At 42.5% G+C, this 72,089-nt stretch overlaps 3 protein-coding genes across 4 annotated transcripts; 1 reads left to right on the top strand and 2 right to left on the bottom strand.

Annotated features, from left to right (window-relative positions):
• Positions 1-6,679: 6,679 nt before the first annotated feature.
• On the bottom strand, positions 6,680-9,462 carry LOC140713757 (chemokine XC receptor 1-like). The gene is made up of 2 exons (XM_073024244.1): positions 9,218-9,462; positions 6,680-8,799 (listed from the first exon to the last, which is right to left on the bottom strand). The coding sequence occupies exon 2, from the start codon at positions 8,794-8,796 to the stop codon at positions 7,636-7,638; it is 1,161 nt and encodes a 386-aa protein (XP_072880345.1). The 5' UTR covers positions 8,797-8,799; positions 9,218-9,462; the 3' UTR covers positions 6,680-7,635.
• Positions 9,463-13,133: 3,671 nt separating this feature from the next.
• Positions 13,134-16,654, bottom strand: LOC140713974 (chemokine XC receptor 1-like). Its single transcript, XM_073024659.1, has 2 exons — positions 16,551-16,654; positions 13,134-14,774 (listed from the first exon to the last, which is right to left on the bottom strand). Exon 2 carries the CDS (start codon positions 14,735-14,737, stop codon positions 13,664-13,666), a length of 1,074 nt encoding a protein of 357 aa, XP_072880760.1. The 5' UTR covers positions 14,738-14,774; positions 16,551-16,654; the 3' UTR covers positions 13,134-13,663.
• An 18,179-nt stretch (positions 16,655-34,833) lies between these two features.
• LOC140713973 (C-C chemokine receptor type 4-like) lies at positions 34,834-69,691 on the top strand. Of its 2 annotated transcripts, XM_073024658.1 has the most exons (3): positions 34,834-35,572; positions 68,065-68,119; positions 68,355-69,691. In XM_073024658.1, exon 3 carries the CDS (start codon positions 68,378-68,380, stop codon positions 69,437-69,439), a length of 1,062 nt encoding a protein of 353 aa, XP_072880759.1. In that variant the 5' UTR covers positions 34,834-35,572; positions 68,065-68,119; positions 68,355-68,377; the 3' UTR covers positions 69,440-69,691. The 2 variants fall into 2 exon arrangements, with proteins under 2 accessions (XP_072880759.1, XP_072880758.1); XM_073024657.1 differs by lacking the exon at positions 34,834-35,572 and having other exon boundaries at positions 67,621-68,119.
• Positions 69,692-72,089: the final 2,398 nt, after the last annotated feature.

The following is a 72,089-nucleotide window of genomic DNA, read 5'->3' as shown; positions in this document are numbered from 1 at the left end:
GTCACCGGAGTTGGTGTGCGAAGGCGGTGTACAGTGAAACCGTGTGTGACACTCGGACAGTTCTCTAGCAATTGCAAAACCCTGTTGGACATTGACTGCGACAGGCCTGTTCCCCTTGTTTGGTGGTGAGATAGATGGCAAGGCAGCAGCGTAGCCTCGGTTGTAGTGAAGAACAGGCCTCAAGCCATGATCTGCCTGCTGCTATAACCCAGGTGAGGAGACACTGCCTTCCCGTCTCTCCCATCGGTCCTGCCCTCTAATGTCCGATCGGTGGAATGACAGACTGGATTGCCAGGAACCAGCAATTTGAAGACAATAGACAATAGACAATAGGTGCAGGAGTAGGCCATTCAGCCCTTCTAGCCAGCACCACCATTCAATGTGATCATGGCTGATCATACACAATCAGTACCCCGTTCCTGCCCTCTCCCCATATCCCTTGACCCCGCTATCTATAAGAGCTCTATCTAACTCTCTCTTGAATGCATCCAGAGACTTGGCCTCCACTGCCTTCTGGGGCAGAGCATTCCACATATCCACCACTCTCTGGGTGAAAAAGTTTTTCCGCATCTCTGTTCTAAACGGCCTACCCCTTATTCTTAAAGACTAAAAATGTTTTTTCTTACATGACTATGCTTTTTCTCTTCTTTCTCACCGTTTTAAATGTGTGTGTACATGTTTGAACCTTAGCCCCAGCGGATCGCTGTATCCATGTATGGTCTGAATGATAATTGAACTTGATTTGATTTTTTGATTTGACAATTATTGTTAGACTGGTTGTTTATTTAATAAGTGTTGCAAGCTATGCCAAGCCCTCTTTGAATTTATTAATCAATCATTTTTATATTCAAAGATAGACATCATTCTGGGAACTTGAAGAGGTCACCAGTTTATGGTGGTTCAAGTCCAAGAATGAAATTTTCCAACCATTTTCATTCCCTTTCTTGTCATCAGACTTCAGCAGATAGTATTTAATCATGCCCAAGTTTCAGGAACTCAAACCGCTTAACTTTCTGTTAATATTTCAGTGCCAAACTTGTTCTACCCATTGAGACTTTCAGCATTCAGATAAATCATAACTGATCTAATTCCACATCCTATTTAAGTCCATAACTTTGAATATTCAAGTTGTGTCAGCTCTATAAATGCATCAGATGTAGTGGCTTACATTATTTACAAGTGCTTGAAGGTGTCCTGTCACAGACTGAACTTTCCTGTTATTAATATATTGATATAAAGCAGGTATCCTATCCAAATCCCCATGTTGCCTGATTGCACCATAGATACACAAAAGTTATATTTTGTTTGTTGAACAAACATTTATCAATTCCAGTCTTAAAGTTTCGATGAACCCACTCAAACTCTAGATCTTTTTTAGAGGAGTTTCAGCCTTTGTCTGAAGAAGTTTCACAATCTCTTTACTTTCCTTACACCAGCTCAAATTTTCTCCAGATTTCCTCACCAAAGAAAAAAAATTCTCTGCCCCCTATCAGATATGTTAACCATTTGCAATGCCACAGTGAGATCATCCATTACTCTTCAATATGAAATGTTTATAACCCTAGTCTATACAATATGATCTCACAATTTAAACTGAAGTCATTCTGGAAACCAACCCTTCTAAGACTACAATCCTGTTTCTCATATGCAGTGCTACCATGGATGTGGAACCTCTGTAAAGTTAACAAAGTTTCTATTCCTGAACATCCCACCTTCCTGAGAAAAAGAATATTCCATTTAAAATTATTTTTTATAATTGGCTTTGTCCAATCTCTATATAAATCACTCTGTTCATCCTAGCTTCTCATCATTAACAATATAGGGTTAAGTTAATCTTATTCAGCTTCCATGACAAAAACCTCATATTCAGTCTATTCAATCCTCTGCAGCTCTTCACATTGATCCAAACTAGAAGTTGGAGCTTTCTGCTCCTGTCCATTCTGTTAACTCTGCTAACTCAATTCATATCATCAATAGATTTAGGTAAGCATCTATCTGTATCTTCGTCAAATTAATTTGTATATGGTGCATATAAATATAAAGGTATCTTTAAGAAGTTAATGTACATTCTTTTCCAGATGGATTCACCAATCGCCATATATCCACCAGACTGATATCCTCAATAAGTTGATGTAAGGCTGCCCTGTCCCTAGGTAAAGATGAAGTCTGAAATTTACTTTTATCAATAACAGGGTCCATTACTTGGTTAAAGTCTCCTGCTAAAATTATTTTTCCTTCCTTGGCACCTAAAATTTTGTTCACCTTGTTAAGAAAGTCTGGGTCTTCCTTATTAGGTGCATGTATGTTACAAAGTACTACCTTCACCCCATTAATGTGCATCTATACAAATTCCCCTGCCTTCCTTGTCCTTAAATTCTCCAAGCAACACAAAATTAGTTTTTTTTTTGTTAACTAAAATCATTGTCCCATTTTGTTTGCTATTAAATGATGAATAGAATACCTGGCCCACCCAATCTCTTCTAAATTTCAATGCTTCAACATCTTTAAAATGTGTTTCCTGGACAACTGCAACATCGAGCAACTCTCTCTCTCCCTTTCTCTTTCATTCTCATTTCCCTCTATCTTTCTTTCCCTCCCACTCCCTGTCCCTCTCTCTCCCTCTCTATCTCCCTTTCTTCCTCCCTCCCTCTCTCCCGTCTCTCTCCTCTCTCTCACCTTCTCTTTCTCCCTATCTCTCCTCTCTCCCTCTCTCTTTCTCCCTCCATCTCTGCCTCCCTCTCTCACCCCCTCTCTGTTATTTATCTCTCTCTTTCTCCCTCCCTCACTCTATCCCTCCCTTTTTCCTTCCCTCTCTCTCCTCCATCTCTCCCTCCTTCTTTCACCCTTTCTCTAACCCTCCCTATCTCCCACCTTCTCTCCTTCCCCGCTCTCACCCACTCTCCCTCACACTCTCCTCTCCCTCCCTCTCTCTCTCTGCCCCCTCACCCACTCTCCCTCCCTCTACCTCTCTCCCTCGATCTCCCTCTCTTTCCTCTCTGTACCTCACTTACCCTCCACATCTCCCTGTCTGTCTCCTTGCACTCTCCCTCTCTCCCACTCCATCCCCTATCAAACCCCTCTCTCTCCCCATCTCTCTCTCCCTCCCTCACTCTCACTCTCTCTCACCCTTTTACTCTCTCTCTCTCTCTCTATTTGTCTCTTTCCCTCACTCTCACTCTCTCTCCTTCTTTCTCTCCCTCTATCTTCCTCTTCATTCCTCTCTCCCTCCCTCTCTCTCCCTCTTTCTGACACTTGCTCCATCTCTCTCCCTCCCTCACCCTCCCTCTCTCTCCTCACTCTCTCTCATTCTCCCTTTCACCTTTTGCTCTCTTCCTCTCTCTGTATCTCTCTCCCTCTCCTCCTCCCTCTATGTCTACCCTCTCACCCACTCTCCCTCTCCTCGCTCTCTCCCTCTCTCTATCACTCCCTCTTTCCCACCCACTTGTGCCTCTATCACTCTTGCTCCATCACCCTCTTCCTCACGCTCTCTCTCCCCCTCTCTTGTTTTCTCCCTCTCTCTCCCTCCCTCCCCCTCTCTCTCCTTCACTCACACTCTCTCTCATTTTCTCTATCCCTCTCTCTACCCCTCCCATTTCTTTCTTCCTCCCTCCCTCCCTCTCTCCCCACTCTCTCTCCCTCTCACTCTCCCTTTTACTTTCTGCTCTCCCTCCCTATCTCCCTCTCCCTCAATCCGTCCCTCTCTCTGCACTTCTCTGCCCCCTCACCCATATCTCTCTCCTGCTCTCTCCCTCCCTCTTTCTCTCACCCTCTCACTCTCCCTGTCTACACCTCTCACCCATCTCTCTCTGTCTCTCTCCCTCTCACCCACCCTCTATCTCTCCCTATCTTTCCTTCCCACCTTCTCTCCCTCTCCCTCTCACTCTCCCCTCTCTCTCCCTCTCTCTCTACCCTCTCTCCCTCCCTCTCTACCTCTCTCTCCCTCACCCTCTCTGCCTCCCCCTCTCTCCCTCTCTCTCGTATTTTTTCTTCCTCCTTCTCTTCTTTTCTCCCTCCCTCTCTTCCTCTCTCTCCCACTCATCTCTCTCTATCTGCACTAATCATGCTCCCTCCCTCTCACTCCCTCTCTCCCCCCGCTCTCCCTCTCACTCTCACTTTCACTGTACCTCACTCTTCCTCCCTCTCTCTCCTCTTTCTCCCTCAGTCTCTCCTTCACTGCCTCTCTCCCTCTCACCTCTCTCTCTACCTCTGCCCCACTCGCCCTATCTCTCTCCCACTCTCTTTCTCCCTCCATCTTCCCCTCTCTCTGGCCCACCTCTTTCACCCTCCATTTATATCTCTCTTTCTCTCCACCTCTCTAGCTTTGTCTCTCTTCTTCCCTCTCTTTCACCCTCTCTCCCCTCTCTCATTTTCTCTCTCCCTCCCACTCTCCCTCTCTCTATCCCTTGCTCTCGGTCCCACTCTCTCCCCTCTCTCCCTCTCTCTCACTTACACTCTCCCTACCTGTTTCTCTCTCTCCACCTGTCTCTCTCTCTCCTTCTCTGTCTCTCTCTATCTTATTCTCTCCATCTTACACTCCTTCCCACTCTCCCCTTCTTACTCTATTTCTTTCCCCTATCACTTTCCCCTCTCTCTCCTCTCTCTATCTCTCTCCCTCTCCTTCCTCTCTCTCTCTCCTTGTCTCCCTGTCTCCTCCTCTCCCTCTCCTCTCTCTATCTCTCTCCCTCCCTCTCTCTGTGCATGTTTCTCTCTCACCCTCTCATTTTCATTTTACTCTCTCTTTCCTCTCTCTCCCTCTCTCCATCTTTCTCAATTTTTTCTTCTCCTCACTCTCCCTCTCTCTCTCCTCTCTCTATCTTGCCACCCCTCTCTCTCCCTACTTCTCTCCCTCCCTCTCCCTCTCTCTCCTCCCTCTCCTTCCCCCTCTGTCTCTCTCTGTCTCCCTTTTCTGTCTCCCTCCCTCTATTTCTCTTTCTCTCCCTCTCCCATCTCTCTCCATCTCGCCTCTCTCTCTCTCTATCTCTCTCCCTCTCTGCTCTCTCTGTCTCCCTCTCACCCTCCCTCTATCCCTACCTTTCTCTCACCCCCTCTCTTCTTCCCTCTCACTCCCTCTCTTTCACCCTTTCTCCCTCCCTCTACCTCTCCCTCTCTCAATCCCTCCTCCCTCTTCTCTATCTCCCTCCCACTCTCTCACATCCTCTATCCCCCTCGGTCCCCTTGTCTCATTTTCTCCCTTTCTCTCTTTCCCTGTCCCTCCCTCTCTCTTTCTCTCTATCTCTCTCCCCCCACCCTTTCTCACCCGCCTCTCCCTCTCTCACATTTTCTCTTTCTCTGTCCCTCTCCCTATCTCTATCCCGCCCACTCTCCCTCCTTCTCTCTTTTACTCCCTCTCTCCCTCCCTCTCTCTCCCACTTGACTCTCTCTCTGCCTCTCTGCCCCACTGGCACTATCTCTCTCCTTCCCTCTTTCTCTCTCCATCTCCCCCTCTCTCTCTCCCTCTCACACCCTCTATCTCTCTCATCCTCTCTCCCTCCCTCCCTCTCTCCCTACCTCTCCTTCTCTCTCCCTCCTTCCTCTCCCTCTCTGCCTCTCCTTGCCCTCCCTCCTTCTCTCCTTCCCACTCTCCCACTCTCCCTCTCTCTCTCACCCTCTCTCCCCCACCTCTTCCCCGCTTTCTCATTTTCACCCTCTCTTTCCCTCTCTCTCTTCCTCCCCTCTCCCTCTCTATTCCTCTCTCTCTCCCTCACTCTCTCTCTCCCCTCCCTGTCTCCCTCACTCTCTCTCTTTCTCTTTCTCTCATACCAGGTTACAATAACTGTTCTCCAAATGAAATAAGACTGATGGTCTGATATGTTTCTCACCTGACTGGCCTCTTGCGACTTGATTGAGTTGTAAATCAATGCCTTCAACGAACATTGGCTAGGGTTATGAATTGATCAGGTGATTGGAATCAGGACATAGAATGCAAGTTGCAATCAATGAGAATTTTACTCAGATTTCATACTTCCGCTGTATTTTTTGCAATCTCTGCATTTCTTTGCATTGTTTTTGCATTGTCTTTAAACTTTGCTTCTTATTACAGTAACCAACTTACTGTAAATCCTCAAATACAACTGTCAGTATAAGTCACTTGCCTGCATAGCCTAGAGGATTTCTTACTGCTCCCATTGTCCTTGCGGGGAGCAAGTCTCCTCTCTCCATTTTCTCTCTCTCCTTTTGTCCCTCCAACAACTACTGCAGCTGCCATCCCCTGCTCCACTTACTAACAAGATTTCACAACGTGTGCCGGCGATACTAAATCTGATTCTGATACTGGTTCCATCTGACCATGACTCACACCCTTTGACCACTAAATCCGCTCTCCCCACTGTTCGCACCCATCCGCTACACCTCTCCTATTTGGACCCATGCTCTACCTTCCTCTCCTGTGAAAGTCCATCATCTGTAGCGCTTTGCCGTTTCCAGCTTTCACTCCACCCTTCATCTCCGCCCTTCTCACTCTGCCTCATCTGGATCTGCAGATCACTTGCAAGATCTTGTTCCACCCCTTTGGACAGCCTGTCTCTGCTTTGGTCTTTCCGTCCAGATGTAGGGTTCCACCCAAAACGTTGGCTAACCATTTCCCACCACAGATGCTGATTTTTTTTCAAGCCTTTTGTCTGTAACTCCTTGAATAAATGTACTTCTCAGCTTCTTTTTGTAAATCTTTATTTCAGTATTATTGTATAACATTGAATTGATATTTGTTGGTGCATTTCACTTTGACAACTGCAGTTTTCTTTAGGAAAACAACTTGCGCAGATAAGGCATTTTACTTTCTGAGTCAGTGGCAGCAGTAAGATATTTCAAAACCAGCACGTAGCAGAAATGTCAGTGTGTTTCTGATTATCAAATATGCATTGTCTATAAGGATGATACTACTGTGACAGAGCTAGAAAGGTTACTGCAACATTTAACAGTTTTTCAAGTATGCTTTTTGTGAAGTAAATTCTAATCTATACCTTTAAATTGAAGTATTTTACACAAGTGTACAGTTTGAAATTTACATCATAATAATCAAAATCACATACTGCATCAAAAATTATAGTCGGGCAGCATTCAGCCTTTGTTAGCAAGAGGCTGCTTTGTGAGGGCCGCATGGTCTCGGAGAAGGGAGATTCTGAATGGTGGGGGGAGTGATTCAACAGTCAGCTTGGTCTTGCCAGAGCAATGCTTGGGATTGCTTCTTGCAACAGGAAAGTGCATTCTGCCTCACAGTCGCAGTGTTTCTGGTTGCAGGCGTGAGATAAAGTCGTTCTGAGATAACCATCAACCTTCATGTTAGAGCCCGAGGCGAGCTGAGCAAGAGGGCAGTCTCCCTCTTGCCTCCCCTATTGTCCAGGATACAGAAAAGGAGATGCCAGCTCCTCAGATGAAAGACGAAAGCCCCCTTTGAAACACACACATATTATTTTCAGACCTTTGTAAGGCCAAGTATTCAATCATGGGATAGATCATAGCAGTTAATGTCCACTTCTGCCATTAATCAAGGAGAATGGACTGGCTTCAGAGATCTCCCTAATCAATGCAGGCACAATGCAGCTCGGTTCTACCATTCAGAGTGTCCAACCTGAATAAATCTGTTAGAGGTAGATAATGAAGTGTCTACCTCTAACATTACATTCACCTACAACAGACTCAGCAAGGATATATAGCTCCCCGTTCCACGCGATCTTGAAGGTGCAGATCAAAATCCGAATAATTGTGAATGCTGTTCAGTTTGGTGCTGGAGGTGTTTGTTTCTTTGCACACATTCAAGTAGGGGAACCTTTTACTTGCCACCCTGTTTAGACGTTCTCTGAACTTTGTACCCACAAAAGCATAAAAGAAAGGATTTAGACAGCAGTGGAAATAAGCAATGTTCCGAGAAACGAAAAATGCATAGGACAAGTTATTCGCTGCAGTGCAGGTTGAAAGGGATGGTACCTGTAGGTCATGCAAAGAATAAAGGAAAATAACTATATTGTAAGGTGCCCAGCACAATAGGAACACCACCACAATGCAAAATATAACTTTCACAGTTTTCTGCTTCTTCTTAGCTCTACACTTAACAACAGTATTGAATATTTTATAATAGGATAACACAATTACCATGAAAGGGATTAAGAAGAACAAGATATTTTGTAGATAATATCCGAAATGTTGCCATATTAGTTCACTCCCCTTTGGATAGGAGCTGCCACAAAGAAAGCCTTGGTCCGCATTAACGAGGACTTCAGAAAAGATCATTTCAGGGACTGCGGCTAAAATGCTAATGCACCAAACTACTGAACAGGCCACCACACCATAGCGGAACCCTCTGATTCTCATGGCAGGCAGGGCATGAACCACAGCAAAGTATCGGTCCACAGTCATCAACGTCAGGAGCAGGATCCCACTGTAGTAGCCGACAAAGAATATCGCGGACATTATCTTGCACATGACCCTGCCGAAAATCCATCCACGTTCATGATCCACAGCCCAGAATGGAAGTGAGCAGGTAAAAAGCAGATCAGAGGTGACTAAGTTCAAAATAAAGATGTCTGTTAAACTTCTTAGCTTCTCGTATTTCATCAGGATCCACAAAACTAAAATATTTCCAATTAGGCTGAAAATAAAGATAAGGCTGTACCAGACTTGTGTAAATATTGATCCAAATGAATTAACATAATCATTCTCACACAACTGAACATAGCCTGGGTAATCACCCGATGAATCATTATAATAATCATAATAATCATAAAGAGTGTTGTTGTTCCCTATACTTCCTTGGTCCAAAAGTGTTGAGTTTTCCAATGGTAATATTCTTGTCTCCATCATGAACTGCAGAAGAGGATAAATAATAAGATTTATTGTGAATTTGATCAAAGAGTACAAGTAAATATTTAGGTTCAGAAATACTGTACCTTCTTATATTCCTAGACCTTCAAGAAAAATTTGAGAAAAGGCTGAGGGTGCACTTGTGCAGATCCAGAGGTACTTTACAGTACAGTAACAGACACACAGCTTCTCCTTAATACCTTCAATTAACTCTTCCTCTGTGTAAATATAATCCCACTCCTCCTCCCAATTCAACTGCTCCCTGCTACCTCTCACCCAGATGTTTTGACCTGACCGACCCATGGGAAGAGAGTGTGCCTTAAAACATTTTGGCAAACAACATGAAAATAGCTGATCTAGTGGTACAGAGAGTAGATAAATGTTTTCTATTCAACCCAATGAAAATAACTTCAGGACTTACCTTAAGTAATTATTCTTCAAGCAATAATGTGTAAATCCTGCATGTTTTAAAACCATCCAGTAGCCATCCTCATCTGCAAGAATTTTTTATAACTGATTTGAAGCTCAGTGATGCATGGCACAGATGAATCTGTCAGCTAGTTTGAAATCACACTGTATATCACTGTGGTTTACTTTAGAAACTCAAAAGGGGAAGTGCATTGAGACTTGCTATATTTCAGAGAGCTTTCTTTTGGAGCCACGGCATTTATGACGTCTAAGGAGCATCTTTTGTACTGTTCTGAATTTGTCCTCCTAATTCCAGACCCAATGCCCTGTGTTAACTCTCAAAAGTTTGGAATATAATCTGAAAGTATCCAACCATCTGGTAACAATTTATAACACCGCTATCACTAAAGTGCTCCTTGTCTCCATTGCATAAATACTGCTCCTTTTGAAGGGTATTGCAGAGCATCCCAGTAAATTTCAAATGTTCCCCCTCTTGATCTATACTGTATTTATTACAGAGGGGCATCTTCTTTTTATGTACAACATGAACAATGCTTTTATAGTTTCATTAAATTGGGTGCAGAAGGGAAGTTTTCTGCTAAATCACTATGTCTGTGGTATCGCTTACAACTCATTTTCAGAACCTTCTTTGTCAGGACACAAGAAATTGTGCAGATGCCAAAAATCTTGAGCAACATTGAAAATTCTGGAGGAGCTCAGCAAGTCAGGCAGCATATATGCGTTGGGGGTGGGGGGGAAACAGATGGAATAAACAGACGATATTCTGGCTGAGACGCTTCACCGGGACTCATTTATACATTATAACATTACATTCTGTAATGAACAGTTTCATTACCTTTATATCAATTAATGAACAATGATGATAGTAATAAGAAGCACTTCTATGTACCGTGATATAATGAAGTATTACCAAGTGCTTTACGGAAGTGTGATTAAATAAGCATAGAAACAATAAAGAAGAGATCAGTTGGATGTCTAATCTTGGTCAAAGTGAAGGGTTTGAGAAGGGAGAAAAGCCGATATCCCTGCACTAAAGATTATAAAAGGTACACCTATCAATTGACAGGCAGACAAAGTTCAAAATTCTAAGTAAGTTTATTATCAAAGCAGTTATATATCACCATATACAACCTAAGAGATTCATTTTCTTGTAGGTAAGAACACAGTAAATCCAAAAAACACAAAATTCAAAGCTCAAAGTTTAAAGTCAACCTATTATCAAAATACATACAGTATATATCACCATATATAACTCTGATTCATTTTATGTGAGCATACTCAATAAGTCCAATAATCATAATAGAATCAATGAAAGACCACACCAACAAGGTGGACAACCGGTGGGCAAAAACAACAAACTATACAAATACAAAAAGAAACAGAAGCTGGACATTCAACCCAACCTACACCTATTTTCTTTCATCTTCTACTCAAGCCTCTCTCAGTCTTTCTTCACATGCATCTATCAGCAATATCCTCTGCACACTCCTCTTTCAAGCACACTTGTTCATCTTCTATTCATTTCAACCACTCCCTGTTGTGGCAATTTCCACAGTCCTTCCACTCCCAGGGTAAAGAGGCCTCTTCTGACTTATGGATTTCTTTGTATTTAACTGATTTTGAGGGCCTCTAGTTTTGCTCTTCCCCTCAAGTGGAAACATTTTCTCAACACTTCCTCTATCAAAATTCTTCATAATTACAATATATTACTGTGCACAAGTTTCTGGACAACTTACTGTAAAGATCAATAAAACTCCATGACAAACTAGTATAAATAACTTCTATTTATACTGCTATACAAGAATTGGCTTTGGGTCTAATTAAACTGATATAGTCAGGTTTGGTCTCCGGAATGCTGGATATGGCAAAAAAAACCCACGAAATACGAGGGGTGATTGATAAGTTTGTGGCCTAAGGTAGAAGGAGATGAGTTATTAACTTCAAACTTTCTGCATAATCACTCAAAGTGTTGAACTACACGTGCATGTAACGAGAGCTGTATAACTCATCTCCTTCTACCTTAGGCCACAAACTTATCAATCACCACTTCTCTAGGTCCAAGACACCGACTTCTACAAAGAAGGGATCCGTATGCCCCACGACCCCACGACTAAGTGTGTAAATGTATGTTGAAAAATAAATGTGCTATGTTTTCTAAAATTGACTTCTTCTACCTTAGGCCATGAACTTATCAGTCATCCCTCCTATGTTGAAAGTGAGCCCATAAAATAAACGTTAGCTTTAAAATGGTTGCAGCATTGGGGAATCAAAGAGTAATTAACCAGGATTTTTCCCCTCTATTGGACTAATATTTTCATAATTTAATGTTTGTCTTTCTTTGAAAGTTGCATGTTTGGTAGGTGAAAATTACCAGAGTACATCATGATGATTGCTACATGATAGCTTGGGATCAGTTTGTCTTTGGATTTTTTTTAATGTTACTGCAGAGACTAATATCAAAACATTAATCTGTTCATTGCTTCTTTTTTCCCTCTCTTTGGATTGAATTATCTATATTCTTCTCTCTGCATTCTTTATATTCTTCTCAGTCTGGCTGTTTTGTCTATTTCTTCCTGTCATTGCTTATCTTTCATTCCTTTCACTGAAATTACTGAGTTTAAAAGATACTGGTCAGACATCAGCTGGAGGATTCCATGTAGTACTGGTCAACAGACTATAGAAAGAGTATGATGGAGTTACAGAGGAGATTTACTGGGACATTGCCGATATGAAGTCGTTCAGTTACAAAGACAGACGAGAGAGGTGAGGACTGTTTTCCCTTAACCAGAAGATGTTAAAAGGGGGACTTAGCAGTGGTACAATTTTCTCTCTAATTTTTTTTTACAGCTGCGCAGATCAACCTTTACTCTGGGCAGAAAATTCTTTCAAGGCCTGAAAACTGTATGGCAATTTAAATGTTTTTATTTCTAATATGCACATCAAGAGACACAAATCACAACTCACAACACAAGTGGACGATGCCAGGCAGACAAAACAACTGACCGGCAGTGTGGCAAAAATAAAATGTTTTGGCCAGATGGCATCGGTGTCCAGCAGGCTGGCTACTAACGTCCATTCTGTGTTTATTGGTACAATTTGTAACTGTGTTGTAACTTGAAATACTGACATTGTAAATAGGTTGAAGTTCCAAAATGTATCAAAGTAAAGGTTGTGATACTTTTATTATTTAGAAAGTTTATGTATTGCATTGATTAATACATAATTAATTAATTACAGGGTTTTTTCACAATTATATTAACATAGATTTCAAAATTATATTAACATTATATAAAAGAAAATTCCAGCTGCCCAGCAACAAAAGTTACATATATGGGAGCATTTCAGCTACTGCTCAGCTTAGAGGGAGCAGTGCTAGGGTATATAAACTTAAGAGGGCTATTATTAAAATATTCCCCTTATCAGAGATAGATAAAACTAGTGGACATAGATTTAGGCTTAAGCATAAGGGGTTCAGAGGGGATCTGAGGGGGATACTTTTACTCAGAGGGAGTGCGAGAAACAGAATTGCTGACAGCATTTAAGAAGGATCTGGACCAACACTTGAGTAGCTCCAGCATAGAAGGCAATGGCCAGATTCTGGAAATTTGGATTAATACAGATGAGTGCCCCAGTCAGCAAGGTATTGTTGGTCCAAATGACCCATTTTCATGCTGACTGACTCTGAGTCAACAACGTTGATACTCCATAGGACATACATTTATATTGCACCCTTCGGAAACGAGGGTTTTGCACAGTGCTGTTGTACAGCATGCCAGTAAAATTACCTTAGCAAGTTCTCGCAAGCCGCAATAAGGCAAATGCATAAACAATTAGCTTTAATTAGGTTTGCAAGATAGGCATTGGACTGCCGCTTGCTTTGGCCATCTGAGATGATATATGGACCTGGATTGGCATCTCATGGAAAGAATGACATCTCTGATAGAGCAGGACAACTCTGTACTGCACGACCCGAGAGCATTGTACTGAGAATCAACATAGATTGCGTGCTCATGTCTGGAGTGAAACTAGAACTTTTGGCTAACTTACTCAGAAAGAAATACGCTGTTGCAAAGCCAAGGCTGATGCATCCAAGTAAGCTCTGTACTCAACCTATATACATAACAGTTGCTGTGAATATATTTCACAGTGTAAAGAAATGGATGCTTATTGAAATGCAATGGATTTGACCCTATATATAGCCAGAGTGAATGTAACTCACAGAATGAATGGCTGAATTCAATCTGTCTTACTTCTGATTAGTTAGATTAATTCTGTATCATTATATACATCTAAATTTATCTTACTATAAGTGGAAAGCTTAGATATAAGTGGTTAGACTGGTAAGTAGTAAATGGATCTATTTCACTGTAAGTGACCATTTAAAATATTCTGTAAATAACCAATTATATCTTGCACTGGCTTCTTAACAAGTTTGGAATTAGATAGTGTTAAAAGCAGAAGAATTAGAATGCTCATATGAACTGCTCAAATAACGACTTCTGAAACTGTGCTTGGATTGCCTATGGAAATTCTGGAAAGGAAAATAGGTGCATATTACTTTCTTTAAATGTTTCCTGAACTTTGTTCCCACCAAAGCATAAAAGAAAGGATTTAGACAGCAGTGGAAATAAGCAATGTCCCGACAAATGTAAAATGCAAAAATCAGGTGGTTCCTGATGTCACACGAAACAACTGTTAGAATATTGAGATCAGCCAAAGATAGCAAGAAGACAACCAAATTGTATGGTGCCCAACAAACAAAAAACACTGTCACAATGCAGAAGATAACCTTCACTGTTTTGAATTTCTTGCGGGCTCTGCATTTAACAACAGTGTTAAGAATCCTGGAGTAGCAGTACACAATAACAACAAAGGGGATCAAAAAGAACAAAAGGTTTTGTTGAAAACATTGCATGCCTAGCCATATTTGCTCACTCTCCATTGGATATACACTTTCACATGCTAAGCTTTCATCCCAATTAACTGAGACATCAGAAAAGATCATTTCTGGGATTGTGGCTAAGAAGCTAACACACCAAACTACCAAGCAGGCCACCACACCGTAGGGGACCCGCCTGCTTCTTACAGCAAGCAGAGGGTAAACCACCACAAGGTATCTGTCTATAGTCATTAATATCAGCAGTAGGATCCCACTGTAGTAGCTGATGAAGAAAATTGAACTCATTATCTTGCACGTGGCCTTGCCGAAGATCCATCCATGTGTGTGATCCACAGTCCAGAATGGAAGTGAGCAGCCAAAAATCAGATCAGAGGCAACCAGATTCAAAATAAAGATGTCCGTTATAGTTTTTGTCTTCTCGTACCTCATCAGGATCCACAAAACCAAGATATTCCCAATCAAGGTGAAAATAAAGATAAGGCTGTACAAGACTTGTGTAAAAATTGCTCCAAAGTAGTTGGCTTCATTAATTTCACATAAGGGAGCATAATCATAATTATCATCATAATAATCATAGCTATTGTTATCAAGGTAATGTACTGTAAGTGACATCTTTGGTTTCTTCAGTCGTAATACTGTGAGACCCTTCCTAAATGAAAATGGAAAACACATTTCTTAATAATATCTTAGAAACAAGCACTAAGTGAGCAATAGAAATTCAAAATGTACTTCTAACATGTAACATATATTAGTGACAAATATAGCAATTCTTCCTGTAGATATTTGCATAAAAGTTACAAGAATAAATAGCACTTATTTTTGCTTCTAAGCAATTCAAAAAGTAAAGTATAAGCAGTTACTGTAATCCTCCTGCATTCTGAAGATCAGGAATAAACCATTAAGTTTTTCCCAATAAAATATAAGCACAACTTGTGCATTGAACCTTCTCTTTTATAGCTTACTGACAAATCTGAACTGCCATTCTAAATCTCTCTACTAATGTCTATCTCCTTTTCCAAAATTTTAGCCTCCACAAATACAAGCACAAGAGATTCTGCAAATGTTGGAAATGCAGAGTTGCACACGCAGACCTGTCCTGATGAAGGGTCTTGCCTTAAACATCAACCTTCAGAAGTACTCGCTCAGACTTTGCCAAGCAGTTCTTCATTCAAGTGCCTTCTCAAGCAATTCTAATCTATTTGCCAATTACCATGCCTTCTCAAGCTCTTCCCTTTCTGAAATACATATGAAACTCTTTTGAATTGCCTCACCATCCAATGTTTTTTCTTAAAGAATTCACAAAATATTTACCATTTTTAACTTACTGCCCAAAATTTGTGACTTCATGCCAGAAAAAGAATGTTACATCAGGTAATTTTGAAGTGAAAGATCTTAATAATATTAATACACTTATTTTGGAAAGATGGAAATTAAAATACATGCATGCCTCATTTCTATGGTTGCAAAATATTTATGTGTACCAATTCAGTCAAATATAATTATATCAAAAACACATGGCAACCTGGATAGGGGACTTTCTTTCTAAAAACTTCCCATTTTTCTAAAATTACCATGTATACGTTCCCTTTTAAAGTACTTAAGGAACCAATTTTTTTTTCTTTAAACATTCCCTTGACGGGGGATAGAGTAAATGCAATCTAATTTGTTCGCATCCTGCCTGCAATGCTCAATCCCTTTTGCCAATGAGGTCCAAAGTATAGCTGCACATTAACAAATATCTTAACTTCTAAGATGCATATACAATAATATCCAATATTTGCCATTCTTGAGTGCACCGTTAAACTCTGTCAAATTTCTGTACGACATTCACCAGCTTTGACAGTAATATTTCCTGCTAATGGATTCTGCAAATCCCTCAAGCAACTCCAAGGACAAAAAAGACATACAAATAGCCATCCCTTCTAAGCAACCCATACAAAATATTCACAGTTCTTCTCATTTACGTGTAAGATATTTAAAGTTCCTTAGATGATGATGTGTGTCATCTTTATTAAATACACTATACATGAATAAAATATATAACACTCTTAATCATTCTTATAAACCTTGACTTCCATCCACTGTAACTATACGTAGGTCTGCAATAGTCTGCACTACTATAACAAAATCAGGTTTATTATCACCGGCATGTGACATGAAATTTGTTAACATACATCTATACATTTATAATCTTTCTTTCTAGGGTGTACATGTAAACATCATTAACACAGTTTCATGCAAAATAAATAGCACAGAAAGTATCAGTAACAATTTTTAAAGTGCACATGTTAATCTTGCTAAGTTCCCTTCAAAAAGAAATTAATAGAACCTTCCTATTCCAAATTAAATACATACCAATAACTTAGCATCTTCCCCTCCGAACTACACATACAACTCTTAAAAGATAGCTTTTCATTCAACTTACACATATAAATCTTCATGTTCATGTTATGTAGTATGAAATCTAAAGTGGACAGTCAAATTCAGACAATTCTTTGCTCCTCAGAGACAAATCTTCCTTTCTTTAAAAGTTGAATTGTGTACTTTCATTGTGAATAGTTAAAGCCTTTCTATTTTCATTAGCTCACCAGAGCAAGATCAACCATTTAGAAACCAGGAAATGACTGACCTTCTTTTTCCAGGGAAATAACATTACAAGATAAACTAACTGCCATCGCCGGAACACTGAAGGAATCAGAAACTTTAAGGCAACATCTCGAAAAGAACCAATAAAAGGTCATTAACCTGAGCCATTAATTCTGTTTCCTTCTCCATAGATGCTAATTGGTTTGTTGAATACTTTCAGATTTTGGCATTTGATTTAATACTTTGAAAAATTTCAAGTAAGAATTTCAGGTGGCATACTGTATACATTCTCTGATATTAAATGGAACCAATGATCCATTTAACCATTAAAAAGATAGTTGGTAATCAAAAAAAATAAAACATAGCAAAACAAAAAGAAAAATTTATCTTTAGACATAAAACACCAAACATATAACAGTCCTTCAGCCCATGATGTTTGTACTGAAGATAATGCCAATTTGAACTGCACATGTGCCAACACATCGTCTAGATTTCTGTTTATGTGCCTTTCTAACTGCCTTGTAAACAATATTGTCATATCTACTTCTACCATCTAAATACAGCTAGACAAGAGCAAAACATATAGTGGGCTGTTGTTTATTAATTACACCATCATCTGCTCTCAGTACTTACAGAACCTATAAAAAGCACTCACTCTACCCCCAGCCCCGGAAGTTTTCATGTTTTATTATATCACACTGAATCACAGTGGATTTAATGTTTTTTTTAATTGATCAACAGAAAAAGACTCTTTCATGTCAATGAAAACGGATCTCTACAAAATGATCTAAATCATAGGTGTCAAACACAAGGCCCGCGGGCCATATCCGGCCTGGCGTACAATTATATCTGGCCCGCGAGATCATTTTAGATAGATCTATTATTTTAATTATTAATGGCCCGGCGATATGAAGCGCTGATAACACACAAACTACAGATCCCATAATGCAGCGCAACAGCTGCCGATAGGCTACCCGGGAACATTCCCGCGTCAAGCGTCTGTTGCTGCATACAACGCTATTCTGAAGTCAAAGCTAACCCCTAACAATGGCGAAGAGAAAAGTTGATTCTGAAAAAAGAGTCTTTCAAAACAGATGGGTTGCTGAGTATATGTTTACTGACATTGCCGGTAAACCCGTATGTCTTATCTGTGTGAGAAGCTTTTCTCAGTGATGAAGATTAACAAAACATCACACAGGAGTCGTCTCACTGATGAACACCTGCAGTCCATCCTGAGAATCTCCACAACACAGAACCTTACACCAAACCTAAACAAACTTATTGCCAAGAAAAGATGCCAAGCATCCAGCTCTGACAAAACGGCATAAGAGCAAAGAAAACTGAGTGTTTTGATTTGTTGTTGTTTTAACTTTTGCTGAAAAGCACAAATTTTATTTATATTTTCAGGGTTTTTTTGCAGCATGCTCATATTTCTAACTTGTATAATACTGACAGGAGATATTTTTATGGAGAGCAAAATATTTAAGTTACTTAAAGTTTTAGTTTATTTTTTCTGGAATAATATTCCTGTCTGTTTTTATTCATATTTATGTTCAAAAAATGTTTAGTTTTAGTGTGTTCAATAAATGTTTATCCTGTTTGGCCCGCGACCTAAAGTATGCTTTGAGTTTTGGCCCCATGTGCAATTGAGTTCGACACCTCTGATCTAAATTAATTACAAGTATAAAACACAAAATAATTGATTAAATAAGTATTCACCCTCTTTAATATGATACACCAAATCATCACTGGTGCAGCCAATTGGTTTTAGAAGTCACATATTTAATTAAATGGAGATAATCTGTGTGCAGTCAAGGTGTTTCATCGATTGCAGTAAAAATACAAAGGTATCTAGAACTGCTGTAGTTAGTCTCCTGACAAAAACTACACCATGAAGACAAAAGAACACTCCAAGCAACTCTACAAAAATGTTATTGAAAAGCACAAGTCAGGAGATGGATACAAGAAAATGGATACAAGAAAACCCCTCTGAATATCCCGTGGAGTACAGTTAAGTCAATCATCATGAAATGGAAAGAATATGGCACAGCCGTAAACCTATCTAGAACAGGCCATCTTCAAAAACTGAATGTCCATGCAAGAAGGGGATTAGTGAGGGAGACCACCAAGAGACTTAAGACAACTCTGGAAGTGTTACAAGCTTCAGTGGCTGAGATGGGAGAGACTGCACATACAATAACTGTTGCCCGAGTGTTTCACCAGTCACAGCTTTATGAGAGAGTGGCAAAGAGAAAGCTACTATTGAGAAAAGCTCAGATGAAATCTTGGCTAGAGTTTGTCAGAAGGTATGTGGGAGACTCTGAAGTCAGCTAGAAGAAGGTTCTATAATCTGATGAAACCAAAATTGAGCTTTTTGGCCATCAGGCTAAAAACTATGTTTGGCGTAAACACCGCACATCATCAAAAACACATCATCCCTACCGTGAAGCGTGGTGGTAGCTGCATCATGCTGTTGGGATGCTTCACTGCAATGGGTCCTGGAAGGCTTGTGAATGTAGAGGGTAGAATGAAGGCAACAAAACACAGGGAAAACCTGATGCAGTCTGCAAGAGAACTGCAACTTGGGAGAAGATTTGTTTTCCAGCCAAACAAGGACCCCAAGCACAAAGCCAAAGCTACACAAGAATGGCTTAAAAACAACAAAGTTAATGTCCTGGAGTGGCCAAGTCAGAGTCCAGGCCTCAATCCAATTGAGAATTTGTGACTGGACTTAAAAAGGGCTGCTCACTCATAGTCCCCATGCAATCTGACAGAGCTGGAGCAGTTTTGCAAAGTAGAATGGGGAAAACTTGCAGTGTCCAGATATGCAAAGCTGATATAGACCTATCCACACAGACTCAAGCTATAATTGCTGCCAAAGATGCATCTACTAAATGCTGACTTGAAGGGGGTGAGTAATCACACAATCAATTATTTTGCGTTTAATAATTGTAATAAAGACCAATTTGTAGAAATTTGTTTTCGCTTTGACAAGGAAGTCTTTTCTGCTCATCAGTGTGTCAAAAAAGCTAAATGAAATCCACTGTGATTCAATGTTGTAAAACAATAAAGCATGAAAACTTCCAAGGGGGTGGGGTGAATACTTCTTATTGGCACTGTACCTACCAGCTTCAAACCTGGTCCTCTGTATCACTCTTTGCAATTGGATCCTTGTTTTCCTTATTGGGAGACTACAAACTCACCGACAACCTCAAAGATAAGACCATAAGTCCATAAGACATAGGAGCAGAATTAGGCCATTCAGCCCATCGAGTCTGATCTCCTTTTCCATCTTGGCTGATCCTGGATTCCACTCAACCCCATATACCTGCCTTCTCACCATTACCTTTGATGTCCTGACCAATCAGGTTACTATCAATTTTCGCTTTAAATATACCCACAGTCTTGGCCTCCACAGCTGTGTGTGGAAGAACATTCCACAAATTTGCTACTCTCTGGCTAAAACAATTCCTCTTTAACTCTATTCTAAAGGGTCGCCCTTCAATTTTGACACTGTACCCTCTGAAAACCTCCACCATAGGAAACATCCTCTCCACATCCACCTCATTCAGTCCTTTCAACATTCGGAAGGTTTCAATGAGATCCCCCTGCATTCTTCTAGATTCCAGTAAGTACAGGCCCAAAGCTGCCAAATGCTCCTCATATGTTAATCCCTTCATTCCCGGAATATCCTCGTGGACCTCATCTGTACTATCCCCAACGACAACACATCTTTCTGAGCAATGGAGCCCAAAGCTATTTGCAATACTCCACGTGCAGCCTGACTCAGCGTTATCTCCTTGTTGTTATATTCTATTCCCCTTGAAATGAATGCCAACATTGCCTTCCTTCTTTACCACAGCCTTAGCCTGTACATTAACCTTCTGTGAGTCTTGCACAAGGACTCCTAAGTCCTTTACTTAAGTCTTCTACTGTGTCTATGCCACTGTCTAACCAAAGATATGTCCTTTCAAAGCAGGTACAGGAACCTCAGAACTCACACTGCCAGGTTCAGGAACAGTTATTACCCCTTAACCCCTCTTGAACCAAAGGGGATAACTTCACTAAACTTCATTTGCCCCATCATTGAAATGTTCCCAATATCTATGGACTCTTCATCTCATATTCTCAATATTTATTGCTTATTTATTTAGTATTATTTTTATTCTTTTTGCATTTGCACTGTTTGTTGTCTTTTGCACACTGATTGAACATTCAAGTTGGTGTACTTTATAGATTCTGTTTATTATTCTATTATGGATTTATTGAGTCTGCCCACAAGAAAATAAATCTCAGAGCTGTATGTGGTGACATATAGGTACTCAAATAATAAACTTACTTTGAACTTAGCCCACTGCTCTACTTTCTCTCTATTCATAACTATGTGGCTAAGCAAGCTCAAATGCCATATATAAATTATTGATGACACCATTGTTGTTGGAAGAATCTCAAATAGCAATGAGAAGGTGTAAGATAGATCAACTTGTTGGGTGGTGTTGCAACATCAATCTCACACTCAAAGTCCAAGAAATTGATTGTGGATTTCAGGAAGGGGGAGTTAGGACAATACAAACAAGTCCTCATTAAGGATCAGCAGTGGAAAATGTGACTATAACCATATAACAATTCCAGCATGGAAACAGGCCATCTCAGCCCTTCTAGTCCGTGCCAAAAGCTTACTTTCACCTAGTCCCACCAACCTGCACTCAGCCCATAACCCTCCATTCTTTTTCCTGTCCATATACCTATCCATTTTTTTAAATGACAAAATCAAACCTGCCTCTACCACTTCTACTGGAAGCTCATTCCACACAGCTACCACTCTCTGAGTAAAGTTCCCCCTCGTGTTACCCCTAAACTTTTGCCCCCTAACTCTCAACTCATGTTCTCTTGTTTGAATCTCCCTTACTCTCAATGGAAAAAGCCTATCCATATCAACTCTAACTATCCCCCTCATAATTTTAAATACCTCTATCAAGTCCCCCCTCAACCTTCTACGCTCCAAAGAATAAAGACCTAACTTGTTCAACCTTTCTCTGTAACTTAGGTGCTGAAACCCAGGTAACATTCTAATAAATCTCCTCTGTACTCTCTCTATTTTGTTGACATCTTTCCTATAATTCAGTGACCAGAACTGTACACAATACTCCAAATTTGGCCTCACCAATGCCTTGTACAATTTTAACATTACATCCCAACTCCTATACTCAACGCTCTGATTTATAAAGGCCAGCATACCAAAAGTTTTCTTCACCACCCTGAGATTCCACCTTTGGGGAACTATGCACCATTATTCCTAGATCACTCTGTTCTACTGCATTCCTCAAAGCCCTACCATTTACCATGTATGTCCTATTTTGATTAGTCCTACCAAAATGTAGCACCTCACACTTATCAGCATTAAACTCCATCTGCCATCTTTTAGCCCACTCTTCTAACTGGCCTAAATCTCTCTGCAAGCTTTGAAAACCTACTTCATTATCCACAACGCCACCTACTTTAGTATCATCTGCATACTTACTAATCCAATTTACCACCCCATCATCCAGATCATTAATGTATATGACAAACAACATTGGACCCAGTAAAGATCCCTGAGGCACACCACTTGTCACTGACCTCCAACCTGACAAACAATTATCCACCACTACTCTCTGGCATCTCCCATCCAACCACTGTTGAATCCATTTTACTACTTCAATATTAATACCTAACTACTGAACCTTCCTAACTAACCTTCCATGTGGAACCTTGTCAAATGCCTTACTGAAGTCCATATAGACAACATCCACTACTTTACCCTCAGCAACTTTCCTCGTAACCTCTTCAAAAAATTCAATAAGATTTGTCAAACATGACCTTCCACGCACAAATCCATGTTGACTGTTCCTAATCAGACCCTGTCTATCCAGATAATTATATATACCATTTCTAAGAATACTTTCCATTAATTTACCCACCACTGACGTTAAACTTACATGCCAATAATTGCTAGGCTTACTCTTAGAACCCTTTTTAAACAATGGAACCACGTGAGCAATACGCCAATCCTCCGGCACCATCCCCCTCTCTAATGACATTTGAAATATTTCTGTCAGAGCCCCTGCTATTTCTACACTAACTTCCCTCAATGTCCTAAGGAATATTCTGTCAGGATCTGGAGATTTATCCACTTTTATATTCTTTAAAAGTGCCAGTACTTCCTCTTCTTTAATCATCATAGTTTCCATAACTACCCTACTTTTTTCCCTTACCTTACACAATTCAATATCCTTCTCCTTAGTGAATACTGAAGAAAAGAAATTGTTCAAAATTTCCCCCATCTCTTTTGGCTCCGCACATAACTGTCCACTCTGATTCTCTGAGGGACCAATTATATCCCTCACTATCCTTTTGCTATTAATATAACTGCAGAAACCCTTTGGATTTATTTGCACCTTACTTGCCAAAGCAACCTCATACCTTCTTTTAGCTTTTCTAATTTCTTTCTTAAGATTCTTTTTACATTCTTTATATTCCTTGAGCACCTCATTTACTCCATGCTGCCTATATTTATTGTAGATCTCTCTCTTTTTCTGAACCAAGTTTCCAATATCCCTTGAAGACCATGGCTCTCTCAAACTTTTAACCTTTCCTTTCAACCTAACGGGAACATAAAGATTCTGTACCCTCAAAATTTCACATTTAAATGACCTCAATTTCTCTATTACATCCTTCCCATAAAGCAAATTGTCCCAATCCACTCCTTCTAAGTCCTTTCGCATCTCCTCAAAGTTAGCTTTTCTCCAATCAAAAATCTCTACCCTGGGTCTAGTCCTACCCTTCTCCATAATTATATTGAAACTAATGGCATTGTGATCACTGGACCCGACGTGCTCCCCAACACATACCTCTATCACCTGACTTCTCTCATTCCCTAACAGGAGATCCAACACTGCCCCTTCTCTAGATATAAGTTCTTGGGACCAACATCTCAGAGGATCTATATTGGACCCAAAATATTGATACGGTCATGAAGAAGGAGAACCGGTTGAATTTATTTCATTAGGATTTTGAAGACATTTGGGATGTCATCAAAAACTTGCAAATTTCTACAAATGTGCGGTATCAGGGGAGAGTATTCTGACTGGTCGCATCACAGTACAGCATCACAAGAGACTGCAAAGGGATATAGACTCAGTCAACTCCCTCAAGTGCACAACCTTCCCCTCTATTGAGAAAATCTTAAAGTGGTGGTGCCTCAAGGAGGCAGTATCCATCATTTCTACACTATATGAATGACTGCATTGGTGTTGTTTCCTGAGCCCATGCTCAGCTCATCAGTTTCATCAACTTTGCATCCAGCTTCCACCCTGCCTGCAGATGGTGGTGGACTTTAGGAGATCTAGGCCTCATATGGAGCCAGTGATCATTAATGGAGAATGTGTGGAGCAGGTTAAGACCTACAAGTATCTGGGAGTACAGTTAGACGAGAAGCTAGACTGGACTGCCAACACAGATGCCTTGTGCAGGAAGGCACAGAGTCGACTGTACTTCCTTAGAAGGTTGGTGTCATTCAATGTCTGTAGTGAGATGCTGAAGATGTTCTATAGGTCAGTTGTGGAGAGCGCCCTCTTCTTTGTGGTGGCGTGTTGGGGAGGAAGCATTAAGAAGAGGGACGCCTCACGTCTTAATAAGCTGGTAAGGAAGGCGGGCTCTGTCGTGGGCAAAGTACTGGAGAGTTTAACATCGGTAGCTGAGCGAAGGGCGCTGAGTAGGCTACGGTCAATTATGGAAAACTCTGAACATCCTCTACATAGCACCATCCAGAGACAGAGAAGCAGTTTCAGCGACAGGTTACTATCGATGCAATGCTCCTCAGACAGGATGAAGAGGTCAATACTCCCCAATGCCATTAGGCTTTACAATTCAACCGCCAGGACTTAAGAACTTTTTAAAAGCTATTTTTAATGCTTTTTGAGATAGTGATTTAGATGCATATCATATTTTTCACTGAGTATGTTATTAGTTTTGCTACAACAAGTGTATGGGACATTGGAAAAAAAGTTGAATTTCCCCATGGGGATGAATAAAGTATCTATCATCATCAAATTTACTTGCTTAATTACTGACACCTCCCTCCCTTTTCTCAATCCCTCTGTCTCCATCTCTGGTGACAGACTGTCTACTGATATCTTTTATATACCTACTGACTGTCTCAGCTATCTTGACCATTTTTTGTCCCCCTATCATTTGTAAAAATGCTATTCCCCTTTCTCTGTTCCTCTGTCTCCACCACATCTGTTCCCAGGATGAGGCATTTCATTACAGAACATTTTGAGATCTCCTTATTCTACAGCAAACAGGTTTCACTTCCTCTGCCATCAATACTGCCCTCACCCGCATCTCCTCCATTTCACGGACTTCCGTCCTTACCCTAGCTTCCTGCTACCATAACTGTGATAGAGTTCCATTCTATCCCCTTGGTTCAGTCACTTCCTATCTACATCCGCGACCCTCCTCATGCTCTTGATCTCCTCACTAACTTCCAGTTCCTGATCATGGATGTTTTCATCATGGATGTCCTATCCTTATACACTTCTATCCACCATCAAGAAGACCTTAAAACTCTCCACTTCTTTATCAAAAAAAGAACCAACCAGTTCCACTCCACAACCATTCTCGTCCATCTGGCAGAAATGATCCTCACCATCAACAAGGTTTCCTCCAGCTCCTCCCACTTTCTCCAGACTTTACGGGTAGCCATGGGCACCCACCTGGGCCCCAGCTATTCCTGCCTTTTTGTTGTCTATGTAGAACAGTCTATGTTCCAAGCCTTCCTTCTCTACATTGGTGATGCCTTGGTTCTATTTCATTCACCCATGCTGAGCTTGTCAATTTCATCAACTTTGCTTCCAGTTTCCACCGTGCCCTCAAATTTACTCAGTCAATTTCTGACACATCCTTCCCCCATCTTGATTTCTCTATCTCCTTCTTTGAAGATAAACTGTCGACCAACAATTCTGTGGTTAACTTGACAAGCCTTCTTCCAAACCTGTCTCCTGTAAAAACACTATCCCCTTTTCTCAGTTCCTACATCTCCACTGTATCTGTTCCCAGGATGCAGATTTCTTTTCCAGGATGTCAGGGATGTCCTCCTCCAAAGAACAGGATTTCCCTTCCTCCACCATTGTTGTTGCCCTCACCCACATCTCCTTCTTTTCCCAAATTTCCACACCCTCACCTTCTTCCCACCACCTGAGCATGTGATGGAGTTCCTCTTGTCCTTACCAACCGCCCCATGAGCCTTCGCATCCAACACATCATCCTCTGTAACTTAAGCCATTTCCAAACGGTTCCTACCACTAAACATTGCATCCCTCCATCCCTCTCTCTGCTTTCTGCAGCCATTGGTCCCCGTGTCATTCCCTTGTCCATTTGTCCCTCCTCCTCTCCCTCCCAACACTTATCCCTGCAAGCAGCCTAAGTGCTACATCTGCCCATCCACCTCCTCCCTCACCTCCATTCAGTGCCCCCCCCCCCAAGCAGTACTTCCAGGTGAGGCAATACTTCACCTACAAACCAGCTGGGGTCATCTATTGTGTCCGGTGCTCCCGATGCACCCCTCCTCCTCATTGGTGAGACCCATCATAAATTGTGGGACCACTTTGTCAAGCACCTCCACTTCATCCACCAGACATTTTAATTCCAATTCCCTTTCCCATTCCGGTATGTTGGTCCATGGCATCCTCTTGTGCCCCCGAATGGAGACTAAACATCCACGTTACGCGGTTACGTGCACAATCAGTCATGATACAATAAAGTTAGACAAAAGGTACACTTTGGCACAACTTTTACAAGATATTGCCTGGTAGTTAAATAACAAGAAGACTGGCCTACTTGGCCAGTGAGGAACTTTGCAAGCCAAGCTATCCAGCGTCGAGTTCTTTACTCGTGAAAATCTAAAGCATCCACATGTAAAACATGTCAAATTACTGATATTCTCAAGTTGCTGACAAGCATAAATGAATTCACATGGATATTGTAAATTAATGCTCACCTTTCCTCACCAAGCCTAGCACCTCTGGGGGAACTTGATTCCAACACCCCAACAGCTCCTGCCGCAGAAAACAAAATGGTCTCCCCACTATCCCATGCATGCATAATGACGTCACCATCTCCACTTAAAGGCACAGACAACTATTCGAGCATTACCCAGATGAAAGCCTAAGTACACTTTTAACGATCCTGAATAAGATTCAGTGGTCACCCGGTTACACTCCTCTCCTATCAGACTCCTTCCTCTCCAGTCCTTTACCTTTCCTGCCCATTTGGCTTCATCTATCACTTTCTAACTATCCTCCTTCACCTTCCCCCACCATTTTGTTCTGGTATCTACCCCCTTTCTTTCCAGACTTGAAGAAGGGTCTCACCCCAAAACAACGATTGTTTATTCATTTCCATAGATGCTGCCTGACCTGCTGAACTCCCCCAGCATTTTGTGTGTGTAGCAAGGGATAGAGTTCACCTTGTCCTTACCTACCACCTATAGACCTCTGTATCCAACCATCATTCTCTGTAACTTCTGCCATCTCCAAAGGAATCATTCCATTAAACACATCTTTTCTTCCCTCCTGCTGCACTGTTTGCAGGGGTCACTCTCTACATGACTCCATCGTCCACTTATTTCTCCCTACTGACCCCCCCCCCCCCCCCCCGCTGGCACTATCTCTGCAAGCATGACAAGTGCTGCACCTCCTTCCTCACCATCATTCAGGGCCTCTCATAGTCTTTCCAGTGTGGCAACGCTTCTTCTGTGAGACTGTTGAGGATATCTTCTGTACTTTTAGCTCCCGCTGTGGCCTCCTCTACACCTGTAGATCAGGGGACTGCTTTGTCATCTTCTCTTGTTCACCGTAAAAGGTGGGATTTTCTGGTTGCCACCCATTTCATAAGATAGATAAGATAAGACCATAAGAGATAGGCACAGAAGTAGGCCGTTCAGTCCATCGAGTCTGCTCCACCATTCAGTCATGGGCTGATCCAATTCATCCAGTCATCCCCACTCCCCTGCCTTCACCCTATACCCTTTGATGCCCTGGCTAATCAAGAACCTATCTATCTCTACCTTAAATGCACCCAATGACTTGGCCTCCTCAGGTGTTCATGGCAACAAATTCCACAGATTTACCACCCTCTGACTAAAGTGATTTCTCTATATCTCTGTTCTAAGTGGATGTCCTTCAATCCTGAAGTCGTGCCCTCTTGTCCTAGACTCCCCTACCATGGGAAATAACTTTGCCATATCTAATCTGTTCAGACCTTTTAACATTCTGAATGTTTCTATGAGATTCCCCCCCCCCCCCCGCCCCCATTCTCCCGAACTCCAGGGAATACAGCCAAGAGCTGCCAGACATTCCTCATACGGTAACCCTTTCATTCCTGGAATCATTCTTCTCTGAACCCTCTCCAATGTCAGAATATCCTTCCTAAAATAAGGAGCCCAAAACTGCACTCAATGCTCCAAGTGTGCTCTTATGAGTGCCTTATAGAGCCACAACATCACATTCCTACACTTGTATTCTATACCTCTAGAAATGAATGCCAACATTGCAGTTGCCTTCTTCACCACTGACTCAACCTAGAGGTTAATCTTTAAGGTATCCTGCACAAGGATTCCCAAGTCCCTTTGCATCTCTGCATTTTGAATTCTCTCCCAATCTAAATAATAGTCTGCCCATTTATTTCTTCCACCAAAGTGCATGACCATACACTTTCCAACATTGTATTTCATTTGCTATTTCTTTGCCTATTCCCTTAAACTATCTAAGTCTCTCTGCAGGCTCTCTGTTTCCTCATCACTACCCACTCCTCCACCTATCTTTGTATCATCAGCAGATTTAGCCACAAATCCATTAATCCCATAGTCCAAATCACTGACATACATTGTAAAAATCAGCAGTCCCAACACCGACCCCTGTGGAAATCCACTGGTAACCGGCAGCCAGCCAGAATACGATCCCTTTATTCCCACTCTCTGTTTTCCACTGATCAGCTAATGCTCCAACTATGCTATTAAATCCCCTGTAATTCCATGGGCTCTTATCTTGCTAAGCAGCCTCATGTGCAGCACCTTGTCAAAGGCCCTTTGAAAATCCAAGTATACCACATCTACTACATCTCCTTTATCTGCCCTGCTTGTAATTCCCTCAAAAAATTGCAGTTGGTTAGTCAGGCAGGATTTCAATTCAGCTTCCTATTCAACATGTCATTCCATGGCCTCCTTTACTTTCACAATGAGGCTATTCACAGACTGGTGGAGTAAAACCTCATATTTTGCCTGCATAGTCTTCGAGCTAAAGGTATGAACTTCGATTTCTCTAACTTTCAGAACTTCTCTTTTCCTTCTCTCTTCTCCTCACCTGTCTCTCCTCTCTCCCTTCACTTTCTTCCATTGTGCACTCTCCACTCCATCAGATTACATCTTCAGCCCTTTACTTTGTTCACCCATCACCTCCCAGCTTCTCATTGAATCCCCCTCTTCCCTCTCACTCACCTTCCCCTTCACCTATCACCTGCCAGCTTGTACTCTTCCTCTCACCCTCCCCCCCCCCACATTCTTACTCTACTTTCTCCCTCATTCCTTTCCAAACCTGATTCCTCTCCATAGATTCTGCCTGTCCTGCTGAGTTCCTCCAACATTTTGAGTGTGTTGCTCTGGATTTCCACCATCTGCAGAATTTCTTGCCTTTATTACCCATCTTTAAAGACCCTCATCATCCAGGTCTTGGTTCTTCTCATTATGACCATGGGGGAGGAGGTTCATAAGCCTGAAGTCTTATACTCAATGCTTGGAACAGCTTTATGGGGAGCTTTTGATGGCTATGGGCCTGTACTCGCTGGAGTTTAGAAGAATGAGGGAGGGATCTCATTGAAACTTACTGAATGTTGAAAGTCCTAGAGAGAGTGGATGTGGATGTGGAGTGGATGTTTTCTAGAGTGGGTAAGTCAAGGACCAGAGGGCTCGGCCTCAGAATTGAAGGATGTCCCTCTACTCTGAGGATGTGCCCTCTGGTCCTTGACTCACTTGCTTTTCATAGAATTGTACATTTCTTAGAACTTTGGCTATTTGTTTTTTTATTCTGAGAAACATGCTGTAATCATATATTTCATTAAACAGAATCAGAGGTGTCAATGATTTTATCCTCTGTGAATAGTTAAAACACGAGTGCACAAACCTCAAAGTGAATCAAAATGAACGTATTCTTTCCTAATGCTGTGGTTCCCATGCAATGTCAAACTTGCCTTGCCTGCTCTTATTTTGACTACTTCTCTTGAGTCAAAACTATAAGCCAAAGATTTGCTGTTCTTCTGTTCACAAGGATAAAGAGGTAATCGTGAAAGTGGCAACTCAAGTGGTGGCGTGGCTAAGAAGGGACACAGCATGGATATGCTTATTGGTTGTGGTGTTGAATATAAATCCTAGGATGCCCAGTCATCGTGATCCTCCTTTCAGCCTCGCCAAAGGAAAGCTTATGAAGCAATATGTCTGGCACCAGCTTGGCTGCAGGAGCTGCTGGAAGGATGTTCAATAATGTCCAGCCACCTTAAGGGCTCCACTCTGGATTTGCTGGCTGTGTTCACTCGAGTAGCCTTGATCTCTCCCTAGGCTGCGCACAAGGCGGTGGGCTTTTTACTTGTAGTTGGGTATCTGGGTCACGAGCACCAGGGTGTGTCCAGCAAGAAGGCGCTACACGAGGCTTGATGTTGGAGAGGCTACGTACTGGCAGGGAGAGACTTACACATTCAGCTCTCCTTTTTGTGTGCACGTCTGGTTATTGTAGTACAAAAAGGACCTGGTGGCTTTGGAGGAGGGTGGGTAGGTAGAAAGTGGAGATTAGGATGGTAGTAAAAGAGTAGAAAATAATGCTTAGAAAGTGAGGTATAGAATACGGGGGGGGGCGGGGGGGTGGAAAGTAAGAGGTGGAACATGAGGTGCCGATCATGAGGGGTAGAGAAAGTGATGAGAAGTGGAGTGTATAAAGTGCAAGGAAGAAATTGAGAGGTAGAGAATGAAAGGCAAAATGTGAGGAGAGAAAATTAAGGCGAGAAGTTTAGGGGTAGAAAGTGAGGGGTGTAAAATGAGAAGTGAAAAAAAATGAGGGGTGGGAAGTAAGAGTTAGAATGTGAGGTGAAGCAGATGAGGATTTCAAAATGAGTGGTGGAAAGTGAGAATGGGAAAATGAGGGAAATCCTGAGGAAAACAGGAGGAATAGAAAGTAAGGTGTACAAAACTGATGTTTAGAATCTGAAAGATAAAAGAGTTTGAAATTGAAGAGTAGAATGGGGAGAAAGCAAGGAGAGAAAATGTCGAGTTAGGGGTACCAAATGAGGATAGAACGTGAGGTTTGGAAAGTGAGGTGCAGCATGTGAGGGATTGAATTTGAGTGTGGGAACTGAGAAGTGGAAAATGAGAGGTGGTAAGGGAAGAATGGGAAGTGATGAGCAGAAAGTATCGGTCAGAGAGTGGGAGGAGGGGTAGAAAGTGAAGGGCATCTTTACAGTAGGTTGTCAAATTCTTTTTCCTGGGGTAGAAATGCCAAATTCTAGACGGTATAGTTTTAAGATGTGAGGGGTGAAGTTTTTACACAGAGAGGAGGTAGCTGGAATGCACTGCTGGGAAGGTGGAGGAAGAAAACATCAAAGAGACATCCAGATAGGACCATGAAAGAAGTCAAGTCAAGTCAAGTCACTTTTTATTGTCATTTCGACCATAACTGCTGGTACACTATACAGTAAAAATGAGAAAACGTTTTTCAGGACAATGGTGCTACATGAAACAGTACCAAAACTACACTGAACTATGTAAAAACAACAGATAAAAAACTACACTAGACTACAGACCTACCCAAGACTGCATAAAGTGCAAAAAACAGTGCAGGAAATTGATGCACCATCAATAACTCTCGAAGACGTGAGGCAAGAGATAGGCTTTTATTAGCTGGAAGAAAGCACTGTCAGCAGCAAGAGACCATCACACAACATCCTGGAGACTGAGGGAGGAGCAGTGCCTCCAATTGCCTTTATACAGGGGTCTGTGGAAGGAGCCACAGGAGCAGTCGGCAGCGGGGCATGTCCAGACAGGTATATGTAGTTCACCACAGAAATAAATAAATAATAAACAAGACAATAGGCACAGTAGAGGGCAGGAAGTTGGTGTCAGTCCAGACTCTGGGTATTGAGGAGTCTGATGGTTTGGGGGAAGAAACTGTTACAATGTCTGATCATGACAGCCCAAATGCTTCAGTGCCTTTTCCTAGACGGCAGGAGGGAGAAGAGTTTGTATGAGGGGTGCATGGAGTCCTTCATAGTGCTGTTTGCTTTGTGGATGCAACATGTGGTGTATATGTCTGTAATGGCGGGAAGAGAGACCCCAATGATCTTCTCAGCTGACCTCACTATCTGCTGCAGGATCTTGCGATCCGAGAAGCAGGAAATGAAGGGATTAGAGAACATCTACAAGAAAGTGGGATGAGTTTAAATTGGCACCATGTCTGGCACTACTGTAGACAGTCCATTTTCCTGTTCTTTGTAAGATTGCAGTTATCAGAGGTCTATTCCAGGCATCAATACAACCAGTGATCAGCAGGCTGACTGTCTGAAGGCAGAACTCAGAGGGATCAAAACTCTTATTGCAGCTGACAAACTAGGGAGTTTTTGCAGTGACTCTTCTGTCCCATGTAAATGACAGTTAGTGGCTGCACAAGTTTGTAGCCTGACCTAAAACAAGTTCAGATCGTCAGGTCTAATGCTCAAGCATTTCTTCAGCAGAGCAGCTAAAATTGTAAAGATAAGTAAACAGGTAGTTACTTTTCAGTAGTGAATTTAAAGAGCAAACACGAGGAAATCTGCAGATGCTGGAAATCCAAACAACATACACAAAATGCTGGTAGAACACCACAGGCTAGGCAGCATCTATAGGGAGAAGCGCTGTCGACGTTTCGGGCCGAGACCCTTCGTCAGGACTAACCCTGACGAAGGGTCTCGGCCCGAAACATCGACAGCGCTTCTCCCTATAGATGCTGCCTAGCCTGCTGTGTTCTACCAGCATTTTGTGTGTGTAGGTAGTTACTTTTAATTAGTTTCTCTGAAGTTCTTACTAGTGTTTGGCATTTTGCTCTTATCAATGATCCACCACAAATCATTTTCCTTGCATCACTCCTCCCTTGTTCCTGCTCCATCCGAAGTACTGCTTAGTAGTCCCACCTCCCATACAAGCTGCCTTGTCCAGCTTTTCTAATACCGTTAGCATTCCAGGTTCTGTTTTAATTTCTCTGTATTTCCCTTTGTCCATTACCTTCAACGTACCCGTTTATTATATTTGTACCTTCTATTGGCACCTGTTTCCCTCTGATCATTGTGTATGTTCAAAGTTCTCTGCTTTTGTTTATTGTGAATTTTCTTTTCTATTATCATACATTTTCTCATTTTCTCTTTCATTATTTTTCTTCGCCTTTTCTCCTTTCATGAACACTGCTAGATTAACTTCTGTCATGAAGTATGGTGACACTCTACTAAGCCTTCTGTAGCACAGGCTGCCATTATTCATGAAAAACTAATCATTCATCTGACTGATAAGATTTGCTTTGTCAAAATAGATAAATGACCTGAGGAAGAAGGATCTATGCTTTGACAGATTGTGTATAGTCATGAAGGTTCTATAGATCATTCATGTTGCCTTGCTTTTAGTATTTTCACTGTCTCTGCCTATTGTGTTAGATAGTAGTTGGTAAACTTGCTGGAGACTTGTGAAGTACTAAACCATTGGAATGGTACAGAGTTCATGATGATTTTAAAGGCTATGCAAAAATCTGCAAAGCCAGGCCTAAATCAAATTGGTACTGTCAGCACAATTTAAGTACTGTCTGCATAAACTAAACTAAATGATGATTTCACAATTCAGACCAAAGGAAAACTGTGAGATCAGCTTCCAGCTGATCATGATATTATAATATGATATTCTTTCTGGCAACTCTGCAAATAAACTTGATCACTTAGCTGTTCTCCTAGCTGTATCCAGGCAGAGGCTAAAAAGCAAGGTTCCAGAGATAAGGGCAACAAAGAGGTCATCACAGGAAGGGCTATGGGATTGATTTGAGTCAGTGGACTGGACTGTGTTCTCATCAGAGAATCAGAGTTACCCCCTGCTTCAAGTAAGCTTCAATCATACCAGTGCCAAAGAACAATGTGGTCTCAGTGACTATCACCCAGTGGCAATTACAACCACTGTGGTAAGTGCTTTGAGGGGCTATCATCTCCTGCCTGAGAAGCAGCTAGCACCTGCTCCAATTCGCCTACCGGCACCAGAAATCCGCAACTGATGCCATTTCATTGGCTTTTCACTGAACCTTGGAGCATCTGGACAGCAAAGAGAATCAGGATGCTCTTTGTTGACTATAGATCAGCACTTCATCCCCTCAAAACCAATCAACAAGCTTCAAGACTTTGGCCTCAATGCCCTCTTGTGCAAATTGATCTGTGGTTTCCTCACTTGCAGACCCCAGTCAGTTCAGATTGACAGCCTCCGTGATCTCCATCAGCACAGGTGCCCCACAAGGCTGTGAGCTTAGCCCCCTGCTCTACTCGCTTTACTGCAGTCACAGTGACCAGGTGATAAGAGTCAGAGGCTAACGAATGAGTGGCGGGGTACTGGTCCGACAAAGCGCTTTGTCGAATGGTGATGAGCTTCGCAAGTGTCATTGTATACATCTATGAACTTAGGGAATATTTGCTTCATTTAGGACTTCTGAGTGGGTTCAAGAAATCACAAGATAAGTGACTCACCTCAGAACAACTTGGTTCTGCTTTGCTCTTGACATAATTGTGTTTGTGCTTTCAATTTCCAAATTACAGGTTTCCAATCTGTCAAATCTCTCGGAATGCTGAGGCACTCAGTTAAGGAGTTAAAGGTCAGAGTTTGACCCTGCAGAAACTATATTGGCTGATCATGAAATAGTCCGTAACGACTATGCTGTCTGCTTAAAACCATTGCCCAATTAGTCTTATTCCTCTTTTCTTCCCTTTTCCTGTAAAGAGAGGCAGATAAGATCATGAAGGACATATATAGAGTTTGTTGACACGAAGTGTGGGCCAATAAAAGGAATCAGTTGCCCGCAGAAAGATTGAGACAGTTAGATAGCTAGATAGATACCTTATTAATCCCAAAGGAAATTACAGGGTCACAGTAGCATTACAAGAGCGTAGATATACAAATATTAAAAGAGAAGTAAGACAGAATAAAAAATAAGATGTACAAGATTTACGAATCAAAGATTGCAAGATTTACAAGATTTCTAAGTTCTCACTGATAAGATGGTAGTGCAAGAATACAGTCACGAGTATACACTCACATCGACCAGATAAGAAGTGATGGTAGTATGGCACAGGGAGTCTGCGATAGAAGGGTGTGGTAAACAGAGCTAAACAGAACTTAAGCAGAGATTAATGACAGTCCAGCAGGAGGAGATCATCTCCTTGTCAAATGGTACAAGCTGAATCATCTGCAGCTCAACATCAGTAAGACAAAAGAGATGGTGATGGACTTTAGGAAGACCAAGCCTGCACTGCTCCCTGTTACTCTTGATGGTGAGGAAGTCATTCAAGACCTTTGGTCAGCCATTCTTGGATCCTGGGACCACGCATGATGTTTTCCACACAGTCGGGACCCTTTCCAGACTGAGACTCAGATTGAAAACGTGCTGGAGAACTCCACGCAGCTGCTGAGCACACTCCTTCAAGACCCTGGGCTTCACACCATCTGGTTCCAACGCTTTGCCGTGTCTGAGTTTCCCCAGAGCCCTTCTCACCTGCACAGTGGTAAAGGTGAGTCCATGATGACTGGGGAGATGGTGGAAAGTGGGTGCTGGGGTGTGGATTGAAGATCCAGACAATAGTGGTTGTTATGTGGAGGTGTGGTTAGTAGGTGCAGGAGAGGGAGGGGTGTAGACAGTGTTATCCTGTGTTGTTCATCCACATATTGAGGGAGGAGGAAAGACATTGGTGCTGAGGAAACATTGGGTGCCTCAGCGCCTGGACTAGTGTGCTGAGGTAGGGGGCTGTGAACAAGAGGGCAACTGTCAGACTTGTTGAAGAATTGGTTTAACTTATTTGCCCTTTACGGCAGCATTCCAAGGCTCAACAGCCAGGCTGATTGAAGGCAGTGAAGTCCTTCATGCCTCTCCAGACCTCGCGTGTGCTCCTCTGCCCAAACCTGTTCTCCAGCTCTCTCCTGGATTTCTCTTTGACCACCTTGATCTTCTCCATTAGCTCCCTTTGCGCATGCTTCAATTCCTCCCCGTCTCCTGATCTAAAGGCTCTATTTCTGTGGTTGAGAAGAGCCTTCGGATCATTGGTGACCCATGGTTTGTTGTTAGGGAAGCAGCGAACAGTCCTTGATGATATTTCGGTGTCTACACAGCAGATGAGGTAGCCAGTGATCCCTGTTAATGTCCTCCCCATATGGTTCACAGAGCACATTCCAGTCAGTAACCTCAAAGCAGATCTTCAGGGCCTCGATGGCCTCTGGAGACCATTTCCTCACTGCCTTGGTGGTAGCTAACTGTTGTTCCTCTTTAGGCTTGTACAAGGGCATGAGGTGAACCAGGCTGTGATCTGTGGAGCTGTGTGAATCTTTAACATTTGCATACAAGTGATGCGGGGTTTTATTTTCTCTTGCCTGACACTTGACAAACTGAAGGAGGGCAGGGTTGTTGAGAGAGAAACATGGTCGAGGTCTCCCGATACTAAAGTGAACGCACTGGGGAGTTGAGTCTGGAGTCTCGCAATGGTCGTGTATACGACATGACGCGCAGCATTGGGACCTCACCAGGAAGGCAGAGTGTAGACAATGAGCAACATGGTGTGGCTGAACTCATGCGGTAGATAATACGAACGCAAACTCACAGCAAGCAGTTCAATGTCTGGACTGCGGATTCATTCTTTCACAGAATGTGACCAGGATTACACTATCTGTTGTTCACAAGCACAGCAAACCCACTTCCCTTCCTCTTACCGTACTATAGATTAACTCTGCTTGTAGCATTAAAAACCCAGTCACAGTAGTGTTGGAATCCGGGATGTGCTTGCGTAGCCATGTCTCAGTGAAACACATAATACTGCATTCCCGATATTCATTCTGCGTCCTCACAATAGCTGCTAGTTCCTCCATTTTATTTGCCAGTGATTTTACGTGCCCCATAATGATAGATGGGAGATATGGTTTATATCTCCATCTCTTGTTGCACCATTTTTTACCCGATCTGCAGCCTCGGTATCTCCGTCTCAGCTCGTCCGGAATATCGAGCTTCTGGGCAAACAAAGGCTGCCTCCCAGATGCTAGTAGCTCGTATATACAATATTGCATCCACTACTGTAGTCAAAGCTCCCGATGGAATAGAGTATCCTGAGAGCCAGAAGGATGATGAAAATGTTCTTAAACAAATTAATGCCCATTGTTACTCGCAGTGTTGCTAGCCTGTACTAAACAAAAATGCAACAAATGCCTGAGAACTCACCTGGGCAATAAACAGGACTGGACTGAAAATACAGAGGCACTGTAAAGACGGGACAGAGCCGACTGTACTTCCTGAGGAGGCCCCAGTCGTTCAATGTCCGCAGTACCATGCTGCAGATGTTCTACGACTCAATGGTGGCCAGCATTCTGGGGCAGCAGGGTGAGAGCAGCAGATGCCCAGACCGATAAACTCGACAGGGAGGCTGGTTCTGTCCTGGGGATGGAGCTGGATTCCCTGGGGGTTGTCTCTGAGAGGAGGATGCTACAGAAGCTATGGAGCATTACGGACAATCCCGCTCACTCCCGCCATGACATACTGGGCAAGCAGAGGAGCACCTTTAGTAACAGACTGATTCCACTGAGGTGTACCACTGAAGGAATCTTTTCTCCCTGTGGCAATAAGACTCTACAACACCTCCTTAAGTATACAACATAACACATCTGTATTTTGCACTATGACTTTTTAATACACATTTTGTATTTTTCGTACCTCAATGCTTACATCTTGAATATTAAAGTATATATTTCTGACTGAGCAACCCTGCAACAATAATTTCCTTCAGGCCAAATAAAGTTTTATCTTATTTGGCCCCATGCATGTACATTCTGATTGTGCTGCCAGACATTGTTCTCCAGAACGTACCGATAATGACAATGCACACATCTGCCCTCTGGCTGAAGCCCTCTGAAAATTTGCCTTGATTTTTCTCCAGGAATACCCTTCAGAGATTAGTGAGCAAGTGTAAAATTCAGGCCATCCATCTTTTAATGGAATTTTATTACTCTGTCGATGATAGTTACTGTAATTCTGTGAGCATTGTCTGGTTGAAGAGATCTTGACACAAAATCAATCAAATTCTTATCTCCATTCTCCACATGATATGAAAAAGCATACATTACACCATCACAAGAATAAAGTTACAGACTATAACTTGAAATAATCATTTGCCAGCAAAAAAGTGATTAACTGAGTATTTAGTTGCTGCCCTTGTTTCATTAGCCATCAGCCAGAAGTTGCAGAGCTTCACCAGTGCCACCTTAAACCAGAAAGAGGCCTCTCCCTCATGAGGTCATTTGATTTTTTTCTGTTGGCTATTATTGAGTGTGTGTTAGCCCTCCTTCCTGAAAGTGTTGCAAAGGACTAGAATCTGCTAGGAAATGCAGGAAGGTCCGAAACCTGTTGGCTGAGCTCAGCCGGCCTACAGAGAGTGTTTCACCTCGACCAGCCTGGGAAATTTTTTGTTTACCGAGGAGGTTATCATTACAATAAGTCACTGGAGTATAAGAGATGACAGTGTGGATGTGTATAAAATCATGAGGGGGATAGATGGGGTCAAATGCACTGATTCTTTACCCAGGATTGGGGAACTGGGTTTAAAGTGAGAGTGGTAAGATGTAACATGAGCTTGAGGGGAAACTTTTTCACCCGCCTGAGAGGTGGGCAGTGCACGCAAGGAGCTTCCAAGGAAGTGATGGAGGCAGGTACAGCAACAACTTTTAAAATGTACTTGAACAGGTGCATGGGTGGGAAAGATTTATAGGGATACAGGCCAAACACTGACAAATGGGAGTAGCCCAGGTGGGAAGTTTGATCAGCATGGACAAGTTAACCTGATTCTCTATTCCCTAGAGACATTTTCTAACGTGATCACTGATGACATTTTATAGCAGATCTGTGCTGCATATAGGTTCTGCTGATTGATGTTATTTCAAGCTAAGTAGTCCCAACAAAGCTTCAGAAGTCCTCAGTGGGTTTATCAGGCTGACTCTGGAAGAATTGTTTGAAGTAATTAAAAAAATACTGTTCTGGAAACCACTGGTGAAACTCAACTTCCTTGTGGAGACTGGTTGCTGCAGACGTTTCCTTAATTATCTGTTTTTTTATGCTCTGTTCATTTAGAAAGTCTTTAAAACAGAACTTCTCATCTCCCCACTCTCCTTTCATTCTGCAATATTATATTTTGCAACATCCTGTTGCTTTCTCACATTTGTTGTTGCAATTAGTATTCCATAAACAAGGAATTGCATTGCACTCTGGTTTATATGTTGTAGTGTTCTCGCACAGGTGTAAAAGAACTCTGAACTAAACACCAAGCATAAACCAATCACTGAGGCGGTCCCAGTAAGATTAACCATTTACTGTTCACTCTTCAACATTAACGTATGGTGAAAACTGTTGATAAAACAATACAAAATATATACAGTATTTGTTTCCTTCTTGACATCACATTTACATCATAAATACTTGCAAAAGTAAAACTACAACAACTATATTACATTAAAGTGCAACATACAGTCAGAATCTACCTACGTCATCGACTGGCTTTAAATACACTTCAACACAAACTATCCGCAACTCTTTAAATAACAAAAAAAAACATAAACTTTATCAATCATCATTACTTTTAACAGAATCAGTGTTAACATTTTTAATTCAACATATCGATTATCTCATGAACTTACGGCGTTGCTTCACTAATGTTTCTAGTGTGTAGAAAGAAAACTTTTCTCGCACTGGTCCTGCACACATAAGCCCACTCCTTCCCGTTTCTCCAAACCGGTATTTTCCCACAAGACGCGGCGAAACCAGGTGTGATGTCATCGCATGCCGTGATATATCACAGACAACGAACTTACTTTAAACAACCTTAACTTTAACTAGAAAACGATAACAAACAAATTACTAAAGCGAAAATATAATAAACTAACCAAATGCCTTAAAGGCAACACACTCCCCGCCTGACCTTCATAAGGTCACAATGAACATAATACAAAACTTCAATCTCTAAATCCGTCCTTAGGTAGAAGTAGAATGACTTCTGCAACTGGCCTTTGGTAAATTTTCACATCACCTTGGTTGGAAGTTTTCAACTCAACCTTCCTGACATGTCCATCCCTACTAGGGAATGTGGCAGTGATTCTGGCCATGTGAATGAGGAATGCAAGTCCTCTCACTAAGGAATTCAAAGTGGAGAACCGCTGAAAGCGTTCGTTAGTACGTATCGATTCTTCGAGGTAGGTGACTCCTGTTTGTATTTGCAGCCGAATTTCCGAGTCTCTTTCGGGTTCGATCAGCTCAAATGTCTCGCTCATTTGAGTTTTTTCTGTTGGTGGCTGATACAGAAAGGGGGGTCCGGTGAACCAGGATGTCTGAGCCAGGCGGGATGCAGGTAAAGATCTCGATGCATGGTCTGCAGGGTTATCCTCGGTACGTACATAATGCCATTGTTCGGGCTTTGATGACAGGCGGATACGTTGAACTCTATTATGAACGTACACGTAGAAGCATTTTGATTCATTATAAATACAACCAAGCACTACTTTGCTATCTGTGTAGAACTTGATATCATCCAACTCTAGGTCTAGCTCATCCTGGATAAGATCTGCCATTTCCACAGCCAGGACAGCTGCGCACAGTTCAAGCCTTGGAATTGTCGGCTCGGACTGAGGAGTGAGCTTCGCCTTACCAGTTACAAATCCTACTTCAACTTGACCATCCTTCCCGACTACTTTCAAGTAGGCCACAGCACCGATGGCCTTGGTAGACACATCCGAAAAAACACACAATTCTGTGTGCGCTGCCTCGGTGGGTGAGGTCGCAGTGTACCTACGTCGGATATGAAGCTGTTTTAGATCTTGAAGTGAATCTCTCCAAGCCTCCCACTTGCTTAGCTTGTCTTCTGGTAGGGGAGTATCCCAGTCAGAGTGCTCAGAGGTAAGTTCTCTGAGAAGGACTCTTCCCTGGATCGTAACTGATGCCAGTAGACCCAAAGGATCAAAAACACTGTTGACAGTGGAGGGAACTCCATGGCGGGTGAATGGCTTGATCACAGTCAGCACAGAGAATGTGAATGTGTCAGTCGTAATCTCCCAAAGGAGACCCAAGCTCCTTTGTGTGGGTATGGTTTCTCCATCTAAATCTAGGTCTTTGATTGCCGGAGCAGTCATCGTGTGGAAAGGCCTCCATTACTGCCTGACAGTTTGATGCGAACTTATGCAAGCGGAGGTTTGACTCAGCGAGTGAGGCTTGTGTACATCAGAGAAGATCGATTGCTTCGTCTTCTTTCTGTAGTGATATCAAGCCATCATCGACATAGAAGTGCCTTTCTACAAACTTAACGGTGTCAACGCCATGCTCCTGTGTGCCCTCTCTGATGGCTCTTCGCAGCCCATAGATGGCCACGGCAGGTGATGGACTATTGCCGAAAACATGGACTTTCATGACTTCCTTGTTAATGTCATTGTCCTCGTGCCATAAGAAATGGAGGAAATTGTGATGGTCCTCCTGTACTAAGAGGCAATGGAACATCTGCTGGATGTCCGCTAAGATTGCGACCTTCTCCTTCCGGAAGCGCATCAGGACCCCGAGAAGGGTATTGTTGAGGTCAGGGCCTGTGAGGAACACGTCATTAAGGGAGATACCAGTGCATTGAGCACTGGAGTCAAAGACCACCCTGATCTGATTGGGCTTTTGTGAGTGGTAAACCCCAAACTTTGGGAGGTACCAGCACTCCTCACCTTCTCTCAGTGGCAGTGCTACTTCAACATGTCCATTAGTGAAGATCTTCTCCATAAATGCTACGTATTGTTGCTGCATCTCAGGTTTCCTTTTCAGGGTTTTTTGCAAGGACGTGAACCGCTTGACTGCCTGCTCTTTGTTGTTTGGCAAGCGCTGGCGTGGTTCTCTGAAAGGTAGTGGGGCGACCCAATTATTTGCTTCATCTCTGAAGACTTTGGTGTCCATTATTTTTAAGAAAATGGTGTCTTGAGCTGATGGAGCCAGTTTATTATCATGCTCAGTTTGAGCGAAGACTGACTGACCCAGTGTCTTGTCGGTTACTTTACATTTGTTAAAGCCTTGTCGTGCTTCCTTGATACACATGAAACTTGTGCAGGGTTGAAAAATGAAATGGTGGCCGCTCTCTAGCACATTGGTCTTGAGTGTGTTAACTGTCGATTTGTGTACATTGCCAATGCACATCTCTCCTATCACCATCCAGCCCAGATCCAGGCATTGGGCAAAGGGGGCGTTGTGTGGTCCATTGACCTGCTGCCTGACCTTGTGCACCTGGAGAACATCTCTTCCTAATAGCAGGAGTATTTCTGCTTTTGGATCCAGTTCTGGGATGTGTTTGGTGATGTGGTGGAGATGTGGCTGGTGTAGCACCGCACTTGGCGTCAGGATCTCAGTGCAGTTATTCAAAATTTCATTGAACTCTAAGAGTGGAGGGAGACAGATGACAACTTTACCATCCAGGGACTTGAGCTGGAAGCCTTCTGCCTTCCTTCCATATGTTTCCACGCTGCCTGAGCAAGTTCTAAGGGAGTATGGGAACTGAAAACTCTCAATGTTGAACAAGTCAAAGAACTCTGGTCTGACTAGTGAGCGATTGCTCTGATCGTCCAGAATTACATAGGCTTTGATGACCTTGTCTTTGGCTCCCTTAGGGTACACCTTAGTGAGGCAGATCTTTGAACAAGAACGGATTGACTGAGCTTGACCGCAAACTTCTGTGCAGCTCAAGCTGACAACAGTTGTCTTGGAGTGAGCCTCTCCCTCCCCGCCGTCCTGTTGTGGGGGTGGTGGAGCGTTGTCGGTTCGCGGTAACGGGCCGGGATGCATGGCCCCATCGTGATTAGTGCTATTACATTCCGGGCACTTCACGGAGATCGTACACTCTCTAGCAAGGTGAGAGGTAGAGGAACAGCATTTAAAACATATTTTTTTCTCCTTGAGAAGGGCCATTCTCTCTTCAAGGGGTTTTTTCCTAAATGTTCTGCATTTTTTGAGGGGGTGGGGTTTGTTATGCAATGGACAATTCTTGCTAGGGTCATTGTTAGTTGTAAAGACTTCAGTTTTACGCACTGAGACAGGTTTATTAATGTTGAAATTATTCAAAGTGGATTTAACTGGCTTGGTGTAAATTGTACTGCTACCTGGACTCATGAAGCTAGGGTCCTTTTGCTTCTTCACCTCCTTGCACACAAACCTAGTGAAATACTCAAAGGGAGGAAATCGACCATCGTTCTCTTCCTTGTACTCTGAGCCAACAGACACCCACCTTTCCTGCAGCCCAAATGGAAGTTTGTCCACGATTGGTCTAATCCCGTATGAAGTGTCTAGGTATGATAGACCAGTTAAATAGCCATCTTCTTTGGCACCTTGAATCTCCATGAGTAAATCTCCGAGCTCTCTTAACTTAGTGTGGTCCTTGGCTGACACCTTAGGAAAATTTTCCAGACGTCGAAATAGTGCCGTTTCAATAATTTCAGGGGCCGCATAGCACTCCCGAAGTCTCTCCCATGCTTTGCGTAAGGCTAGCTTGGGGTTGTTGATGTACACTGAACGTATGCGTCTCACCTGTTAGCATGATTCTTTTCCCAGCCATTTCGTCATAAGATCCAACTCTTGGGTTGCTCCGAGCTGGACTCCGTGGATAGCGTTGGCGAATGAGGAGTACCATGCACGGTAATTTTCAGGTTTATCGTCAAACTGATATAGTCCTGAAGTGACGAGATCTCGTCGTGCTAAATACTGTGCCATGGGTTCAACTGCTAGTGGCATGCTGGCTGGGGGAATATGTCGGCGGGTATGTGACTGAGGGTGTACATTTGTTATGGAATTTGCTGTTCTGAATTCAGCCTTTGCCTCTCCTCTCGCCAAATCTGGTAAGTTTGGTGACGAGAAGTATTTGTCATCAACCCTTTCATACTTGAATTCATCGCGGAGTTGCAAGGGTAAATTGTCTTCCTCAGATGGATGTGATGCAATTGGGCCACTCTGAGACTCCTCGTGAGGTGGGACGTTAGCATATAAGTATGGAGAGGAAGAATGAATCTTCAAGTCCATTTGAGATCGGACACAGTCGCTTGTGCATTCCAATCTGGTCTTTTCTGAAGTAGATTTTACATCTTCCAGAACATGCTTTCTTCAGCACTTTCTATTATCTCTGCTTCCACCCTGGCAGCTTCTGCTTCTCGGTGTAGTGTCAGCACTTCTAACTCTGACTCTATCCTTACCTTTTCCATTTGGTTTTCGGCTTCTCTGGCAGCCGCTTCCTTTTTCAATTTTGCTTCTTGTTCGGCGTACAACGCTCGCACCTTGGCGGCTTCTGCCTTAGCTCTTGCACGGGCAGTCTTACTTGTTGATGCCCTACTGCCCCGTCGCTGGATGGCAACGACTTGATGCTGGATCGTGATGCCATCGTAGCACTTGAAACACCTGGTAATGCCGTCTTTTCACTGTAGTGTTCTCGCACAGGTGTGAAAGAACTCTGAACTAAACACCAAGCATAAACCAGACAATGAGGCAGTCCCAGTAAGATTAACCGTTTACTGTTCACTCTTCCATATTAACGTATGGTGAAAACTGTTGATAAAACAATACAAAATATATACAGTATTTGTTTCCTTCTTGACATCACATTTACATCATAAATACTTGCAAAAGTAAAACTACAACAACTATATTACATTAAAGTGCAACATACAGTCAGATTCTACCTACGTCATCGACTGGCTTTAAATACACTTCAACACAAACTACCCGCAACTCTTTAAATAACAAAAAAACATAAACTTTATCAATCATCATTACTTTTAACAGAATCAGCGTTAACATTTTTAATTCAACATATCGATTATCTCATGAACTTATGGCGTTGCTTCTCTAATGTTTCTAGTGCGTAGAAAGAAAACTTTTCTAGCGCTGATCCTGCACACTCAAGCCCCCTCCTTCCCGTTTCTCCAAACCGGTATTTTCCCACAAGACGCGGCGAAACCGGGAGTGACGTCATCGCATGCCGCGATATATCACAGACGACGAATTTACTTTCAACAACCTTAACTTTAACTAGAAAATGATAACAAACGAATTACTAAAGCGAAAATATAATAAACTAAACAAATGCCTTAAAGGCAACACATATGTCACTGAACTAATCTGAATCGTACCGCTCCAGCCGAAGCAATTAAGATCCATAGCCCTTGCATCACAGCTTGGAGACAAAGCAGCTGTTCTCTTGGTCTCTCTGATTCCCAGTCAAAGGCAGCTGAGCCTCCACTCTTCATGGAAGAAGTCCTTCTAGTCCCTCTTTCATGCCTGCATCAAGATCTGAATAGCTCAGACTCAGCAGAAAGCAGCTGATCGGGCAATCGAGGTCAGGTGACCAAGCTGTTTGAAAAGCTCAAACAAACAAATAGAGGGTTACCTCAAGCGGAGCGGCCAGTGAGTGAGTGGGCCAGTGAAAGAGTGGAGATTTGAGGCTTTGACTCAAGAGGCTGAGGACAAGCTTCACTCCAAGTGAGGTAAGGCCGGGTAAGTTCCTTTCAAAGGAGAAAGTTTCAAAAGTTGAGGCAAGTATTGGGTAGGTCATGGCAGCTGAGATCGGCCCCGTGGTTTGTTCATCCTGCAGCATGTGGGAAATCAGGGATACTTCCAGTGTCCCTGACGATTATGCGTGCAGGAAGTGTGCCCAGCTGCCGCTTCTGGCAGACTGCATTGAGCGTCTGGAGCTGCGATTGGATTCATACTGGAGCATCCGTGATGCTGAGAAAGTTGTGAATAGTACGTTTAGTGAGTTGGCCACACCGCAGGTAAAGGCTACACAGGCAGAAAGGGAAGGGGTGGCCACTAGACAGCGTAGCAGTAGGCAGGTAGTGCAGGAGTCCCCTGAGGTCATCTCCCTCCTAAACAGATATACTGTTTTGGATACTGTTGGGGGAGATGTCTCATCAGGGGAAAGCAGCAGCAGCCGAGTTCATTGCACCATGGGTGGCTCTGCGGCACAGGAGGGAAGGAAAAGGAGTGGGAGAGCTATAGTGATAGGGGATTTGATTGTAAGGGGAATAGACAGGCATTTCTGCGGCCGCAAACGGGACTCCAGGATGGTACGTTGCCTCCCTGATGCAAGGGTTAAGGATGTCTCTGAGTGGCTGCAGGACATTCTGGAATGGGAGGGTGAACAGCCAGTGGTCGTGGTGCACATAGGTACCAACGATATAGGTAAAAAACGGGATGAGGTCCTACAGGGTGAATTTAGGGAGTTAGGAGATAAACTAAAAAGTAGGACCACGAAGGTAATAATCTCTGGATTACTACCAGTGCCACATGCTAGTCAGAGTAGAAATAGGAGGATATTTCAGATGAATATGTGGCTTGAAAAATGGTGCAAGGGGAGGGATTCAAATTTCTGGGGCATTGGAACCAGTTCAGGGGGAGGTGGGACCGGTATAAACAGGACGGTCTGCACCTGGGCTGGACTGGAACCAATGTCCTAGGGGGAGCGTTTGCTACTGCTGTTCAGGAGGCTTTAAACTAATGTGGCAGGGGGATGGGAACAAGTGCTGAGAGACAGAGGGGTGTAAAATGAGGGTAGAAGCAAAAAGTAGTAAGGTGAAAAGTTAGAGTGGCAGGCAGGCAAATCCAGGGCAAAAAGCAAAAAGAGCCACTTTTCAACATAATTGTATAAGGGCTAAGAGTGTTGTAAAAACAAGCCTGAAGGCTTTGTGTGTCAATGCAAGGAGCATTCGTAACAAGGTGGATGAATTGAATGTGCAGATAGTTATTAATGAATATGATATAGTTGGGATCACAGAGACATGGCTCCAGGGTGACCAAGGATGGGAGCTCAACATCCAGGGATATTCAATATTCAGGAGGGATAGACAGGAAAGAAAAGGAGGTGGGGTAGCATTGCTGGTTAGAGAGGAGATTAACACAATAGAAAGGAAGGACATTAGCCTGGAGGATGTGGAATCGATATGGTTAGAGCTGCATAACACTAAGGGGCAGAAAACGCAGGTGGGAGTTGTGTACAGGCCACCTAACAGTAGTAGTGAGGTTGGGGATGGCATTAAACAGGAAATTAGAAATGCGTGCAATAAAGGAACAGTAATTATAATGGGTGACTTCAATCTACATATAGATTGGGTGAACCAAATTGGTAAGGGTGCTGAGGAAGAGGATTTCTTGGAATGTATGCGGGGTGGTTTTCTGAACCAACATGTTGAGGAACCAACTAGAGAGCAGGCCATTCTAGATTGGGTACTGTGCAATGAGGAAGGGTTAGTTAGCAATCTTGTCTTGCAAGGCCCCTTGGGTAAGAGTGATCATAATATGGTGGAATTCTTCATTAAGATGGAGAGTGACATAGTTAATTCAGAAACAAAGGTTTTGAACTTAAAGAAGGGTAACTTTGAAGGTATGAGACGTGAATTAGCTAAGATAGACTGGCAAATGATACTTAAAGGGTTGACGGTGGATATGCAATGGCAAGCATTTAAAGATCGCATGGATGAACTACAACAATTGTTCATCCCAGTTTCGCAAAAGAATAAACCAGGGAAGGTAGTGCACCCGTGGCTGACAAGGGAAATTAGGGATAGTATCAAGTCCAAAGAAGAAACATATAAATTAGCAAAAAAAAGCGGCACACCTGAGGACTGGGAGAAATTCAGAGACCAGCAGAGGAGGACAAAGGGCTTAATTAGGAAAGGGAAAAAAGATTATGAGAGAAAGCTGGCAGGGAACATAAAAACTGACTGTAAAAGCTTTTATAGATACGTGAAAAGAAAAAGATTGGTCAAGACAAATGTAGGTCCTTTACAGTCAGAAACAGGTGAATTGATCATAGGGAACAAAGAAATGGCAGACCAATTGAATAACTACTTTGGTTCTGTCTTCACTGAGGAGGACATAAATAATCTTCTGGAAATAGTAAGGGACCGAGGGTCTAGTGAGATGGAGGAACTGAGGGAAATACATGTTAGTAGGGAAGTGGTATTAGGTAAATTGAAGGGATTAAAGGCAGATAAATTCCCAGGGCCAGATGGTCTGCATCCCAGAGTGCTTAAGGAAGTAGCCCGAGAAATAGTGGATGCATTAGTGATAATTTTTCAAAACTCCTTAGATTCTGGATTAGTTCCTGAGGATTGGAGGGTGGCTAATGTAACCCCACTTTTTAAAAAAGGAGGGAGAGAGAAACCGGGGAATTATAGACCGGTTAGTCTGACATCGGTGGTGGGGAATATGCTAGAGTCGGTTATCAAAGATGTGATAACAGCACATCTGGAAAGAGGTGAAATCATCGGACAAAGTCAGCATGGATTTGTGAAAGGAAAATCATGTCTGACGAATCTTATAGAATTTTTTGAAGATGTAACTAGTAAAGTGGATAGGGGAGAACCAGTGGATGTGGTATATTTAGATTTTCAAAAGGCTTTTGACAAGGTCCCACATGGGAGATTAGTGTGCAAACTTAATGCACATGGTATTGGTGGTATGGTATTGATGTGGATAGAGAATTGGTTGGCAGACAGGAAACAAAGAGTAAGAGTAAACGGGACCTTTTCAGAATGGCAGGAAGTGACTAGTGGGGTACCGTAAGGCTCAGTGCTGGGACCCCAGTTGTTTACAATATATATTAATGATTTAGACAAGGGAATTAAATGCAGCATCTCCAAGTTTGCAGATGACACGAAGCTGGGCAGCAGTGTTAGCTGTGAGGAGGATGCTAAGAGGATGCAGGGTGACTTGAATAGGTTAGGTGAGTGGGCAAATTCATGGCAGATGCAATTTAATGTGGATAAATGTGAGGTTATCCACTTTTGCTGCAAGAACAGGAAAACAGATTATTATCTGAACGGTGGCCGATTAGGAAAAGGGGAGATGCAACAAGACCTGGGTGTCATTGTACACCAGTCATTGAAGGTGGGCATGCAGGTACAGCAGGCAGTGAAAAAGGCAAATGGTATGTTGGCATTCATAGCAAAAGGATTTGAGTACAGGAGCAGGGAGGTTCTACTGCAGTTTTACAAGGCCTTGGTGAGACCGCACCTAGAATATTGTGTGCAGTTTTCGTCCCCTAATCTGAGGAAAGACACTCTTGCCATAGAGGGAGTACAGAGAAGATTCACCAGATTGATTCCTGGAATGGCAGGACTTTCATATGAAGAAAGACTGGATCGACTAGGCTTATATTCACTGGAATTTAGAAGACTGAGGGGGGATCTTATTGAAACGTATAAAATTCTAAAGGGATTGGACAGGCTAGAGGCAGGAAGATTGTTTCTGATATTGGGGAAGTCCAGAATGAGGGGTCACAGTTTAAGGATAAAGGGGAAGCCTTTTAGGACCGAGATGAGGAAAAACTTCTTCACACAGAGAGTGGTGAATCTTTGGAATTCTCTGCCACAGGAAACAGTTGAGGCTGGTTCAATGGCTATATTTAAGAGGAAGTTAGATATGGCCCTTGTGGCTAAAGGGATCAGGGGGTATGGAGAGAAAGCAGGTACAGGGTTCTGAGTTGGATGATCAGCCATGATCATACTGAATGGTGGTGCAGGCTCGAAGGGCCGAATGGCCTACTCCTGCACCTATTTTCTATGTTTCTATGTTTCTATCCTCATGCTCATTGCTCCCCTATGGTTTAACCACTAATAAAAGGTTTTCTTTCATTTTACTGGATATGTGTGTTGCTGCTGTCCCTAATTGTCCTTGAGAAAGTGATAGCCTGGCACTTTCTATGAAATTTTGACTCACAAATCCCTGTGAAGAGTTCTGTGTGTAAAGTGATAGGTGGTCATTTGTTATGAAGAATTGTGGATTCAGAGAATACAGGAATAGAGCATCTAAATAAGTCAGGGTGGTATCAGAGTGTCTGGCTATCTTTTCTTGCTGAAGTCAAAGTACCTACATTTCCATGTTCACTCTGTTACTTCCTTGATGAAATAATGAGAATGCGTAAGATACAGGCTTTTACAAAGCAAGTCAAAACATAAATCTGTCACAACACCCTTGCCTGTCTCCTTAGTATTTTGAAAGCCATCTCTTCTAAGGTACTCAAAAATGTTCAGTGCTGTTAAACCAGAAAGATGTCCCAAATTAGTAAAGTCAGACAAAAGCTGATATACAGTATTTGGAAGAGGTTCTGGCTAAAGTGAAGGGTGAGATGATGGAGCAATTTAAACATGAGGGAAGTAATTTTATAATCAAAATATTGATGAAAACAGGGATGATGGGTGAATATGGCATAATTTAGGTAAGTGATTTCTGGTTAATAGAGGGTGGATTGAGAAGACAGCTGGGGATAACTGTTAAGCTAATAAAAGAATTGAGAAGGCTTTCAACAATAAATCAGCTAAGTCAAAGGAAAAATGACAACAGACAATAGGTGCAGAAGTAGACCATTCGGCCCTTCGAACCTGCACTGCCATTCTGAGATCATGGCTGATTATCTACTATCAATACCCGGTTCCTGCCTTGTCCCCATATCCCTTGATTCCCTATCCATTAGATACCTATCTAGCTCCTTCTTGAAAGCATCCAGAGAATTGGCCTCCACTGCCTTCCAAGGCAGTGCATTCCAGACACCCACAACTCTCTGGGAGAAGAAGGTTTTCCTTATCTCTGTCCTAAATGACCTACCCCTTATTCTCAAACCATGCCCTCTGATACTGGACTCTCCCAGCATCTGGAACATATTTCCTGCCTCTATCTTGTCCAATCCCTTAATAATCTTAAATGTTTCAATCAGATCCCCTCTCAATCTCCTTAATTCCAGCGTGTACAAGCCCAGTCTCTCTAACCTCTCTGCATAAGACAGTCCGGACATCCCAGGAATTAACCTTGTGAATCTACACTGCACTTCCTCTACAGCCAGGATGTCCTTCCTTAACCCTGGAGACCAAAACTGTACACAATACTCCAGGTGTGGTCTCACCAGGGCCCTGTACAAATGCAAAAGGATTTCCTTGCTCTTGTACTTAATTCCCTTTGTAATAAAGGCCAACATTCCATTAGCCTTCTTCACTGCCTGCTGCACTTGCTCATTCACCTTCAGTGACTGATGAACAAGGACTCCTAGATCTCTTTGTATTTCTCCCTTACCTAACTCTACACCATTCAGATAATAATCTGCCTTCCTGTTCTTACTCCCAAAGTGGATAACCTCACACTTATTCACATTAAACTTCATCTGCCAAGTATCTGCCCACTCACTCAGCCTATCCAAGTCACCCTGAATTCTCCTAACATCCTCATCACATGTCACACTGCCACCCAGCTTAGCATCATCAGCAAACTTGCTGATGTTGTTCTCAATGCCTTCATCTAAATTGTTGATGTAAATCGTAAACAGCTGTGGTCCCAATACCGAGCCCTGTGGCACCCCACTAGTCACCACCTGCCATTCCGAGAAACACCCATTCACTGTTACCCTTTGCTTTCTATCTGCCAACCAGTTTTCTATCCATGTCAATATCTTCCCCCCAATGCCATGAGCTCTGATTTTACCCACCAATCTCCTATGTGGGACCTTATCAAATGCCTTCTGAAAATCAAGGTACACTACACTGGATCTCCCTTGTCTAACTTCCTGGTTACATCCTCGAAAAACTCCAATAGATTAGTCAAGCATGATTTGCCCTTGGTAAATCCATGCTGGTTCGGCCCAATCCTGCTATCTAGATATGCCACTATTTCATCTTTAATAATGGACTCTAGCATCTTCCCCACTACTGATGTTAGGCTGACAGGACGATAGTTCTCTGTTTTCTCCCTCCCTCCTTTTTTAAAAAGTGGGATAACATTAGCCATTCTCCAATCCTCAGGAACTGATCCTGAATCTAAGGAACATTGGAAAATGATTACCAATGCATCCGCAATTTCCAGGGCCACCTCCTTTAGTACCCTAGGATGCAAACCATCTGGACCTGGGGATTTGTCAGCCTTCAGTCCCATCAGTCTACTCATCACCGTTTCCTTCCTAATGTCAATCTGTTTCATTTCCTCTGTTACCCTATGTCCTTGGCCCATCCATACATCTGGGAGATTGCTTGTGTCTTCCCTAGTGAAGACAGATCTAAAGTACTTATTAAATTCTTCTGCCATTGCTCTGTTTCCCATAACAATTTCACCCAATTCATTCTTCAAGGGCCCAATATTGTTCTTAACTATCTTCTTTCTCTTCACATACCTAAAAAAGCTTTTGCTATCCTCCTTTATATTCCTGGCTAGCTTGCGTTCATACCTCATTTTTTCTCCCCGTATTGCCTTTTTAGTTAAGTTCTGTTGTTCCTTAAAAATTTCCCAATCATCTGTCCTCCCACTCACCTTAGCTCTGTCATACTTCCTTTTTTTTAATGCTATGCAATCTCTGACTTCCTTTGTCAACCACAGTGGCCCCTTTCCCCCCTTTGAATCCTTCCTTCTCCGGGGGATGAACTGATTTTGCACCTTGTGCATTAATCCCAAGAATACCTGCCATTGCTGTTCCACTGTCTTTTCTGCTAGGATATCCGTCCAGTTAACTTTGGCCAGCTCCTCCCTCATGGCTCCATAGTCTCCTTTGTTCAACTGCAACACTGACACCTCCGATCTGCCCTTATCCTTCTCAAATTGCAGATAAAAACTTACCATATTATGGTCACTACCTCCTAATGGCTCCTTTACTTCAAGATCGTTTATCAAATCCTGTTCATTACACAACACTAAATCCAGAATAGCCTTGTCCCTGGTTGGCTCTCGTACAAGCTGTTCCAAGAATGCATCCCGTAGGCACTCTATAAACTCCCTATCCTGGGGTCCAGCACCAACCTGATTCTCCCAGTTCACCTGCATGATGAAATCCCCCATAACTACTGCGACATTACCTTTGCCACATGCCAATGTTAACTCCCTATTCAACTTGCACCCAATATCCATGCTACTGTTTGGTGGCCTGTAGACAACACCCATTAGGGTCTTTTTGCCCTTACTGTTCCTCAGTTCTATCCACACAGACTCTACTTCTCCTGACCCTATGTCCCCCCTTGCAAAGGACTGAATCTCATTCCTCACCAACAGGGCCACCCCACCCCCTCTGCCCACATTTCTGTCCCTACGATAGCACGTATACCCTTGTACATTCATTTCCCAGGTCTGATCTCCCTGCAGCCATGTCTCCGTTATCCCAACAACATCATAGTTACCCATTCGCACCTGAGCTTCAAGCTCATCTGCCTTATTTCTGACACTTCGTGCATTCAGATATAGAATTGTTAGCCCATTTCTCCTCTCTCTGTTTAAATTGCTGCCTATTGTGCTTAACCCAGCTCCCCGAACTCCCATTGGGCTATACGCCCCTTGAATTTTGTTGTCCTTCTTAAATTTACTTATTCTTTCTGCACATTTAACTCCATGTTCCGTCAGACCATCCCTCTGTACATGTGTCCACCTTATCACTTGTTCCGCCTCACCTTTCTCTACTACACACTTAATATTCCGGAACCGTGTAGTCTCCACCTGTCCTTTATTCTTCATCTCGCTATCCTCTCTCGCATTCTGGATCCCTGTCCCCTGCAAATTTAGTTTAAACCCCCCCGAGAAGCACTAGCAAACTTTCCTGCAAGAATGTTAGTACTGCTCCAGTTCAGGTGTAAACCGTCCCATCAGAACAGATCCCACCTTCCCTGGAACAAAGCCCAATTATCTAAAAACCTGAAGTCCTCCCTCCTGCACCATCCACTCAGCCACATATTAATCTGTATAATCCTTCTGTTCCTTGCCTCACTCGCACGTAGCACAGGTAGCAATCCTGAGATTGTTACCCTGGAGGTCCTGCCCTTCAGCTTCACACCTAACTCCCTGAACTCACTACGCAGGACCCCCTCACTCATCCTACCCAAAATGAGTAATATTACGGAGATTAAGTAAGCATTCTGGGTGGTGGAGAGGACATGGAGTTGAAATCTCTTCTTTGGGTTAAACAAGGTGCCAATATCTTGATCAGCCCACTTAACAGAGTTTGTGGTGTCGGATTATTTACTTAGAATGAGTTGCAGTCCATCCAGGACTGCAGATTCAGGAACCTGTCCAAGTTCTGCTGTATGGTGTCGAGTCTGATGGCTACACACTTGTCACTTTACAGATGTTCCTTGAAAAGGATTCCATTCTTTTATTATCCAGATGTTGTGTATGGTCATGAAGGTCCAGTATCCTGGCAGCAATCATCCTGCATTCACTTCCCTAATGTTTTTTTATGTAGATATATTATCTGAACAATCAAATCAATAATGTCAGTAACTGATTCTTTCTTGACTGTCACAGATTGTAACTTACCATTGCTGTTCAGTCACTGATTGGTTATCGTTCCTGATCTTCTGAAGGAAGGGCACAAAAGGTTCAAGTTGTGGTTAAATAGAGAAGCCATCTTATGACATGGCTGTGGAGAAACTTGCATATTGATATCTAGTTCATGGAGATGAGCTATGAGGCCCAGTGAGGCGAAGTAGCTGAGCGAAGGGTGCTGAGTAGGCTACGGTCAATTATGGAAAACCCTGAACATCCTCTACATAGCACCATCCAGAGACAGAGAAGCAGTTTCAGCGACAGGTTACTGTCGATGCAATGCTCCTCAGACAGGATGAAGAGGTCAATACTCCCCAATGCCATTAGGCTTTACAATTCAACTGCCAGGACTTAAGAACTTTTTTAAAGCTATTATTAATGCTTTTTGAGTTAGTGATTTAGATGCATATCATATTATTACTGAGTTAAGTATTGTATGTAATGAGTTTTTGCTACAACAAGTGTATGGGACATTGGAAAAAAATGTTGAATTTCCCCATGGGGATGAATAAAGTATCTATCTATCTATCTATCTATCTATCTATCTATCTATCTATCATATGAATGTCAGCCAGCTGAAGAATGAAGTGCATAGCTGTATCATCAGGTACATGGTTATATCACTAAAGTAATATTTTAAAATAAATTAGAAGATATTCTGAAATGAGGGAGAAGTAAGATCTGAGATCATTCATTGGTAATCCACACACCATTGGCAGTCAATACAAATTCCTTCATATTGTGGAAATATATCTGTAACACTGACTTCTTTATGAATTTGTAAGTTTTGTAAAATGTAATGTGAACAAGATGGAGTCTAAGAAATTCCAAGATATTTTGCTGGTTAGCATGGGAAAACTTACAAGTGTGTATGTGTTATCTGGGAGCAAACTTTTTTTTTGAAGACAGGTAATTTTTTAATGGCCAGAGGGGATGTTTTGACAACAGGGGGCAACAGGATGGAGCTTATAAAGATCAAATGTGAGAATGAGATATGGAAGAAGTTAACAGAGGAATGGAATGTTATGGAATGGAGCAACCTAATCATTCTTCTTTGTGGGAAAAAAATATAAAAATACCTGAAACAGAAGATCAGAGCTATATTTTCAGACAAAACTTGGCTGGAAGTATACCTCCCCTTACATATAAAATAATAAGATACATTAATAATGTGATCTACTCTGAATTTGTTGTAGTTTGTTTGTGTATATTAAAAGACTTAGCTGACTGGTACATAACAGATTTTGAAGGTTCCAGGGAGATTTGCTTCTCTGGGAGGAACAGTGACATGGGAAATGCCGAGGGAAGAACTGCCCAGGGAAGGCTTCTCAGGAACAGCAGTCACTGAAGGACAAATAAGGTTTTTACACTTGGCAGTTCGACTTTGGTTTTCGCCCTATACACTGCTATCGATGCTATGGCCTTGAGTGGATCAATTTCTCTCATCATGATTCCGACGCATTTGACGTGATGACAGAAGCTTTGAGTAAGGAAAGAGGTCAACCTAGCATCTGGGATGTGTGAAAAGAGATGTGCACCATCGTATTGGATACTTGTTAGTGTCAAGGACACATACAGGTTGACCTAGCGTCTGGGATGCATGTGTACGTACAGTGGACGTTTGTTTTTCATGTTGGGGACACTTATACAGCTCCATCTAGCATCGGGAGGGGGCATAAATTTTTTCTGAGTATGAGATAGGAAATTAGTAAACTATCCAATAACAAAAGGGTGTCAGAGAAACTGGGTGCTGGAACTAAATACTGACGTTTATTATTCCCTAATGGACACTGCAGTGAAAACTGGTAAGTTGCTGGAATATTGGTAAATGTAAATAGAACAAAATAATGATAAAGTAAAAATTGGGGCAGGGTGCGTCTTTCCCTGATCCTGAATGAGAAATCAGCACCTGAAAAGAAAAAGTAACACTGGAAATAATACAAAGTGTTTAAAGCAGATACAACCTTTTGCACAGAGAGGAATAATATCTACTTTTGGATCTGAAAGTGGGGAAGAGGATGAATATGGAAATATGGATTGGAATGATGTAGCAGATAAAGTGCCCAGATAATCTACCCCCAGTACTGTCAGAGAGAGAAGTGCCAGGACAGGAAATCAAAACCAAAATATAATACATGCTACCCCTTATTGGGTACAGCAGCTGAGGGATATTGTTAAGGATATCAGGACATATGTGCCTGGAGGTGACTAGAGATTTCTTCCAAGTAATTAGTTACCAGAGAACAATACACCATCAAGGTGATAAAAGAGAAAAAAAGATTGATTATAATGTGCTTGCAGCTGAACGTACATTCTGCCTTGCCAGCAACATGCTTGTAGAATAAATGAGGAATTAAAGAATGCAGTACTTATTGTTATGGGTAATAACAACGGGGACCCAAAAGATGAGTTGCATAAATGTTACCAGAGAAAAGGAGAACTCTCCATTGCACTTGGATCCCATTTGTGGATGGTGTTCCCGGGACTGTATGCACCAATATTAGGTCAAGATCATTTAGAGTCAGACCCCGTAAATAGATGCTTAAGAACATTAGTGTCTCATAGTACCGACGAATTGAGAAGATGCTGGAACTGTTTGTCCCCAGTGACCCTACATACTGAGGCATGGATAGTTAGGAAAATGGTTAGAGCATGGGAGAAGGAGCTGCAGGAGCTAGATTTGAACTTTAAGACTATTCCGAAGGCAGCTAAAGGGGCTTCCCTTGGAGAAAATACATGGGATATCGTGTGGGGAAATCCAGGTCAGGGGAGAAGCCAGCAGAGAGCTTGTAGAAGGGAAGTAACACAGCACTGAATATGCCTTCACCTAATCAGGGAAGCTATTGCAAGCTCAAATCTGTAGTTTCACCTGTGGTAATCAGAGTCATTATTCTCGAAAATGTAGAGCAGTTAATGTAAAATAAATCCAAAAATAAAATTTGATTTGAGTTACAGAAGGTTCAGAATATGCTGAAAGATTGACCATAAGACCATAAGACATTGGAGCAGAATTAGGCCATTTGGCCCATCGAACTTGCTCTGCCATTCAATCATGGCTGATCCTTTTTTTTTCTCCTCCTCGACCCCATTTCCCAGCCTTTGATGCTATGTCCAATCAAGATTCTATCAATCTCTGCCTTAAATACATCCAACGACCCGGACGCCACAGCTGCATGTGGCAACAAATTCCACAAATTCACGAATTCCACTCTGGCTAAAGAAATTTCTCTGCATCTCTGTTTTGAATGGACACACCTCTATCCTGAGGCTGTGCCCTCTTGTCCTAGACTCTCCCACCATGGAAAACATCCTTTCCACATCTAGTCAGTCTAGGCCTTTCAACATTCAAAAGGTTTCCATGAGATCCCCCTCATCCTTCTAAATTCCAGTGAGTATAGATCCAGAGCCATCAAATATTCCTCGTATAATAACTATTTTATTCCTGGTATCATCCTTCTGAACCTCCTCTGGACCCTGTTCAATGCCAGCGCACATCTTTTCTAAGATGAAGGACCCAAAACTGTTCACAATACTCAAGGTGAGGCCTTACCAGTGCCTTATAAAGCCTCAGCATCACATCCTTGCTCTTGTATTCTAGACCACTTGAAATGAATGCTAACATTGCATTTGCCTTCCTCACCACTGACTCAGCCTGCAGTTAACCTTTAGGGTGTTCTGCACAAGAACTCCCAAGCCCCCTTCCATCTCAGATTTTTGGATTTTCTCCCTGTTTGGAAATTAGTCCGCACATTTATTTATTCCACCGAAGTGCATGATCATGCGTTTTCCAACATTATATTTCATTTGTCACTCTCTTGACAATCTCCTAATCTGTTTAAGTCCTTCTCCATCCTTCCTGTTTCCTTCACACTGCTTGTCTTTCCACCAGTCTTCGTATCATCTGCAAACTTGGCAACAAAGCCACCTATTCCATCATCTAAATCATTGATAGACAGCATAAAAAGAAGCAGTCCCAACACTGACCCCTGCGGAACACCACAAGCCACTGGTAGCCAACCAGAAAAGGATCCTTTTATTCCTACTCACAGACTCCTACCAATCAGCCAATGCTCTAACCACGCTAGTAACTTTCCTGTAATAGCATGGACTCTTAACTTGAAAAGCAGCCTCATGTGTGGCACCTTATCAAAAGGCCTTCTGAAAATCCAAATACACAACATCCACTGCATCCCCTTTATCTATCCTAGTTGTAATCTCCTCAAAGAATTCCAACACGTTCATCAGGCAAGATTTTCTCTGAAGGAAACCATGCTGACTTTGACCTATCTTGTCCTGTGGCACGAAGTACTCCATCACCTCATCCTTAACAATTGACTCTAACATCTTCCCAACCACTGAGGTCAGGCTGACTAGTCTATAATTTCCTTTCTGCTGCCTTCCTCATTTCTTAAAGAGTGGCATACCATTTGCAATTTTCCAGTCCTCTGGCACTATGACAGAGTCCAATGATTTTTGAAAGATCATTGCTAATACCACCATAATCTCTAATGCTGCCTCTTTTAGAAACCTAAGGTGCAGTTCATCTGGTCCAGGTGACTTAAGTACCTATAGGTCTTTCAGCTTTTCAAGCACCTTCTCCCTTGTAATAGTAACTGCACCCACTTCTCTTCCTTCACACACTACAACATCAGGCATACTGCTAGTGTCTTCCACAGTTTGGTTAGCGTTTGGGGATTTCATGCTTTAGATTTGTTGAATGTTGTATTATGCATGAAGAATAACTTACAACATTTCTGTGCTTCAGAGTCTTAGACTGCCATATTTCCTCAATGTTGAATTGTAACTGAATGTTCCGGTAACAGAACAAGGGATTTTCTAAAATGATTTAAAGTGTGAATGGTTTTGCATATGAAGTGTAGCCACAACTGAGTTCTTTCTAGTGAGAGAAAATATATCTGTGTGTGTGTGTATTTGAGAGAGAAAGAGAGAGAGCAAGAGAGTGCAAGTGCTGTTTTACAAGACTGATGCAACTTCTTAAAGGCATTATTTGTTAATTTGTGACATCTCCACCCAACAGTTTTTCCCCTTGGTGCTTTAAAACAAAGTGTGAAACCCTTTCACAATAGGTATTTTTAATTGTGAAATTAATTCGAGGAAGAATAGTGGAAGTTTTTTGTTTCGTCTTGTCTGTTTTTTTTGGAGGGGGTTGTGTTTCTTTTTTCGTGGAATTGATTTTAGAAAAAACTCAGTTCATTTACTGGCCAGGTGTAATCTGAATTGAGATAGAAATTTGTGCATCTGTATTCCAGACATGAGAGGCTCACATTTCGGAGGGAAATGAGCACTTGGGGGAAATTCCTCATTTGGAAGATAATTAAATTGGGAATTTGAAATTAACAAATCTGGAAAGACTCAAATATTTTTGAGAGTAATTCTAAAAGTTGCTTTCCTAATAAGACTCTTTTCTTTTATAGAATATAAAAGATGCTGCCCAAGACCTTTGACATATTGATTTTGAGTTTTAGATACCTTAAAAAACTTTTGATGCAATGGAAATGGAAGAAGGAGCTTCCCCAGGGGGTTGCTGCTCTAATACAGCACATGGATGACTTCCTGTCAATCTCCCCAAGCAAGGAAGTCTGTGAGCAGGACTCCTCTATGTTTTGCATAAACTAGCTAAGAAGGGTCATAGCATATGAAAGCAGAAACTACAGTTTGTACTACCAGAAGTTATTTGTATCCCAAGATACAAGGTCATATATTAAGATTTGGATCAAAGCCATAGTCGTAAGTCCCACAACCAACTACTGATAGGGAAATGAAGCATTTCCTGGGGATGACTGGGTATGGTAGACAGTGGATTTTAGATTATGCTGCTATTGTTAGCCCCCTCAAGAAAATATTTCTTTCCAGTCAACCAGATCCGTTATACCCCAGAAGCTGATGAAGCATTTGAATGTGTAAAAGAAGCAATGATATCTGCCTGGGTTTTGGGGCTCCCAGACTATACTAAGAATCTTCACCTTTTCTTCATCGTGAATGGTTTGTTCACATTGTTTTGACTCAGGATCACAGGGAAAGACAAAGGCTGAGTATTTATTTCAGAGCTAGGACCCAATAGCTAGAAGTTTGTCGGATTGTCATCCAGCAGTGGCAGCCTCTTACCTTGCTGATTCACTGTGCCACATAACACTTTACCCCCGCGAGGCAAGCTAAATATGAAATTGAGTTATTAGTAAGCCTGAATCTTAAGAAAATACTCGCTGTGCAACTTTTATGGCCACCCTTCTCCCCATAGATGAAGACAGAAATCCACACTGCTGAGAAACTCGTACGCAAGAAGTAATGATACTTCATGTGGACCTTACTGATGCTCCTATCGTTAATGCCGATCTAATCTTCTTTGCCGGTTCGGCTTTGTGAAACAATACAGGAAAAGCTGGGTTGTAAGCAGCCTGATTGTGGCCTCAGGTAAACTGATACAGTGGATTGCCTGATATCTGTACAAGTTCACAGAGGCAGGCAAGAGGGAATGATTAATTAAATAAAGCCAACTTGGTATGCCCCTGGAGTATCTCAAGTTGTAGAACAAATGTGTAGGCAATGTATGAGATGTGAGCTGTACCTTACAAAATCCAGGAAAACTGGTATAAGTTCATACTCTACCGTCAAATGGCCCTTTGTGAACACTTACAGATAGACTTTATTGATCTGTCTTAATGTAAATGGTACATCATTATTTAAAAACGCAAACACGAGCAAATGTTCAGATGCTAGAAATTCAAGCAACACACACAAAATTTTGGTGGAACGCAGCAGGCCAGGCAGCATCTGTAGGAAGAAGTACAGTCGACGTTTCAGGCCGAGACCCTTCGTCAGAACTAACTGAAAGAAAAGATAGTAAGAGATTTGAAAGTGGGAGGGGGAGGGGGAGATCCGAAATGATAGGAGAAGACGGGGGGAAGGCGTGGTGAAGCTAAAAACTGGAAAGTTGATTGGCAAAAGGGATACCGAGCTGGAGAAGGAAGAGGATCATGGGATGGGAGGCCTAGGGAGAAAGAAAGGGGGAGGGGAGCACCAGTGGAAGAAGGAGAACAGGCAAGGAGTGATTGTGAGGGGGCAAAGAGAGAAAAAAAAGAGGAAAAAAGGGGGGAAATAATAAATAGATAGATAGATAAGGGATGAGGGTAAAAAGGGGAGAAGGGGCATTAACGGAAGTTAGAGAAATCAATGTTCATGCCATCAAGTTGGAGGCTACCCAGACAGAATATAAGGTGTTGTTCCTCCAACCTGAGTGTGGCTTCATCTTGACAGTAGAGGAGGCCATGGATAGACATATCAGAATGGGAATGGGATGTGGAATTAAAATGTGTGGCCACTGGGAGATCCTGCTTTCTCTGGCGCACAGAGCGTAGTTGTTCAACGAAACAAAGAATGTGAAGAGCTTCAAGTATCTAGGAAGCACCATCTCCAGTGACGGATCCCTTGACAAACAGATCATAGCAAGGATCCAGAAAGCCAGCCAGGCACTCGGGAAACTCCGTGTCAAGGTTCTAGAGCACAAGGACATGCAGCTTTCAACCAGGCTCAAGGTGTACAAGGCTGCGGTCCTCACCTCTCTCCTGTACGGCTGTGAAACCTGGACCCAGTACCACAGGCACATCAAACAGCTGGAGCAGTTTCTCATGCGCTCTCTGCGTCGATCACGAGGATTCGATGGCAGGACCGAATCACCAACCAGGAAGTCCTTGACAGAGCCAACAGCACAAGCATGGAGGCAAGGATCCTCCAGGCCCAGCTACACTGGACTGGCCGTGTAATCCGCATGGGTGAAACAAGGATCCTCCAGGCTCAGCTACGCTGGACTGGCCGTGTAATCCGCATGGGTGAAACAAGAATCCCCAGGCAGCTGCTCTACGGTGAGCTTCAGCATGGCAGTCGCAATTAGGGCCGCCCAACAAAAGATTCAAAGACAATTTGAAATCGTACATCAAATGGGCAGACCTCCAGCCTCGACAACTTGAGGCGTCTGCAGCCGACAGGGCTGCGCGGCGAGCCCCAACCAGAAAAGCTGCATCTGACTTTGAGGATGAGCGAAATCAGCGCCTTGCAGCAACACGAGACCGACGCCACAAGGCTGTGTATGCACCTGCTCCAACAACCGCCATTCCATGTCCAACCTGCAACCCCACGTGTACTTCGGCCTTCAGCCTCCGAAGCCACATGCGTATCCACAGATGACTGCACAATGTTTAGTCTTCCTCGGACCCCGAGAGACAACCAATTAATTAATTAATTAAGTTGTTTAATATGACTGGAGCCTTGTGTGAATAAAAAGGAATAAGTGCTAGGTAAACTCAAAGGCCTTAAGATGGATATGCCATTTGGACCAGATGGTCTATATACCAGAGTCCTGAGAGAGGTTGCTGAAGAGAAAACGGATGCATTACTCCTGATCTTTTGAGAATCACTTGATTCTGGTATAGTCCCGGAGGACTGATAAATTGTAAATGTCACTACACTCTTTAAGAAGGGAGGAAGGCAAAAGAAAGGAAATTATATTCCAGTTAGCCTAACCTCAGTGCTTGGGAAAGTGTTGGATTGTATTAGTAAGGATGAGGTTCCGAGGTATTTGGAGACTAATGATAAAATAAGTCAAAGTCAGCATGGTTTCTGTCAAGGAAAATCTTACCTGACAAATCTGTTGGAGTTATTTGAGGAAGTAACAAGCAGGGTGGACAAGGGAGAGGTAGCAGATGTCATTTACTTGGATTTTCAGAAGGCATTTGATAAGGTGCCGCATAGGAGGCTGCTTAACAAGATAAAATCCTATGGTGTTACAGGAAAGATACTGGTATGGATAGAGGAATGGCTGACAGGCAGGAGGCAGGGAGTGGGAAGAAAAGGGGCTTTTTCTGGTTGGCTGCTGGTGACTAGTGGTGTTACTCAGGGGTCAGTGTTGGAACCGCTAATTTTCACATTGTTTGTCAGTGATTTGGATTATGGAATTGATGGCTTTGTGGCAAAGTTTGTAGATGATACAAAGATAGGTGGAGGGGTAGGAGGTGCTGAGGAAGCAATGTGACTGCAGCAGGACTTAGACAAATTGGAAGAATGAGCAGAAAAGTGGCAGATGGAATACAGTGTTGAGAAATGTATGATAATGCACTTTGGTAAAAGGAACAACAGTGCAGACTATTATCTAAATGAGGAGAAGGTTCAAACATCAGAGGTGCAGAGGGCCTTAGGAGTCCTCGTGCAAGACTCCCTGAAGGTTAATTTACAGGTTGAGTCTGGGGTAAAGAAGGCAAATCCAATGTTGGCAATTACTTCAAGGGGAAATAGAATATAAAAGCAAACAGATAATGCTGAGACTTTATAAGATACAACCCAGTCTGTACTTGAAGAATTGTCAATAGTTTTGGGTCCCAGATCTCAGAAATGATGTGTTGTCATTGGAGAGAGTCCAAAGGATGTTCAGGAGGATGACTCCAGGAATGAAGGAGTTAACATTTTAGGAGCTTTTGGCAGCTTTTGGCCTGTACTCACTGGAATGTAAAAGAATACCCGAGGAGCTCATTGAAGCTTACCGAATGTTGAAAGGACTAGATAGTGTGGATGTGGCGAGGATGTTTCCTATGGTTTATGTATCTAGAACTAGAGGGCACAGCCTCAAAATTGAGGGGTGACCCGTTATAACAGGTAAGGTGGAATTTTTTTAGCCAGAGAGTGGTGAATCTGCGGAATGCTCTGCCACACACTGCAGTGGAGGCCAAGTCGTAGGTGTATTTAAGGCAGAAGTTGATTGTTCCCTGATTGTTTAGGCCATCAAAGGATATGACGAGAATGCAGATGTATGGGGTTGAGTGTGTTCTGGGATCAGCCAGGTTGGAATGGCAGAGCAGACTCAATGGGCTGAATGGCCTAATTCTACTCCTATATCATATACCATCAGGTTGGAGGCGACCTAGGTGGAATATAAGGGATTGCTCCTCCATCCTGAGGGTGCTCTCATCCTGGCACAGGAGGAGACCAGGGGCCAACATGTCAGAATGGGAATTGGAATTGAACTGTTCTGCTACCAGGAAGTTCCACTTTTGGAGGATGGAACAGAGGTGCTCAGAGAAGCCGACCCCCAATCTACAACGGATTTCACCAATGTAGAAGAGGCTGCATTGGAAGGTAGGTATTGCTATTGTCCAGGTGATCCAAGGCTGAGCGAAGAGGCAGTGAGATTACATCTACTGTAGAACTATTGTGGTGATGGGCAAATTGCAGTGGGTCTAGGGCTGATGCTTAGGCAAGGGTTGAGTCAGGCCACGACTAACCTCTCAAAGCATTTCATCACAGTAGATGTGAGCGCAACTGGCCGATAGCTGTTGAGGCAGCTCATCCTGCTATTTTTGGGCACTGGTATGACTGGTGCACTTTTGAAGCAGGTGAGAACCTCCTACTGCAGCAGTAAGAGATTGAAGGTGTCCTTGATCACCGATTGGTTGGCACAGGTTTTCAAACACGGCCTGCCACCTTGTGAGGGTTCACCCTCTTGAAAGATACTCTGATGTCGGCCATTGAGGCAAAGTTCACAGGGTCACCAGATGCTGCGGGGATTAGCACAAGTGTAGTTTTATTCTCCCTTTCCAAGTGTGCATAAAAGACGTAGAGCTTATCTGGTAGTGAAGCATCACAGCCATTCATGATGTTAGGTTTTGTCTTGTAGAAAGTAATGGCCTGCACATCCTGTCAGAGCATTTGGTTCCATCTCTATTTCAAATGGATTTTTTCTGGTCCTTAAAATTGTCTCCATGGGTTATACTGTACCTGGACTAGTTCTGGATCGCCAGTCTTGAATGTCACAGATAAAGGTAATGGTAACTTTGGTGGAATCATTATACCTTGACCATACTGTGCAATCACTGAATTTTTTGCACCATCACCTCTAGGTCCTAGGATTGTGCCCTGGAATTTACCACAATGGATAACTCATTCCATTTTCCTTTGAGAGATTATATTAGCCCTCTGTGGATACCACACATTTCTCCGCTTCTCGATCTCCTGTACAAAGACCTCCATTTCATCACTGGGAAATCTTAGAGCCTGGTCTCCTCAATGTTCTGTCACTCTCTTACTGACTAAGAATAATTTCTATATCTATTTTTCTTCAGCACCCTCACTTTAAGAGATGCATACAGGTTTTTAGTATTTCAGAATAGTTTAAATGCTGCAAGCCACTCGAAACAATGACAATCTTAACTCGCTGAATGTACTCAAAGCAATATAAGTGAGGGAAAACATGAAGATTATATGCTGTCTCTCCAACAATATTTTATAAATCCATGACTTCTCTTCCAAACAAGGTCAAGAATATCAAGAGCATGAACCATGACCACTTTCCACTGGCACATCATTCTATCGTTCAAAGTCCAAGTTCAAAATAAATTTATTATTGAAGTACGTTCTGTCACCTTATAGTGCAGTAAATGTTTGGTCAAGATGGTGTCAAAGAATATCGATTCCTAGGGCGACACCTTTCAGATAGCCAATCTCTTCAATTATTTCACTTTTTCTATGCCTTCTACTTGTTCTTTTTGCCTTGATTGTGTTTTGAGGACTATAGGAGCCTGTGATGTACAGTTTGGAGTTTGATTGAGTGATCTGCTGCTCTGCTGTCCCCAGAGAGGACTGCAAGCATGGGCTGCCTCATGCAGAAGACCAGAGACAGAGCGTGGGGTATGTTCGACTCCATTTAGAAGTGTCGAGGAAGATTGAAGCATCAAAGCAAATGAGGAGAGATCAGCCGTGTCTCTCCATGGAGGCAATGGCAGTTGGTAGCCAGGTTGGCGGCGTTTTGGAGGCCGCAGGTCGGCAGAGAAGAGGGACTAAGTTTGAGCAGCCACTCTCCTTGGTTTTGGCCGGAGGATGTTTCTGAAATTCTAAGATTTACGTGATTGTTGGACTGTAGTTTACGTTACTCTCCTTCAGTTTTCTGTGTTTTCACGTTTGTCGATCGCTGGGTTCCAGGTGGGCGATGTGTTGGTTTTTGTGCGAGGAAGGGGTTGGGGAATTGGGGTCTGACGTTCTTGGTGATAGTTCTGTGTCGGAGTGAGGGTTGGGGGTGTTGGTGGTGTTGTCGCCGTGTTTTTGTGCAAGGGAGAGGCTGGGGAATTGGGGTCTGACGTTCTTGTTGATTGTTCTGTGTCGGAGTGAGGGTTGGGGGTGTTGGTGGTGCTGTCGCTGTGTTTTTGTGCAAGGGAGAGGCTGGGGGTTTGGGGTCTGACGTTCTTGTTGATTGTTCTGTGTCAGAGTGAGGGTTGGGGGTGTTGGTGGTGCTGTCGCTGTGTTTTTGTGCGAGGGAGAGGCTGGGAGTTTGGGGTCTGATGTTCTTGTCGATTGTTCTGTGTCGGAGTGAGGGTTGGGGGTGTTGGTGGTGCTGTCGCTGTGTTTTTGTGCGAGGGAGAGGCTGGGGGTTTGAGTTTGTGAGTTTTGTTTCTTTTTCCTTTTTGTGCGGGAAGTGGCAGGGGGTTGCTTTCAACGAATCCCGTGCTTATTCCCATATTTCATGACTACCTGGAGAAGAAGAATATTGGAGTTATAATGATCATGCATACTTTGACAATAAAACGGACCTTTGAACCTTTGATAGTACCCTGGGGTTCATTTTCTTGCAGCATTTATAGTAGAACAAAGAAATATAATAGAATCAAAACTACATTGAAAGACTGACAAACAACCAATGAACAAAAGACAAACTGTGCAAACACAAAACCAAGATGGGAACTCTCAGAAGATGAGGGTAAGCAAGGTAAATGTGGATAGCGTTTCTAACTGGTGTGAAGATGAGACATGAAATGGTGGAATCAGGGTTAATTAAGTGGAGAGGGAGATCATGAGATTTTGTGACATGAGCTTCTGAAAGTGTGCAGTGCACAAGGCAGATAGTGGAAGATAGAGTCAGCTGTGGGGTTGAATGGAGGAAATGAAAGGAAGAGGTGCTGAACAACACAGAAGACATTAAGACCCATGATCATTACTTGTTCATAACCATGCAGGATGCCTGTTTTTAAAAGGTAAATCATAGAGTTGTACACCAGGGATCAAAAGTTTTTAGTCATGTATCCCTGGCACACATTTGGAAGAGGGGAGATTACTAAACTCTACCACATCAACAGAATCAGGTGGAGTGTATGTTTGGGCGTGTGTGGAAATAATTCACCATGCTGTTTGATGAGGGAATTTTGGTTACAGTGCTCAAACCAACATATAAAATACGTATATCTGTGGCAGTGCTAATCTGATGTAAGGGAAAAATATCCTCTTGTGTTGTTTTTTCCAGGGCTTCCATTAAATCGCTAAGAAATATCCAGGTGTGTGTTGTAGCCACGTTGATAGGTTTAATGTAAAATTCATAACTTAAACCACTGATTAGGGAAGGGCAGAGGTCCATACTAGAATGCTATTTGTCCAAGTAGTAAATATTTTCAATTGTCACCCAGCCAAATTAAGTAAGAGCTTTAGGTTCAAGATGTGGCTGGCAGATTATTATAACACCTTCCTTATTCCATAGAAATAAAGCAGCACCCTCTTCTAACTTGCAGTTTTGTTTAGCAGGTTAGCGTTACTAAAAGGATCGTTTAAATTGTAGTTCTGAGTCAGAGCCAGCTGACAGGAAACGCTGTATTTCCTTCATACTTGAAGGTCTATCATTCCTTCTAACGAACAATTTTGTGAATGTAGGTCAACGATTTAGCTGGACACCAAACGAACAGCAATTTCCTTGTGTGCAGCAAAGGTAAGTACAAATTACCAGTATTAAATTTTTATTTAATTAAATAATAAATATTATTCAAATGAGTCTAAGAGAAATAATTCTTGTTTCTGTGCATTGGTTCCAATGACTGGAGAGCATTGTGCGAATCACTTATATTTAATGGTTTCAATGACTCCAGTAAATTAATATTGAGCCTACTGACAACAACTCACTGTAATGAAATAACAACTACTGACGGGTGTCTACTTCTTTCCAGTTCACTGAAAACTGTGTGGCACAATGAACACAACCGAAGCGCCATTGAGCTACAGCACTGAATATTATTACGACTATGAAACATATTCTCCATGTAGCATGGAATCTGTAAGGCATTCCAGTGAACGCTTCTTGCCAGTGCTTTACTTACTTGTGATCTTGTTTGGACTCCCAGGAAATGTGCTAGTGTTATGGGTTCTCCTAAAATACAGACGGCTGAGGAACATGACAGATATCTGCCTTCTCAATTTGGCAGTATCTGACTTGATTTTCGTAGTATCGCTTCCTTTCTGGGCATATTTTACTGCCAATCAATGGATTTTTGGAGATGCCTTATGTAAAATCATTGATGCCTTGTACATGCTTGGTTATTATGGTGGTATTATGTTCATAAGCCTGATAAGTATAGACCGTTACTTTGCGATTGTTCATGCTGTGTCTCCTTTCGTGAGGAGAACTACTTTACATGGTCTTATTTCAAGCATAGCCATGTGGATTATAGCTCTTCTAGCTTCACTTCCCAATTTGTTACATACAAAAACAGACGTATTGGAAGGAAGAACCATTTGCCATTCCTTTATTTCAGATGGAATCACAACAAAGTGGGCAATTGGTATGATTTTCAAAAACAATGTATTGGGTTTTTTGATTCCATTAGCTATAATGCTTTTCTGCTATATAAATATAGTTATATGCCTGATTAAGAACAAAAGTAATAAGCACAAGGCTATAAAAGTTATATTTGTCGTGGTAATTACATTTTTAATATTCTGGACACCACATAATATAGTTTTGTTCCTGATGTCCTTGAAACATCTGCAAATTTTATCTGGCTGTGATACACATATCAAGCTCACTACTGCACAGCAGATAACTGAATCCATCACATATGTACACTGCTGTTTAAACCCAATTATCTATGCATTTTTGGGTCAAAAGTTCAAATCAGATCTTCGCAGATTCTTTCGTTTGCCTTCAATATGCAGGTATAAGGCACATTGGCAAGATCAGTTCACTTCTCGTGAATTTAATATTTCAGTACGAACACAATCCAGCAGTGACAATTATTTTTCCAGATTAATGTAATTCAGCATTCATATAGAGGCATGAGAGACTGCAGGAACTGGAATCTGGAGCAAAAATAGAACTGACTACTGGAGTGGGCCAGGCAACATCTGAAGAGGGAAATGAACTATCAACATTTCTGGTCAATACGCTTTATCAACTTTCTCAAGTTATTTTACAGTCAATTTATATACTGTATGCTGTTCTTTAACACGTGCAAAGTGTAAGACATTTGTAAACTATGCCTAAATATAAAGCCATATGCATATCTAACTCTGAGGTTAGTGTCCTTTTGTCATTGCAATTTCTCTAGTAAAATCAAATCAGTTCTCCGTCTGCTGTCCCCACTGGAATACATTAGGTGCTGCAACAGCCCTCCTTTGCTCTGGGTACCAGTGACAGAGTTAAATTTCTATGAAAGTGTTTACACATTTCCACCAGATCACAGGCCATAAAACAAGGACAGTAACAACTGAATACTTGAAAGAAACTTAGTCGCCAGACTGTGGTTATAGCGCAGAGTCTGGTAGTTGAAGCAGACAGTATGAATGTGCTTGGGGGGAAAGTCAGATGAGTGAGCAAGAAATAGAAATATGTCGAAAATTTTAGGGCTGGGTGTGTGGGAGGTTCTGCAAAACCTGAAGTACAGCTATGTACCTATGGAAATGAATAACTCATTTCTGTCCTTTATGAACAAGTCCTAGAAGGAGTAACTAAAAATATATACCGGGTACTTTTGGTTCATAAATCCTAGGCTGAATTACAATCAAACCTCCTGAGCTGTAAAAGGGAATTACATTCACAACAAGCATGCGACAGAACAATAGCGCTACACTTTGTTGTTTAGATTCTAGTGTCACCTCTAAAGACACCACTCCCTACTACAACACCGGAGTGCAAAATCATCACTATTAAATCATGTTGGTGTGCGTGTGTGTGTACTTATCACATTTTAACCAAAATGCTTCTTTTGATTCCCACTGTATTTATCAGTTACTATCCTGCACATTAACTTCTCTTTTTTTTTGTTTATTTCATCTTTTGGCTTCCATTCCTCATGGAACATAGAATAGTACAGCACGTTACAGGCCCTTCGGCCCACAATGTTGTGCTGACCATGTAACCTACTCTAGAGACTGCCTAGAATTTCCCTACCGCATAGCCCTCTTTTTCTAAGCTCCATGTACCTGTCTAAAGAGTCTCTTAAAAGATTCTATTGTATTTGCCTCTACCACTGTCACTGGAAATGCATTCCACACACCCACCACTCTCTGTGTGAAAAACTTACCTCTGACATCTCCCTTGTACCTGCTTCCAAGCACATTAAAACTGTGCCCACTCGTGTTAGCCAGTTCAGCCCTGGGAGAAAGCCTCTGACTATCTGCACCATGAGATTTTGCCATCTTTGTGTCTTATGGTGAGCAACTGAGAAAAGTAGTTCAAAATCCATCAAGTGCAACTGGAGAATTTAAATGCAAGTTACTAAATAAAATCTGGAAATACAGGAAAGGAAACAACCACCATGCATAAACACAAGAAATTCTACAGGTACTGGAAAACTTGAGGACACGCAAAACATGCTGGAAGAACTCAGCAGGTCGGACAGCATCTATGGAGAGGAATAAGCAGTCAATATTTCACAAGACTGGAAAGGAAAGGGGTGGAATCCTGAATAAGAAGATGGGGAGAGGGGGGAAGAGGGGAAATAATACAAGAGAGGACAGACGATAAAAAAAGAAAGGGAAGGAGAAGTGGAACCAGATGGAGTCAACGGGCAGGTGAGGAGAAGAGAAGAAGTAAGAGGGCATCCAGAATGGGAATGGAAAAAAGAGAGAAGGGGGAAGGAGAAGGAAGTACCAGAAGTTGGAGAAATCCATGTTCAATCTATTAGGTTGGAAGTTACCCAGACGGAATATGAGACGGTGTTCCTACCTAAGTCTTGTTTTTCCCCCCTCCCCCCCCCCCACTGACACTTCTCAACCTGCTGAGCTCTGACAGCAGGTTTTCAGCATCTATCTAATCCCAAAGTCCTTTTATATTACATTGCAGCCACTCTTTGCAATATAAAACATCCCAAAAAAAAGCACTTTGCTGTCAGAAAGTAAATGGTTACGTTAAAATTCCAGATGGAACAACAAAGCTCTATCTATGAAAATCTAACACGAGGAAATCTGCAGATGCTGGAAATTCAAGCAACACACACAAAATGCTGGTGGAACGCAGCAGGCCAGGCAGCATCTATAGGGAGAAGCGCTGTCGACGTTTCGGGCCGAGACCCTTTGTCAGGACTAACTGAAAGGAAAGATACTAAGAGATTTGAAAGTAGTGGGGGGAGGGGGAAATGCGAAATGATAGGAGAAGACCGGAGGGGGTGGGGTGAAGCTGAGAGCCAGAAAGGTGATTGGCGAAAGTAATACAGAGCTGGAGAAGGGAAAGGATCATGGGATGGGAGGCCTCGGAAGAAAAAAAAGAGGGAAGGGAGCACCAGAGGGAGATGGAGAACAAGCAGAGTGATGGGCAGAAAGAGAGAAAAAAAGGAGGGGAGAAAAAACTAAATATATCAGGGATGAGGTCAGAGATGGCACCAGAGAAATCAGCTGGAACATGTACACTTTGTCCGCCAAGGAAAGCAGGATCTCCCAGTATGCCACACATTTTAATTCCACGTCCC

This window comes from Hemitrygon akajei, chromosome 20 (genome assembly GCF_048418815.1).
Source record: "Hemitrygon akajei chromosome 20, sHemAka1.3, whole genome shotgun sequence".
NCBI classification, from domain to species: domain Eukaryota; kingdom Metazoa; phylum Chordata; class Chondrichthyes; order Myliobatiformes; family Dasyatidae; genus Hemitrygon; species Hemitrygon akajei.
The sequence above is the reverse complement of the archived record's forward strand: the minus strand, read 5'-3'. Positions and strand labels throughout refer to the sequence as shown.

What these genes read in the sequence shown, in the direction of transcription:
- LOC140713974 (XM_073024659.1), bottom strand. Translation starts at nt 14,737, where the DNA reads ATGTCACTTACAGTACATTACCTTGATAACAATAGCTATGATTATTAT.
- LOC140713973 (XM_073024658.1), top strand. Translation starts at nt 68,378, where the DNA reads ATGAACACAACCGAAGCGCCATTGAGCTACAGCACTGAATATTATTAC.
- LOC140713757 (XM_073024244.1), bottom strand. Translation starts at nt 8,796, where the DNA reads ATGATGGAGACAAGAATATTACCATTGGAAAACTCAACACTTTTGGAC.